Below are 69,222 nucleotides of genomic sequence, written 5' to 3'. Positions count from 1 at the left end.
TAAATAGTTTTAAAAATAAAATAAAATAGATTACCAAGTTTTCAAAATCAAAATGAAACTGAAAAAATTATTTGTATTAAATACATGTAATTAAAAATTTTAATAATATTTTATTTTTTATACTTAATGTATCAAATTAAATGATAAAGATAAATGTACATATATTAATATTTTAAATTTTATTAACTAAATTATGTTTAATTTTGAAGTAGGAAAAGAAAATTATAATATTTAATTTTATCTTAATATTTTTATATTTTTAAATCTATCGTATTAATTAATTTGTATTATTTTTCTAATTATAATTACATAAATATTATAGAAATAAATGCAAATGTGAATATTTATATTTTTTGAATGATTTTATATGACAAAATTTGAAAAAAAAAAAAAAAGGACATTAACATTGCTATATATTTTTAGTTTATACCTATATTAAGAAAGGGGGTTACATGGCACGGTGGTCTAGCCCCCACTTTTACAAGCATATAGAGTTATAGTTTCTTTTCCAGTTTTCCTTATCTATAATTAATTAATCTTTCATCAAAAGAACATTAATTGCATGCAAAAACTAAGGGATTCCGAGCGGTTAGGCCTACTCCAAGTGGGAGCTCGTTACTATTTTGGACTTAATCAATTCTCAAAAAAATCAAATGAAACCTTGGTACGATAACTCAACTATTGGGATTCGAATGGTTTAATATTGATTTTACAAATAAATATTTCACTTGTCCCATTCGAACTAGAAAGGTCATCGATTGAAGACTAGGTTAATTAGTCTAATATGATTTTTAAAATACATTTGATATTGATTTTAGTTTGAGTATTATTTTTAAATATTAAAAAATTTAAAAAAAAAAACTTTTAAAATTATTATCAAATACACTCTTAAAATCTTATAGATTATTCATTCCTATCCATCTCGTTTAAGATTTTTTTCTTTTCTTTTTTTTTCAATGAAGATAGGAATTCGGATGGAGAAGGTTAAAATGAAATAGACCTGCTCCAAATCGGTCTGCTTATTAGTTAAACAACTTTGCATATTGGAATGGCCTAAGGCATATTGGGCCTGTTTGATTTCTCCTAATCCCTATCATACTACAACCAAGCCCAGAGGGGAGTTACATGCAAAATTTATAGCTACATAAAATCTAGGCACCTATCATCAATAAGAAATACTCCACGACACCTCAATTCTAGATACAATTCGCGAAGCCACATACACAAAAACAAAAGATAAAACTATCATTGAGGCTATCAAAACCGTTCTCACTAGAAGATAAAACTCTGAATGAGATGACCTGAAGGCATGACATGTCCCCTGCAAGTGTCGATAAATGAATCCATCTCATACCACGATTAAAAAAAAAAAAAAGAATATTTTATAATTGCTAATCAAACCTTAAAAACACACATCTTTAGTGTTAAAAATATAAGGTGGTCACCTCTAAATGAGAAAGGGTTTTTAGATCCTCAATATTTTACCACCTAATATCATGACAAATAATCTATCGTATTTCAAGTTTGTTTAATAATGATTTAAAAAAATATTTTTAATATTTTTAATTATTAAAAAATTATATTATTAAAGTGTTAAAAATGTTAGAAACGTTTTTTAAAATCACTCTTCATCTCTTTGTTTCTTGTTATCATAATTTAAAACAAAATCCATGAATTAGGAATACATAAACTATGTTTGGTTCTAGAAAAATTTGAGGGAAAAAAAAGTAGAAGAAAAAAAAAATTAAAGTCAATAAATTATTTTTATACTATTTTTCAAATTCATTTTACTTATTTTATTTTATTATATAAAAATTAAATAATTTCAAAATAGATAAATTTTTAAGTAATTTTAATTATATTTATTTATTTTTTATATTTTAATAATAAAATCAAACATGAAACAAATCATTATATATATATATATTTCAATGTCAATGTTGGTGAGCAATAATAAAAATATAAAATATAAAGAGCTTAGATGAAAAGAATAAAATTCAAATGGTTTAAAAAAGAAAAAAAGGAAAAGGGAAAGTTCAACTAATGTGGTTTAGGGGGAAAAAAAAAAAAGAAAGAAAAGGCTGGCATGATTTTAAAAAGGTTATCAACATATCAAATTTAAATGTATTGTTTTTTTTTAAATTAATAACATGTTATTTTTAGCAAGAAATTATATTCTTAATTGTGGAAAATGATGATAATACTAATACTTATATTACAAATTTTTATCATTGATGGGTGGACGGTGATAATTTGATACCAAACATCACATTTTAGCAATGTTTTTATAATTAGATTGGTCATTAAATCGGTCTACGGTCAAATTGATGGTTGAATATTTGTAATATCATAAATATTTAATTTTATATAATATATAAAATTAAAAATAATTATAAGAAATTAAGAATGTATATATATAATTGAAAATTTTAATAATATTTCATTTAAAAAAATGATATGTCAAATTAAATAATAAAGATAAATATAAATGTATTAATATTTGAATTTTCATTAAATAAAATATATATAATATTTAAGTATGAAGATATATTTAAGATGAAAGGAAGATTATAATATTTAATTTTATCTACATGTCTATATATCTTATTATTTTAAAATTTTAAAAATTCTTATATTAATTAATTTATATTATTTTCATACTTATCATTATATAGTTATTATAGAAATAAAATATTGTAAATATTTATACTTATTTAATGGTTTTATACGATGAAAATGTAGAAAAATACTTCAATGTGTCTATATTATTATTTAAGTTATTGTACTATAATAGATAACAAAGTAAATGAGTGGCTCACTAGTCCGTTCCTTTGCTTTTACGACTCAATTCCCCTTGGGTTAATAATTAGTCCCACATCGCAAATATATATAGCCAACTTGGATGGTGGGCTTAAGTGCAACTTAATGTTATATTCGAGGAATCTAATAAATTTTTTGTCAACCAATCTTTGATTGGGTTTAGCTCGACAACCCAATTGGCGGTTTGAAAGGTTTAGCATTGGTTCAATAGCCAAATAATTGGATTCAATCCATTGGGCTTAAGAGGTCACCAATCGATGGTAGTTGTCACACCCCTGATAATTTGTCCAAATTTTTCACAGTGTGTGCGATGCTAAGTACCATTTCTTAGTCAACCTTTCTCTTCGACCCTTATAAAAGCAATGTAATAGGCCCAAACAATTACAGGAACACTTCCCAACTTGTATAATTCCAATCAACTACAAGATACAAAATTGTTTTCAAAGTGTCTCAACACTTTGCCCGAGTCAGAGATTACAATGCTTAAATTCCTAAGCATTCAAAAACACCATCATGCTCCGTCTCAAAGATGTATGACCCAGTTTGCAATTTGCATTTTGAAATTCAAACCAAGAAGCTTACCTTTGGTTATGCAATTGCTATAACTACTTGCATAACCACCCAGCTAGAGACACCCTTTCGAACCAAGGTGTCTCTTTGCACCAGCTACCAGTATCACAACCATCTGCCAGTTCCTTGCTGCTGAGTGCTGTTCTGATCAACCTGCTGCCACTAACTAGTTGTCATCTCCTCAAGCCCTTTTCATTGAGTTAATGATGAGTCCCCCTAATAAGCAGCTTTCTCCCTGTAAGGTGTCTCCTGTGAACGGGTGCCCACCAAAGTGTCTCTGATCAAGGCCTTCTGAATCAGCAACATGTGTCAACTAGCTAACTAGGTGTCTAGTGTATCAGTGTGCCTTCCCTACACTGATGTTTGAGCCCATGTCATGTCAAGGTGCCCATGGCCCGAGCATGTGTCTAGCTCCATCTATCAGGTCAAGGCTCCACAACAACGAGCCATGACATTATGCCCATGGTTGTTCCTTCCTGGTGCACAGGGCATTACGCCCCTACGCCATGTAGAGACATCATGGGTCTGAGTCAATTGCGCATCTAGCACCCCGTCGAACCATGGCATTGTGCCCATAGCTTCTCCAGCTGGCTCACTGCACAAACTTTTAGGCATCTTTGTGCCAGTGCAAGGAAGTGGTAGGCCACATTAGGCCCCGTGCCGTTATGGCCATAGGGTGCACACCACACATGTTTTGGAGCCCATGTGTGCATGCTTGAGTGTCATATGAGTGTCTTAGGCATGCCCAAGGCCTTGTCGTGGTGCTCCCTTGAGTCACCTACCTCTCTTCCCCTTAAAGAGCATTACAGGTCATTCTCAAGATGTCTAGAGGAAACATTAGACCCCCTTGAGGAGACATAATGGAATGTTTAAATAATTAATAATTATATTCCATAAGAAACCTCACCTTTCATCTGCACCAACTCCATAGCCCCACATATGCCTTGGTGTGCACGCATGAGCGCGACCTGGTGTGAGAGAATGTTGTGCGCGCGCGATACTCGTCTGGAACACACATGGTGTTTGTTTGGTGCACGCACGGTGCCTGTTTAGCGCATGCTTGGTGTTCGTTTGGCACAATCATGGTGTCCGTTTGGTGTGCACGATGTGCTCATTTGGCGCGTGTGCGGTCAGTGTCTGTCCTGCCGGTCTCCTTATTTATCTCCTAGGGTTTGTACCACCAAACCTCCAGGCTATCCCTACTCTCTATCTAGGACCCTCATGGGTGCAAGGCCTTCACATGAGGTTATTTCCTCCATCATTGGGTCAAAAGGCTAATGGGTTGACAAACCCACCCCCACCTATTGAAGTCGACGCCCTCGTCGACTTAGTTCGCCAATATGCTTGGACTGCCTCCTAAAACTGCCACAAGGTAACATTTTTTCCCATGTAGCTTCTGCTTTTGAAGTCTTCTTCCACTGAACCAAGAAATCAATTCATTGACTCTTTCTACTATGTTCCATGTTCCTGTGATTCAAGATTTTCTCCACCTCTTGATCACATTGTTTCATGACCAAGGGAGGGGTCTGTTTTGCTTGCACCCTCTATGCATCCGGATCTTCATGGTATGGCTTTAGAAAGCTGACATGAAAAGTTGGGTGAACCTTGAGGCTCTTAGGTAGCTTTAACATGTAGGCCACCTGCCCCACCCATTTTATCACCTTAAATGGTCCATCATATTTAAGAATCAGACCTCTCTACCTTGTCTTGCTGCTAATTTTCTTCCATATCTGAGGAATCAATTTCAGGAGGACTTTGTTCCCAATCTGAAATTCCAAGGGCCGACGATCACGATATGCATACTTCTTCATCCGTCTGGCTACTTTCTTTAGACTGTCTCGGGTTTCATCAAACATCTCATGCTGGGACCAAGCCAATTTGTAGGCTGCATGGCTATTTCCTCCTGCTTTTTGCTTGGCCACCTCCAAAGGCATCCTTACTTGCACCCTAATAGCCAATTCAAAGGGACTTAATCCTTGTTGCTAAACTCATTTATAGATTGTAACACAACTGGGCAATGTCGAGCAAATCAATCTAGTTTTTTTTGTGTTGTTGTCACATAGTGCCTAAGGTACTCCTCCAATAATGCATTGATCCTCTCTATCTGCCCATCAGTTCGAGGATGATTGGTTGTGGAAAACTTCAACTCCAAACCTAAGAGTTTGAACAGCTCCACCAAAAAATGGCCTGTGAATCGTGCATCATGATCACTTACTATGTCTCGAGGCAATCCAAAGTGCTTTACAACATGGCTGAAGAACAACTTAACTGCTTCCTTCGCAAGACATGCATTAAGAGCAGGTATAAACACAGAGTACTTAGAAAATCTATCCACAATAACAAAGATAGATTTGAAGTCACGAACCTTTGGAAATTAGGTGATGAAATCCATGGAAACGCTTTCCCAAGGTTTTTCTGGAATGGGGAGGGGCTATAACAACCTTGCAGCCTTCTTCCTCTCGGTCGTATCTATCTGACAAACTAGGCAGGACTTTTTCAAGATGTTTGGAGGAGACATTAGACCCATTTGAGAAAACATAATGAAATATTTAAATAATTAATAATTATATTTCATAATAAACCTCACCCTTCATCTGCACCAACTCCATAGTCCCATATATGCCCTGATATGCGCACAAGTGTGGCCTGGTGTGCGCATTGGTGCGGCCTAGCGCGCGAGACTGTTGTGTGCATGGTATCCGTCTAGCGCACGTGTAGTGTTCGTCTGGTGCGCATGCGGTGCCCATCTGACACGCGCATGGTGCTCGTTTGGCGCACACGGGGTGCTTGTCTAGTGTGCGCGCGTGGTGTTCGTCTGGAGCGTGCGCATGGTGTCCTATCGGTCTCCTTATTTGTCTCCTGGGGTTTGAACCACCAAACCTCCAGGCTATCCTTGCTCTCCATCTAGGATCCCCATGGGTGCAAGGCCTTCCCATGAGGCCCTTTCCTCCATCATTGGGTCAAGAGACTAAGGGGCTGACAGTAGCCCACTAGGGCTACCCAATAAAGATATGTATTACATTTGAATAGCCTAGTAAATTTTGTCAACCAACCCTTGATCGGGTCTACTTGACAACCCAACTGGTGATTTGAACGGTTTAACATAATTTTAATAGCCAAACAACTGGATTCAACCAATTAGATTGAAAAGATGATCCATTGGTGGTTTAACCAATTGGACCATCTAGTCTAATCCAATGTTTAAAACATTAATTTTTAGTATATCCATGAAAATACTAAGGTACTTTAGTAACCCCATAAAACTTCAAATTTGGATTGTTGAATATGCTTGCCGAGATTTAAGTATTTTAGGAGTGTACAAACAAATAAGACTAATGTATTAGGATATAAATAAATAAAAAATAAGGTATAAATAATGAGACTTAAAAAATATGTATGTGGCCCACCTAATTGAGGCATTTATTATATATCTATTGAAAAAAAATACATTTCTATACTATAATTATATCCAAAATCCTATCATCACTTACCATACAATCTAATAGTAAAAATAACGGTGGCACCATCAAATAATTAATTAATTATGTCCTTATTTATACTTTGAATTCAAATTAAGTTAGTTGACCAAAATTGATTTTTTTAATTATAAATTCTTAATATTATTCTTAACTATAAAAAGCAATTAAAAATAATGATATAAATATATTTTTTAAATTTGAATTCAAATTAAGTTAGTTAGCTAAGAATTGTTTTTTTTTTTTAATTATAAATTCTTAATATTATTTTTTAACTATAAAATGTAATTAAAAATAATGATAGGGCTAGTATTTCCAAGTGAAAGGAAAATAAATAAAGCAAAAGTTCTTTAATAAAGATGGACTGATTTGGGAAGGATCGAATTTTTTGTGTTACTTTTTTGCTTCACTCTAGTTTACAAAAAGTGTATTTAGGGTACGTTTCTTTTAAATTTCGCATATTTATCTTCTAAATATCACAAGCGATAGTGATATTCCATATGGAGCTTTGGACTAGACTTGTTTCTTCAAGTTATCTTTTGTTTCTTCAGGCTATCTTTAGTGTCTTTTGAGTACATTTTAGGGTGATGATTAGAACTTTGTCCCTTCGTTTATGCTAGTTTTAAGGTTGTCGACTCCCTTCTCAGGTGCTAATCTGAATATCTTTTGGATTTGACAATGTATACTTTATAGAATTTTCATCTGTATACAGCTTTGAATTATTGGCCTCAAAGCATCTGATTTATCAGTTTTGCTTGATAGGAAGGGTTTATATCATTTGGAATCAGAAGGTGATAATAATATATGAATATAAAATCACTTTTTTTTTTTATTTTTTTATAAAAGTAAGACTCTGTTTGGAAGTGTTTTTAAAAAATAATTTTAATTTGAAAAATGGTTTTAGCACTTTCATTAAAAAAGGCTTCTTAAAGATATGAAGATTTGGTATTGATGGCAAATTTTGTGTCATTACATAAATAAACAAAAGAGATTAAGTGCACGTTGCCTTTTTGGTTGTCACATTTCCCTAACGGAAAAGATTGCTTTAAAAAATTTTAAATTTATAGCACGGTATAAATTCTGAAAGCATGTGGAGCTGCATCCATAAACGCCAAAACAATAAAATATATGTTTAGGAAAAAGAAAAATAATTAAAGAAGGCGATGGGGCATATGGGGTTAGGACACTTTCCAGTTGTTCCACTCCATAGCATCACCTATCTCCAATTAACGCATGCTGGATTTGATTGGACTGGATATAATGGAGAAATGTCAAAACCCCTACTCACTCATTATGCCAAAACCCACATATAAATATAGATATATTCCTCATAGTATTAGGACCAACCACACATTTTCACCCATGCGCATGAGCGTCACTTGCAGTGCTGCACATGCTGTGTCTCCACTACTCTCCACAGCCTTTTAAACTCATGAGCCCAGAATCAGATAGCGAGAGGGGGGAGCGCTTTAAGAGGCTCTGCAGTTTTAATCCAAGACAAGAAATGATGGAAGACAAAACTAAAAAAGGAAGCACAATTAGATTGCATACACATTTTTTGCTTTAGGATGACAAGAGGGGCCATGCAGTGATAATTGCACCATTGGAATCATATCTCCTCTATGAAACCCTAATCTAGGATTTTTAATGTACTTAAAACGAAAATGAGTGCACTGATTAACGGAACTGCCTGATTGGACCCTAAGACCGTCTAAAGTATGTTTTAATAATGGTATTAATAATTCTGGTAAACGAAGGAGAGTAGGGTGTGGGAATGATCTAATGAAAGGGGACAGAAAGATGGGTGCTCCTATGACAAAAGAAGGGTTGGAATAATGGTGGGATGTAAAGGAGGTGGGAGCATGTGATGCCGAGTTTTCACATGGGTAGAAAGCACAAGGAAAAAGTAGGGGTGGTGGAAGTGGGAATAAAGAAAGCGTAAGCTGCTCTATCAAATTTAGAGGAGGAAGCCACCTCATTGGCTCAAAATTGATTTTATTTTTGTTCAAACATGTGGGTTAATGAGAACATTTGTGTCAAAACAGTAATTATGGGCAGTTTATGGCAGAAAGCTGAATTCATTGCTTCACCCATGAAAAAGGGCTACACTAAAAGAAAAGAACAAAAAAAGGGAAAGTTGCTGTGATCAAGTCTGAAGGTGATATACGCAAGGAAATTGAAGAATATAAAAAGGGAGGACCATGGCATATGGAAAGGGGGGAGTTGCTCAGCCACCTATGGATCAGTAGCATCTTTTCCCTAAGGATAACCAAGATTAGCTCATTCCATTGTGAAAGCTTATATATAGAGCCTGCGATTATGATTTATTATCTGCAACTTTTTCCTTGCACGCAATCCTGAATCAAATAACTGCTTTCCCTTTCCACATTGCAATGCAATAGGAAAGTGACATTATTGTTTTTGCAGGGTTTGGAGAGGAGTACGGGTTATGGAAATGAGATTTTAGCCCTCCAGAAGGGTGGCCTAAGAGCTGGGAGGACAAAGCCATGACGTGTTACCTAAACGAACTAGAATCAGGCAGAAGAGATAAATGATATAGCAAACTTTTTATGCCCTTAATTCAATTATCCCTGTGCTCCCTGGTGTGGAAAATTTGGCCTGGCTTCACAAGGAAACCAACTTCCATTACTTTCAAACCTGATTCTAGAAGAGAAATTGTTGTCTTTAGTAAATGGAAACGTAGACCTACATATATCTATCATCATGGTTGGTAAGTTAGGATGAAAAGCTACAAGACTATTTGTGATCTCAATCTGCTGCCTTTCACATTATATATATTATGCATTTTCTGTAGTTGGTAAGATCGCCTATACTAGAATTCAACGCAATTACATTGCCAGGGCAAATTAATTAGAAGGAAGAAAAAAAATTGTGGGGCCTGCCTATAGGTGCTTGGCCTACATCCAAGCTAACGGTCGGAATGCAAAAATCCAAGAGTAGAGCGTTAGGTTGGGGAAAAGGAAACTTGGGATTGGGATACTTTGAATAAGCTTTCTTTCTCTCTCAATTCTCCCTTCTGAATGAAGGAGTCGGAGAGCTGCAGAAAAAATTGATGGGTGGGGGCAGTTTGCTTAACTTGCAGTCTACCACATCCAAGGAAAGTTATCAAAGCAGATGGAATAGTTGTGTTTGAAACAGATCACAAAAGTTTCAATTTCCTACTCAAATGTCTAAAATCCGGGGTCCAAGTTTTATACCACTAGTTGATGGTCCACCTTAAGGGTTGGGTGCAATCCATTATCCGAAAGCATCACAAACTTATGAGTGGGGAAATAACACCTTATTTTAACTTTCAAGCATGTATAGCTTAGGATGGGCAAATGATTTGTACAATTGAATACGTACAAGCTAACATTCAATGGGAAATGGTTGCCATTTGCGAGGCAATACACTGATCTGAACCCACGTAGGAAATTGCATATGCCTGGTTTCATTGTCATTTGTGGTCCTTAGTCTTCCACTCTGATTACTTTCTTTTTGGGTCCTCTTAACAATCCAACGACCCAACAACTAATTCTGCCTTGCCTCATCATCTCATGACTTAAGTTCCAGCTGCAAAAGTTGTCTTAATCAAGGCATTCTTTGAAGTGGGTGGGAGGTTAATTTTATTCTTTTTTTCTTTTTTTCTTTTTCCCCCCTAAGCATGCAGATCTGGTTTACCATTCAGCTGATTAATAATAATACTTCAATAATAGGTATTAATCAAAATATCATCTATCTACTAATTTTTATAGATTTCTTACATAAATGCTAAAAAATTACCGACATAAATTGATGATTAGCGTTCCAAAAGAAGCATGCGGACACCTCTCACACCTCACTTCTAATACCCCCAATGCCAGATTGAATTACGGAATAGCCCTTCCATCCCTTGGCATCTCACATCTGATATATATTATGCAAAGCATTGTTCTTATTATTTAGCGCATGCTTTTAAAAGCCTTCTTTCTCTTATAAAAAAAAAACAAAAACAAATGCAAAAACGAGAAGCTTAGAAGTCAATTCAGACCCATGAATTCAAGGCAGAAATCCATGAAGCCAGACTTGAAGCGAGGACGCATTTACAGAATGAGCTGTTAAAAAAGATTAAATCCATGAGAAGTTGGAAAATGCGAACAGGTAATGAAAAAAGTGGGACCATATAGGTCTGACTGACAGAATGTGGGGAAGAGCCAAGTTAGAGATACTAAAAGGCCATGTGAGGGTAGGAGACCACCAGCTGGCTATGTCTATTACGTGGGTCTACCTCTCCCGTCCTCTCCCTTTACTCACCTCTCCCCACCCCCGCTAACTTTCCTACCTCCAAACAAACATCATCCCGATTAAATCATTTTCTACATTTGGAACCCTCTACATTTTATTTTATTCACATTAAACGACACGCTATCGAGTGGGTGTGGGTTGTTTAGAGAAATTAATTGGCGTCCCATAATTCGAAGAAAAAAAGCCTGAATTGAAGAAAACCTCCCTCGTGCCGAAAACTAATCCGTGATTGTATACCGTATACGATTCCGGAGTCACGTGGTCCGTGGTTTATGTGCTGTTTTATACCTTATATTATTCCGGGGAGAGGGCGGGGGTAGGATTGTAAATGACGCCGAGAGGGGAGGGTGGCGGTGAGAGAGCCGTTGTGGAATGCGGAGGGTATTTTGGGAAGGAGTGAGGTGAAAGTATTTTTTTTTCTTGGTTTTCGGAGGGGTGGGAGCAGAGGCACAAGTGTGTGGCAGTGGTGATATGTGCTGGTTGTGCAGTGAATAGCAAGGGAAAATGATAGTGGTTGTTGTCCTTGCAGTTACCCTTCCTTTCTTCTTCTAATGCCCCCAGCGCCGCTATTCCCCCAACTACCCTCCCTTTCTCTATCCACATTCTCTGCTCTCTATCTCTCTTCCTTCTTCTGTTGCTGCATCACTTTCTTGTCCTGAATTCTCTGGAATTCTCACACAACGAGAAAGATTTTCTAGGAAAATTTGGTCAAGAATTTCTCTCTCTTTCTCTCTTCAATCTTTTTATTTGTCTGCTTGCTATGGAACCTGGAGAGGATTGCTGCGTTAAGGTTGCGGTTCACATCCGACCACTAATCGGTGATGAGAGGCTTCAAGGGTGTAAAGACTGTGTCACTGTCATTCCTGGAAAGCCTCAGGTACACTCAGTTTCAGAATGTGAAAAACTCTAGTATAGGAGTGAATGTGAGGGATGATCAATGGATGACTCAGCTCATTTCTTTGGCACAGCTGATCTAGATCTCGCGATGCCGAGTGGGGATTGAGGATTACTGGTTTTCCTAAAAATTCTTGTAGTCTTTTTCATGTTTGACTCAATATAGTGGTGCTCTTGTGATCTGAATCTGGAGTATAATTAAATTATTAGTGCTTGATATATCCACAATTGGGTTAGGAAAATATATGAATCCGATGGTGTTGGGTTCACCTTTATGAATGGTGCTTTTGCTCATATGGGGAGTTGATTGCTTTTTAAGTTCCAGTTTTAGGAGTCCTTTCCAACATTGTATTCATCTCTTTTTTCTCTGGGAAAAGACTTGAAGAATCAGATAGGTCCATGAACATGCTTTTGCAGATTTTTCCATGGAGTTATATTTGACTGGTCATGTTTTCTGTTCGAACATATTGTAAATGGGGTCCTTAAATAAAAGAAAGGAACTCATGTGGTTTCTTGGTGGCATCTGGACTGTGGCCAGGTTGTTTTATTGGCTGTGTTGTCTTCTTCGGTTAATAATTCTCAATTTGGATCCGATATGCAATGATGGTTTTTCTGTTAGTATGTGGTATCAGTTTCTATGCATGTTCTCAGACCTGGCCAAAGCTCCTGCCCTTTTGGGAATCATGCACAGCAATGTGTATCTATGGTGTCTCATCCTCTGCATAGCAGTCAAATTAGACAATATTAGTGCCACATCTGCCATTTTGTCTTATTTTTCTTGTTCCTATTTATATTTCTGCATTTTTTTTTCTGTCGGTGAAGTACTTTCTTCATTTTCTAGGTCCATACATAATAATTGTTTTTCTTGTTATAAAATATTTTTATTCAACTCATTTACCTTTGCAAGAAATTGACTCTTTCTTATTCTAGTACCATCTATAGGCTGCTGCAAGTTCATTATTGAAAGGAAAAAAGAAAAACCAGGCAAGGAAAAGTATGAAACTAAAAAGTAGCTCTGTTGTCTCACACTTGTTTTGTTACATTTTGTATGCAACTGAGTTGGCATTGCAATAATAATCAGAAGTAGTATATAGACTTTTAATTACTGATCAATTCTCCCAGCAGAAGTAACTAAGGTTTAATATTACCAATTATATATAGTTTTAGAATTGCATTGAATTTGGTTACCCCAACTCATTTTAAATCTGTTACTGTTGTGGCCAAAATTTAGTACAGTTCTGAATCTTGTTCGAGCAACTTAAGGAATGAATATTTCCCCAAATTCAGACATTTAAGTATTTTATCATATGCTAGTTAATAATCTCAGTAGGCTTTTCCAACATGCATTCTCGTCCTGGATTAATACTTTCTTGTATTATTCACTTCCTTCGTGTGAAGTGCTGTGTGCAACATAGAGGTTCATTTGTTTGTTTCTTTCTTTTTGCCCTTATTCCTAAAGCTTAATCCATACCTATTAATGAAGTGTGTATGAAGTGTAATTTCTTGTCCAAAAGAGAAGTTACAGAACAACATGTTTTTATTAATTATAAATAATTTATTAATAATAATAAAGTTTATGAATCTCATCCTACAGCATCATACAGTTATAATATTTGTTCAACTGGGTTTGCAGAAAAAATATTTCTTTCTTTGGCATGACAATTCAGATATGTATTTGGTGATGATAGTAAGTTGAAACAAAAGTACCAATAATACAAGCTTTTTGAATGCCCTTACCTTTGTGAGTGCATGATGACTACCTAGTTTAATTTCCACCAACTTCAAGTTGTTTTATTTGGTTCACAGAGCGTGAAACTAATTGTTGGGTTTCACGGAGGTCGTTTCTGGCTATGGTGCAGGTACAAATTGGAACACATTCCTTTACGTTTGATCATGTCTACGGGAGCACTGGTTCTTCTTCATCTGCCATGTTTGAGGAATGTGTTGCTCCACTTGTTGATGGTCTATTCCAAGGATATAATGCTACCGTCCTTGCTTATGGTCAGGTAAACCCTTCTCTCCATGGGAAACTGCTCAATTTGAAACAATCAGTTACTTATGCATTGCAAAATCATATTCCTTTGGAAATTGTCATTGTTGACATTTTGAGGTGTTGCAGACAGGATCTGGGAAAACATACACCATGGGCACTGGCTTCAAAGACAGTTCTCAAATGGGACTAATCCCTCAAGTGATGAATGCTTTGTTCAACAAGATTGAAACTTTGAAGCATCAAACTGAGTTCCAATTGCATGTGTCCTTCATTGAGGTTCATTTTGTTGTTTCTTCTCTTAATCTTTTAAATTCCTTTTGACATTTGGAGAGTTATACAATGTGGTGTACTTAATTTATTTATCGAACCTATTATTTTTTTCCTTTAAGGATTGTTTCAACACCAATACAAGTTATCTATAGTTAGCAAGTCTATGTCATACTTCTTTGTGAGTAAATGATTGGACTGGTATATTACAGCAAGGGTTATGATGCGACATCCACATTAATGGTAGCAAAACTGACATGTTTCTGGACTATTTGGCACAGAATATATTTTTCAGTTTTTATTCCTTGTTTTGCTTCTATGTAGTCTAGTAAAATCAAAAGTGTCCATGGTAGCATGGTTTTTACATTATTGAACTTAGGTCTATATTTGTTCCTCATCAAGCTGTTATTTTTCAATCTGTCAGGTCTTGAGGTTTTTTGTTATATAATCTTTTGCCTCTTATATATCATTCTTATTGTAAGTTCTCAAACTGAAGTTGAAAAAATATTAACCAGTGAAACTTATACCTTAATGTTTATATCCTCGTATCTGAATGTAACTTCCAAGCTTAGTTTTGCTGATTCATATTTTCCTACCTATGATATGTGTTTCACTTTCATAGCTTGGAAAGTTAATTTGATACTAATTGAGTTTCTGCTATTTGTTTGATATCCTTTACTTTCTTCCATTCCTACTATAACAAGCATTTGACAATAAGATTGGCATGTGAAGATTTTAAAAGAAGAAGTACGAGACTTGCTGGATCCCAGTTCTGTGAACAAATCAGAGACTGCAAATGGGCACACAGGAAAAGTACCTGTCCCCGGGAAACCACCGATACAAATTCGTGAGACATCAAATGGTGTTATTACATTGGCAGGGTCTACTGAAATTGGTGTCCGTACATTAAAAGAAATGGCAGCTTGCCTAGAACAAGGATCACTGAGCAGGGCAACAGGAAGTACAAATATGAACAATCAATCAAGGTTAACCTCACATCTAATATTATTATTAACATAGGTGATGCATGATGACATTATTTTCCTAGATTAAAGAAAAATAAATGTTGTGTGATGGCATTATTTTCTTTTTCTAGGCATTTGAAGAAAAAGCCTGTCTTTTCAAAATTTCAATCCAATTCGTAGAATCTTGAGATTAGAAAATATTTAGTAATCTTTCTCACTCTTGGTGTACCAAGGAAAGCCAAGTGTTATAAACTAATTGACAGATGAGAGTTTTACCATGAATGATACCACTATTACCATGAGCCGATTATGGAGATGAAGATAAGTGTACTTGAGGCTAATTTTGTTAACAAATTATTGTTTAAAAATCTGAGCTAGTTTCATGAATTAATGAATGTTTAAGAAACTCAATTGACCCAGTGGTTTTGTTTGTAAAACCCCTGAAAGATGCTCCAAGCTTTTGCAATACGTAAAATATTATAAACTATCTAAATATATAATGAATTATATCTAAATATAATTCATTATATATAATTCTCTGGCCAAGTCAACACAGCCTTATCCAAACCAAACTTATTTTGTTTATTTTACTTACTATACTAGAAGTTACAATATTCTTTTCTAAAATTTTGAATTTTTTTCTTTAATATTTATGTGGCATGGATTAACTAGTGGGGCCCAGTTTCCATTTTAATGAAAGGCCTGGTTTCAGAGATTTTGCATTTAAACAAATACTTACTGTTAAATCTGCGGTTGTTTATGGATTTAATGACAATTGCATCTCTTGTTTATGTGAATGTACAGTCGCTCGCATGCCATCTTCACCATCACATTAGAGCAAATGAATAAGCTCAATCCTGCTTTTCCTAGTGATAGTGGTCTTAGTGAGAGTATGAGTGAAGAATATCTATGTGCCAAGTTGCATTTAGTAGACCTTGCTGGATCAGAACGAGCTAAAAGAACGGGTTCGGATGGTCTACGATTTAAGGAAGGTAGATTGAACTATCCTTTTCTTGTTGCATCTGACTACATTTTGGCCGCAATTTGATCATATGGATGCACTTTCTTTTAAACAGGGGTTCACATTAACAAGGGCCTTCTTGCACTTGGCAACGTCATTAGTGCACTTGGTGATGAGAAAAAAAGGAAAGAAGGCGTTCATGTTCCTTATCGGGACAGTAAACTTACTCGGCTTTTGCAGGTTTGACATACTTATGGTTAACTGGTTGTTTATTGTTACCACAGCTAGATGAAATTTCAATGGTTTTGGCTTGTCACTTAATGACCCATAATTCTGACTTCAACCATTGTTTGCAGTGACTAATTGAGATTATGTACTTTCAATAACGAAAAATTTCTTTCTGTTTACACCAAGAATAGGCCTACTCCTTTCTCACATACAGGCACAGAAAAAGAATTTTTGGGTCTACCATAAGGCCTGATCTCTCTCTCTCTGTTTCTCATTTTTGGTTTATTTTTATTCCTTGCTGTAAAATAATGACATTTTTTATTTCAAATAATGACATTCTTTGAAATGCTTAGGTTGAGTTTCTTTTTTATGCTTATGCCAAGTTAATGTGTGACTGAGTTTTCTTGCAACAAAATCCCTAAAACTTCTTTTCATATAAAAAGTACATAAACTTAAGAAAGCAAAGACAAACAGTGCATTTATAGTCATTCAGATGCTCAATTTGACAATTTTTTTTTACTGAAATAGTTGCGTATCAATCCGATAGCCTCCTTGCTATTTTTTTTTTTCTAATTTTTTTCATGTAGGTGAAATACCATAAAGTTTCCATTTTAATAAGGTCAGTAAATATTAGGATTGTAAGGTGAATTACCAATAGAATAAATGTTTAAATATGCTCCAGACTGTATAACATATTTCACAGTTCCCAGGTTTTATAGCTCAGTGTGTCCTTTATGTAGTTTTTGAAGTTTGATTATGATTTAATATTTGACTTTGGTATCAACCAATGACTACCTGTAATGAGGGTGGTGTCATTTCATTTATTATGAAGTGTCTTAAGTGCCAATGAAGCTTTCGTATTCCCCCCTCCCCCATCACCACCCTTTTTTTCCTTTTGTATATGTATTTTAATATTTTTACATTTCATATATATTTTTAATATTTTTAAATCTATGTTCATGCATTTTGGCAGGATTCACTTGGTGGTAACAGCAGAACTGTCATGATAGGTAAATTTTATTATTTATAATATGAAGAATTCTTGTAGGCAGCATAATATGCTGCTTAAGTAGATGCCATGAAACAGCACCATGGGTCTTGCATAGAAGTCCCCCAAGCTTCATTTTGCATTAGTACACCTCTACACAGGCCTAGCATGGAAGCAATGTGTGTCAAACCTATTGTACTATAGATTTATACTCCCAATAACATGTTATGAGAAATAAACATATATTGGTGAAAACAAAGAAAGAGAAAACAAGAGGAGGGAGTCAATTACACAGATCTAATGAGGCCCCCTCTGAATAAGGCAGGTACACCTGATCAAACGGATTTCTATAGGCTTTAAGGCAGAAAGAAAATGTAATAATACACATTATGTGGTTCACAATCCCTCGAAGGACTTCAAGGCACAAAAAACCCAGGATATGGTTTATTGACCGGCATGATCATGCTTTAGTATAAAGTAGCATACCTTGTTTTCTCTCCTTTTCCCTCTGGATAAGTAGTATACCTCATTCTATAGTTACTTTGACCTCGTTTAGAAAAAAGAAAATAGTTTTCTAACTCAGAAAACACGTTTGACAAACTTTTGATAGAAAATGGTTTTTGTGAATTTAATATGAAAACAAATTATTTTTAGAGCAAATTTGAGAGTTTTTTTTTTCTAGTGTGTTCTAATTAATACTTGAAAATATGGTGAATACTTTGTGAACTTTTACGTTGTACTCAAGTACATAGTACCTTCACAGAGAACAAGTGGAGGGAGTTGCTTTTCATATTTGAGTTCTCAAACAGAATTTTGTTCCTGAAAAATAATTGAGAATTATTTTTAAGTACAATTCTTCAAAACTATATTGTTTTTAAAAACGTTCCCAAATAGACCCTTTATTTCTTCAAATCCCCCAAGATGCTAAACTGATAATCCTTTGGGCCTTTTTCCTTCATGCACACTATTTTTCTATTAAAAAGTATCTCTCAGACAGTTTCATCTCATTTTTTACTTAATAGAAGAGGCAAAAGAACCATCATTTACTCTTAGCACATATTTGGCATTGGGCAAAAACCATCTAATCTGAATATTTAAGCTTTTGCATTCTGGCATTTCTTAGCGCTGTTGTTTCTCTGTCCTTAAAAATGCTTGACTGAAAATATTGGTGGGCAGTTATCTGATTGTAAATTAACTTTTATGAGGAATCATAGCAAAATAACTGTGGGATATTATTTGTATGTTGTGTTTTGTGTTTCTTGTTTTTTCTAATAATTTTCACTCTTTCAGGATTAGAAATGCTATCTCTATGCTACTTTTGCAATCTGTGGCAGCAAAACTTTTTCATATTTTTCTTATATTTCCAAATTTCTTCCTTTTGTAGCCTGCATTAGTCCTGCTGATATAAATGCTGAAGAAACTCTGAACACCCTAAAGTATGCAAATCGTGCTCGCAATATCCAAAATAAGCCCGTCGTAAGTTTTTTAGAATAAGCCTCAATTTTTCTTTCTTTTCCATTTTGACACATGAAGATAAAGATTCCTCGCTTTCTTGGAGGTGCCATTAATGCAGCTTTCTACTTCTATTGTTGATGTTAAACAGGTCAACAGAGATCCAATATCCAATGAGATGTTAAAGATGCGCCAACAACTAGAGTATTTGCAGGCAGAACTGTGTGCACGTGGAGGAGGTGCTTCATCTGATGAAACACAGGTATTTTGATTCTTTGCTCAAATGTTTCCATTTCCTGTTGATTCTTAGAATAAGTGCTTGTTCACTCTTAAATCATTTTTCTTTTTCTTTAGTGGAGACAATTTATATTGAAGTTCAATTATATAGGTTCTCAAGGAAAGGATTGCTTGGCTTGAAGCAACCAATGAGGACCTCTGTCGGGAACTTCATCAATACCGCAGTAGATGCCATGTTACAGAACAATGTGAAACAGATGCCCAAGTAAACGTTAGATGCTCATCTACAGATTCAGTTTTATTTTTTATTTTATGTTTTTTCTTTTTTGCTTCTCATTTGTAAGGTTGGAAAATGATCTAGTTTTTGAGGTTAGAAAACGACTTCTATTCTTTTCCTTGGTTTCTTCTTTGCACTCGAACTAATTTTTTTGTCATACTTTTCTATAGGTTCTTCTTTCTTTTTTTATCTTGAAACATTTTTACTGTTTCTCCTTACATTTGTAAGATTTGAAAATGACTTATAATTTTCTTTTTCGTCTTATCTCACTCCATGAAATATTGCTTTTGTTTTTATTATGACATAGCCAATGCCAAGAAATTGGGACTAGGGACTTGTTCAGTTTAAAGTGTTATCATAAGAGTGGGATTATCTGTTGCTCTGAATCTGAAAATTCCTCTTTCAGGATGTTCACACCTGTTCAGTGAAAAGTGATGGGCTTAAAAGGGGCTTGTCTAGTGTGGATTCATCTGATTATCAAATGGGTGAAACCATAATGGGTATGACTCTTTTTCCAGTTTAGGACTTGGTTGGAAATAATTTTTTTTAATCAATGACATCAGCTCATTTTGGTCGTGGCCTTCTGGAACATGAAGGCTGAATTTTGTCTTTGTTCTACTAGTTTTTACTTTCTCTTATCAGAGGCTCCCCCAATAATCCCTTCCCCCCTCTTTTTTTCTCTTTCTTGCTAAATATGAATTCAGGTTTGCTTTATTAGTTGAGTCCATTTCATTGAGGTTGTACTGCAAATTTTAGCAGGGGATTCCAGGGAAATGGATGAAGAAGCAGCAAAAGAATGGGAACATACACTGCTGCAAAATACAATGGACAAAGAGTTGAATGAGCTAAACAAACGTTTAGAGCAAAAGGAGGTATGGACTTCGAATTTTTTGAGTGTGTCCTTCTACCATATTAATTGTGATACATTTCCATAGGAACTATTTGCAGAACTTGTTTAGAGACCAATTGTGTTTTGCATTTGGGTTCTTATTGTAATTTCTCAAACATGCTTGTTCTACAATCATAAAAAATACAAGGTGATACAGAAATTACCGAGTTCTTAGTTGGCAAAAATGTGAAATGGTATTATATCAGAATTGATCTGAATCTCATAGAGTTAATATACTTTTATTGGTTATGATGAAAGACTTATGAGAAAAGGATTGATGTTTTTGGTGTTTTGTCATTTCAATATCTTGACAGGAGGGATCATAGAAAAATGAGTTGTCAAATAAGCTAAAATATAGATCTGAGTTTGTGAATCTTCCATTTACATTTATGGTATTTATGAAGTAAGCTTCCTGTGCAGCTTTAACATTGACAATTCTACAGGCAGCTACATCTGGGAAATTCTTTATGTCATTGATTTTTTTTTATTTGTTTCTTTTTAATATTTTTTTTAGCATTGTTGAATATATGCATCTGCACAAATGTTAAAACAGAATTCACATACCTTCTTTCCCAGGCATGTCTTTACTTTGTTATTTATGTGCAGACGGAGATGAAACTTTTTGGAGGGCTTGACACAGTGGCACTTAAGCAGCACTTTGGAAAGAAAATAGTGGAACTAGAGGAGGAGAAAAGAACAGTGCAGGTAAATAGGAGTTTTTGAACTTCTGGAGTTTCTGCCTTGTAAAAACTGAATTCCACTTGTTCACCATTTTTATTACTGCAGCAAGAGAGAGATCGTCTGTTGGCTGAAGTTGAAAACCGTGCTGCTAATTCTGATGGGCAAGCACAAAAATTGCAAGATATTCATGCCCAGAAATTAAAAACACTTGAGGCACAGGTGACTCTCATTTATATATACATATTCATTTTTTTTCAAAATGATATAATGATATTTGTTTTGGAATTTAGAAAGGGATCCATAACCTTCTTAAATTGTGAAAACTTTTCTTCGATTTATACACATTAGATACTGGATCTTAAGAAGAAGCAAGAGAGCCAGGTTCAACTTTTGAAGGAAAAACAAAAAAGTGATGAAGCAGCAAAGCGCTTGCAAGATGAAATACAATTTATCAAGGCGCAAAAGGTTGAATCCCATTTTGATCTTCTCTTTATTTTATATTCTTCATATATGTGTCACTAATTTTTTCTAATGTTATAGGTTCAATTGCAACAAAAGATAAAACAAGAGGCTGAACAGTTTCGACAGTGGAAGGCCTCTCGAGAGAAGGAACTGCTGCAGGTACTTGCCTTTCCTCTTTTCTTGATGTAAATGTTAAACTTTTTAAGATTAATCTCCTGCAATCTTATTCTATTAGTTATTATTATTATAATTTTTAAATTTACTTATGATTGTCACTTTGAGGGGTGGTATTGGGTCTATGCCACTCTCTATTAATGTTGCTTTTAAAGAAGTGAAAAACTGGTACCATGCTGCTTGCTTGCGATGGGCCAGGATAAGGATCGTTAAGTCTGTCAATTTGTCAACATGCTAGTAGGGGCCTGCAGGGTCAAATATTTACAAAGTAATAAATTAAGTCTCCTTTCAATTGGTGTATGGTACTAGTGAAAAAAATAAAAGTTTGTAACTAACAATTTTCCATGAAGAATTGTAATCTATATGGTTCTAAAATAACCTTAACAGTATGAACCATCCTAGAGGGAAGGTGATTAGGTTTATTTTAAATTTTCAACAGTTTAGTTAATTTCCAAATTAATTTTGGAATTAAATTACCTAAATATTAATCAGTTTATTCAAGAGCATAAATGTGTCCCAGATTTAATTAATCAATATGCAATCAGGAAATCAACTTTTGAAAATGGATTAGTACAAGACACGATAGTTTTATATTGAAAAATCTAAAACAGGACTATGAAACCAAGCATCTGGAAGCTATTAGATAATAGAGTACAAGAAATGTTGACCTGTGAATGTTGCATCCCACCTGAATCCATGAACTACAAATTGATATCTTCATACATCTCTTATTTCCAAGACCATGAATGCATTTTGTCACTAATGGATCATTCAGATTAATTCAGGTTAGATGTTGCACCAGAAATCCTCTGGCACACAACTCTCACAAGCTACACATTCTAACAAAAGGCAAAGGGATTTAAGTGTTTAATGACTCAAAAACCACTCAAATCCATTTTGTTATAAAATGGGATTTTTGAAAGAAAAGAAATTTCTCTCCATTTAAATCTAATTCTTAGAGGAATAAAGTTGTTCTTAGATGCAAAATTGAATTTAAAACTTTCCCATCTCCATCCCAACCCCTCTCCAGTCAGGTCTCATTTAGACGGAAGTTCTTTACTCTTCCCCTCTTGTATTTTATATGTTAATACATGTCCATGTCTTTTCTCCTAATTTATAATTTTCATAAGTTATGATGGAATTTTTTGCTTTTTGATACTTCAATTTATTCATGGTGAAGCTTTTCCAGATATGGCTCTAAGGTAAAATTGTTGATGGGAAAAGAACAATGCTTCACTTATTATTTCACAAATCAATAGGAAAGTGATAGCCATTATGTTTTAAATTATGGAGAGGAGCATCAACTAGTAAACATTTAGAGCAAAAGCTTGTGTATAACACTGCTCAACAAAAGGTTTGTGGGATAAGAGAAGTCATTGTTTGATGCATGTGTGAGATAATATCAAGTTACTTTTCCTCATACTGTTAACTTCTTTTGAATATTATTTTTTCTCTTATAGAGGTACAAGTTTCCATCAAGTATGCTTCAAATTTTATTTACTTGTGCACTTTAATTGAATAGCATTCGTATTATACTTCCATGTGTTGATTATGCATTTGCAAAAACAGTTACGGAAGGAGGGGAGGCGGAATGAGTACGAAAGGCATAAACTGCAGACCCTAAATCAGCGTCAAAAAATGGTAAGAAGTTCTTTGTTGCTTGTGTATTATTTATTTATTCTTCCGGCTCATCAAGGACATTTTAAAGAAGAACTAACACCATCTTTAGCAGGAAACAAATTTTGACTGTTATAAGCCTCTGAAACTATGCTGAATCCGGGTTTTCCTATGCTCTTTCTTTATAAAATATTCAGATTTCATTTTAGTTGTGCCACTTTCTTGAGGATCTGTTTATATGGATCGTCTATAGTTCTATCTGCTAGATTCTTGTTCAGGGATTTTGTGTCTCAGAGATTGGAACAGATCTATTTCTGTTCCTCCACAGAGCATTGTTGTTTGGGTAAATTATTTGATGCTTCCTGCTGCTTCTATCCAAACTGAATTGTTCACCAAGAGTTAGAAAAAAAAATTGCCACACTTAAATATGGGATGCCTCTTTTCTTTTGGAGTTGATGCCTACAATTTAAGGAGAGGAATGTAAGTAACCACTTTGGTTATTTGAAGAAGGGAAATCTATTTTTATTGAGTTAATTCCAAAATCTCTTAAAAATGAATATTATGCTCATGAACCATAAAATCAAAATCAGAAGCATTATTAATGATGCCTCCAACTTTATTATAAAATAAACAAACATCACAAGCACCGTCAATACAATATGGAGGTTTCAAATATCAGAAATAATTGCAGCTTTTTGTTGGAATAATCTTCTGTTTTGCAGGTTCTTCAGCGAAAGACAGAGGAAGCTGCTATGGCCACCAAAAGGCTAAAAGAGTTGCTAGAAGCTCGCAAGTCTTCAGCACGTGAAAACTCAGGTATGTTTTTTCTTTGAATTTTATGTCTTTTATAGGCTGGTGATTTGGACTCTTAACCAAGAAGTACACCCTCATTTTAATAAATAAAGCTTCAGAAAGGAAAAATGCTCCTTCATGTAAGCTGATGTAGGACTATTTGTACTTCTCAATGTGTTGTATAAAAGGCAGTCTCCTCCTTATAGAAAACATGGGTTTTTTGCATCATGGGCCCTTTCCTTGTGCATTCCAGTTTTCTAATGGTATGTCATCTTTCAGGTATTACCAATGGAAATGGAACAAATGGGCAGGTAATAATCTATATTCCTTGTTTCATGGTATGTCCATAGTAATAGTACTACCTCTTTTTATTTCAATTGATTTTAACTAAAGTTTCATGTTTAGAGCAATGAGAAATCTCTACAACGCTGGCTTGATCATGAGCTAGAAGTCATGGTGAATGTGCATGAAGTTCGTTTTGAATATGAGAAGCAAAGCCAAGTGTGCGTATTTTGCAATGTGTTTTCTTATTTAACTGCTGGTCAAACTATCATGGTATAGTTTTGTTAATTATGCTGCCCTCTACAGACGAGCTGCACTGGCAGAAGAGTTAGCAGTGCTGAAACAAGTGGATGAGTTTGCTTTGAAGGGGCTTAGTCCTCCACGAGGAAAGAATGGACTTTCTAGGTATAGACTATATAAAAATGTTTATTTTATTTATTCCATTTTTTTTCCCTTTCTCTTGTTTAATGATAGATCACAATATGCCACATCTAGAATAGAGTTGGGCTTAACCTTTTTTTCATGCTTGTTCAGAGTGTCCTCCATGTCACCAAATGCAAGGATGGCAAGAATATCTTCTCTTGAGAACATGCTCAGCATTTCCTCAAATTCACTTGTGGCAATGGCTTCACAACTTTCAGAGGCAGAAGAAAGGGAGCGTGCTTTCACTAGCCGTGGACGTTGGAATCAGTTGCGATCAATGGGAGATGCTAAAAGCTTGCTTCAATATATGTTCAATTCTGTTGCAGACACAAGGTATTCCGCTGAACCTCCTCTGATAATGCAATTTGATAAAGAGATTAAAATGCAAATATGAAAAAGGTTGAGTTATTATATGGAGAAAGTAAGAGAAAGAAGTGTAAACTAATGAAGCCTGTTTGCACAAGCCATTTCTTAGTAGCCATAAAAATTCCACTTTAAAAAGAAAAAACAGGGACAAACTCCAAGTTTTAAGAGAGCCCAATCTGGGACCTATCTTGCCCCTATTCTGGAGGTGATGCTGTTTAACAACTGAAACAGTACCCTGTCTTCATGATTTCGGTAGAGAAGGACCAGATAAAAGGAAGGGGCATATTTCTCTTGGTTTGATATTCTAACATGTCTAAGACCCCTCTTATTTTGTGATAAAGACCTTTAGTTTCTTGATATCCAATATCCACCTACTATAAATCCTCAGGCTTTCTGTATAGCCAGTCAGATATCTTTCCTCCCAGACATGCTAAAAGCACAGATTCTTTAGACTGGGTGGCGTCTGGCCAGCTTAGTTGATCCTGTCAAATTATCATCTTTTGCAATTATTTTTTCTATTTTCAAAATGATTAATTTTTAGGGGCAGTATGAATATTCTTCTTTTTAGCTACCGCAGTTGGTAATATTTGTTATGCCTGGTTGAAACTTTGAAGTGTCTGTTGGTGTGTTGGACAGGTGCCAGTTATGGGAGAAGGAATTAGAAATCAAAGAAATGAAAGACCAACTGAAAGAACTTGTAGGTCTACTACGACAGAGTGAATTACGAAGAAAGGAAGTTGAGAAGGAGCTAAAATTGAGAGAACAAGCTGTTGCCATTGCACTGGCTACACAAGCTTCTGTAAGATCATGTCTTTTGTGTCTGAGTTTTATTTTTGTGTAGTAGTATACAAGCAAATATTGGAACACATTTGAGAATGCAATCGGAGGTTAAAAATATTACAAGGCAGGTGTACAGAAATTCATGTGAAATCCAAGTAATGGAAAAAATATTTTTGATGAGGTCTGTTGTCTGACTCTGTGCAAGGCAACCTTCTGTGTTCTGAGTTTGCCCCCAGTCTCTAAATAATTGGAAAATGATATCTTCATAATGAGTTTTGAGGTCCTTTTGACAGGCTTGCAGAACCATTATGGATGTTTTCACTTGTTTGCCTAATCTAGATGTAAACCTGAATTTCTCAGTATTTAGTTTTTATTTCCACCTTTCAGGCTGGCAATGTTCAGGAGAAGTCGCAGAGCTCATTGAAACACTTTGCTGATGAAATGAGCGGTCCCTTGTCCCCAATGTCTGTCCCAGCACAGAAACAGCTTAAATATACAGCTGGAATTGCTAATGGCTTGGTCAGGGAGCGGGTAGCTTTTATAGATCAGACACGAAAGGTTAATTTCCTTCTTGTTGCCTTCTTTCTGTTGAATTATACCCTCCTGTGTAAGGCTTTATAAGGTGGGATTCTCTATGAGTGCAGATGGTACCAGTTGGACCATTGTCAATGAAGAAACTAGCTGTAGTAGGACAAGCTGGGAAGCTGTGGAGATGGAAAAGGAGTCATCACCAGTGGCTATTACAGTTCAAATGGAAGTGGCAGAAACCATGGAGACTCTCAGAATGGATTAGGCACAGTGATGAAACAATCATGAGGGCAAGGCCCCGTACACAGGTTCTGACAGACAAGCTGGGAAGCTATGGAAATGGAAAAGGAGTCGTCAACAGTGGCTGTTACAGTTCAAATGGAAGTGGCAGAAACCATAGAGACTCTCGGAATGGGTTAGGCACAGTGATGAAACAATCATGAGGGCAAAGGCTCCATCCACGGGTTCTGACAGATGCAATGGGATGCACCAGGTCACCAACTTGTATTTCCAGGATATTAATCTTTGACTTCTACATGTGACTCCAACACATGGCACGGGGAAGAGCATAAAATAAGTGCAGGTAATCTTTCACTGAATTGGCCGAATTTGCCTTTGCAATTTCTATTGAGTTTTACATATTTGGGGGTTCTGTCAATGAACAACGATATGAATATTATCTACAACTATGAATTCATAAAGGACAATGTGTTTTTGGTGAAAGATATACTAAGGTGTTGCATGCAATGCTTAATAGATCAGGAGAATGATAAAAACTGCACCCCTATTTTTAAGAGAAATGATACTTAAATGGAACATATTTAGAGAGTAAGAGCTGCCAGCTATGGACTCAAGATCAGTTTGTTAACCACTGCTCATGGCTTGGTTTGAGTGAAATATGGTATGGGAGATTCCAGGCTTGAGTGTTGTCATGTTTTCTCTGGGAAAAGAAGAGTCATTTTGATGAAATAGTCAATTGAAACATAGATGCACATAACTAACGTAAAATAATTGTTCTGAAAGCTTATGCACTTTCTAGATGATCAAATGACCTTGCTGCAGGCAAGGCCAAGTTTTTCAGCCTCAAAGAACTTCCTATGTATCAATGAACCTCATAATATTCTCTCTCGTGGATGCAGTGTGCTGTAAAGTTGCTGTTGGGGATCTCTGCTTTTAATTGCTGTCTTCAACAAGTTGAATTTGGGTAAATAGGTTTGTAGTCTGGAATTCTTAGCTGTAGTCACAACATTCGGAGCATCTTGTAAAGTAGGTTTGGTGCTACCGATGGAGTACTCATTGGAAAAAATGCTGCGGATAAAAGGGTGTAAAGGGTGATACATGAAAGGAGATCTGCCCTGAGATGGTGATCTCTGCTGTTTTGATATATATACATTTTCTTTGATAGCAATTGCCTCAATGGAAGAAATTCTTCCATCAGGTCACAGTAATGTGTATTAAAGCTTCTCTTTATATAATTTTTCTCTTTTGATTTCATTTTGTGGCTAATTTGATGTAGTGTTTTTGTGTGTAAGCACAAATACTGATTTTGTTGAAAGAATTGAATTCAGTAGCATTTCTATTACAACAAAGGGAGATTCTTTTATAGGAATCCATTTCAGTGATTTTACTGTTTGTAAGCATAAATGTTGATTGTGTTGAAACAAATTGTAACTCTGTACAAGTTCACAGCAGCAGTGAAATTTCTTTTTCCTTTGTACTTCTTTGGATTTTGTCTCTTTTTTTCTTTTTACTTCATCCATTACAGGAATAAAATAACAATAAGGTATAGGATAGACGCGAACAATGAATTGATGAAGAATATAGGTTTAGGCATGAATTATGCATGGATGAAAGATGGCAGCAGTGGACTCACGCCAAACCTAACCTTTTTGCTGGTTAGATATGGGGAGTTTCTTCCTCATTTAAAACAGTCAAAGTGTCGCTATTTTCGCTTTCAGCCCGTTAGGACTCCCCCAGATGATCACATTAACCCAGCCACATGTAGACGAATTTGGACTAACATTTTTTGTTTTTCTTTCCAGCACTGTTTCATGATTTTCTCCATCTAAGCTGTCCACTTGGGACTCAATTCAGCATCAGAATCCAATTTACGTTAATAGAATCCTGAGAATCGACTTTCAGATTTGTTGAAAAGATCAGAATTTGATCTTACGAGTCGAGCTCTCATGGAGGCCTCAAGGGAATGGCAACGTAACAGTAGTAGACATGTAAGTGGGCAGCCAGCATTTACGGCCGTGTAGTAAAGAAGGTGGTTGTGGTGTGTCTGTCAGCGGTGGAGAAGTAAAAATGGCTATGGCTGCTGCTGCAGTCGAAATGGCAGTTCTGGGGAATGCAGTGCAGGAGCTGATTTGGTTGGGCTGTAAAAATTTTCGATCTGAGAACTTCAAATTAACTGAAAATCAGATAATGACAAGCACTACAAACCGAAAATCATCTAAAGACAAGGATTAGAGCCCCCAATTCTCTCTCTCTCTCTCTACTTATGCATATCTGAAATCTGGATAAGATACAAGATCTTGTAAAGCAAATGCCACCGGGTATAACAGGAAAACAAGCATAGATAGAACACTATAGGATCACAACCAAGTCCACAGGCAAAGACAATCAACAAATCCTGCCAAGTAGGCTGAGTATGATATAGGACACCACCAGAACATAAAGCACTGTTGCAAACACTAACAATATTACTATGTCAAAACACCGCCAAATGCTTCATCCAATTATTTGCCTAAATTCTACAACAAAGGTTTTTCGCTATGAACATACAAAACTCTAGACTATTATACAAAGTGGATGTGCCTTAGAAATTCACTCCACTTCAGGTAATGCATGGCCTCTAAATCAGGCATTCAACTTGTTTATGGTCACTACGTCCGGCATGTGTGGCTAATAAATAAAGCAGGAACTGAAAGCAACAAGACATTCAAACCAAATACAAGTACGATGCAGTTCCGCAAACATACGCTAAGAAGACCAAGTACCCTGCAAAGTCAGATTTTGCAACACCAGTATGCATAGTGCTCATCTTTGCGATGATTGCTAACAAGACCTCCACATTGTAAACAGATGAAACTGCTACCATCTGAGAATGCATCCAACACAATTTGTCTCCTACCAGTTTCAGCCAGTATGGAAGTTTCATTAGAATCTGGTGCAATAGATGGACTAACCACATCATGTGGTGAAGGTTCAGCATTGCAAGGCTCGACTTCTGCAATTGCACACTCAGCAAACAAACAAGCCAACTGATCAGCAGCAGCATTGGCTTGCAGTCTATTTCTATATAGCTCACGAGCTCGGTGTAGAGACTGAAATATAGCCTCATCTCCACCTCTGGTTCTCATTGCCATAACAACCTGTTTCCAACACTGCATAAGTACTCAAGATAGAATCGTTCAAAGGACCATTTCTTGTATTCTTAATATATTTATGCTTTCTGGCTCTTAAGTTATATATAAAATGTTTCCATCATTTTTTTAGTCAATCAATGGTGCAAAGAACTTAATAGAGAAATAGCAATACATGCATGCACAAAGCAACCAAAGGGGTTTGAATCATACAAGGCTATGAAACCATTATAGAATTTCAAGCACACTGAAAATCCATTGAAGGAAAATTTGAATCTTCCGCACACACAATGAGTACATAAACATAAAAAGAATTACAATAGAAACAATCTATCTCCATGATCTAGTATGATGAAGAGCGCCTAAAAGATATTCATATTCTTCTAATTTCATGTAGTCAAAAGTACAGTGAGTAGAGAAATGTGCCACACAATAAAATGCTTTGCAGTCTATGGCCCTATTGGCATGCAAAGAGTCAAGAAACGGAATGAATGAAACATAACCAATGGGATGCAACATGCAGGCATTATTTCACTGACTTCTCCAATTTTAGGGACAACTCCAAGGACTACGTCACAGGCAGTATCCCTTACCATCCCCCCTCTCTTTTATCCATTTTCCTATGACAGGCACCTCATATATGGGCAGTGTCAGAACTAGATTATACCCATAATTAGATTAGCTGCATATTTGTCTCAAATGATGCTTGTATTTTGTATCCTTGTCATATAGTAGGTTGGGATAAATAAAAAGCCATCATGCATTGTTGATATGGTTTTCTCATCATTCTGACAATGATATTTTGAGAGGTGGGGGCTCAATAACTAATAGTGATTGAGAAAGATCTAAAATCATGAAAAAATTATTGCAGGGTGCAAACATTAGTTGACAGGTTTGAAGGAAGAAGGAATTGGCTTGTCAAGATAAAGTGCAAACAGAAGTCACTTGTGTAGTCAGAGAGTTAATAGTTTGGATGATAGTGCGAAAATCATTAAAAAAAATCAGAGCCTAAATGATATCCTAGAATATTTTCAGGAACAAAATTGTTCTACAATCAAGTCTGAGGGTAGTCCAAAGTACTAGAATATTCAATCAAATAGTTCAGCAGGGAATACATCATGAAGGAGGACCATCTAAATAGATTCTCTCAACACTATTTTTCTAATTTGTGATCTAAACATGCTTCCCACTAACATAAGATTCTTTGGTTTGAAGCCCTTGAGGCCTAGCTCAAGTGGTAAAGGGATGGGGAGGGTTTGTGGGAGGTTCAAGGTTCAAGTCCCAATGGGGACAAAAATTTACCTATAAAAAAAAAATAAAAATTCTTTGGTTTGAAGGACTTAGGATGACAGATGGCTGATTAGTACTTTTAATTTGATGGGGAATATGGAATTGGTTCTGATAGTTCCACCTTGAGTGTTATCCAAGAGTTTTGGGTAACCATAGAACCCAATTTACTGAAATTTTCCAATCAATTTCATGCTATTTAGGATCCATTTATCTGTCGTATGGCTGATGTAAGTTGCACTCTCAGACCCATCAACAAATCACAAGTGAACTATTTATTCATTTGATTATTTGATAGGTAGATTACAAGTGACTTTATGGTAGTCTCAAATTCCCTTAAATCTATTCATCTCTTGCCCTTTTAGAGTTCCCTCACCTCTCTTGATCTAAAAATGTTTGTAACAGTGATCGTGTCACTCCCCTGCTATCAAAACTTTTACAGAACTTTATTTTCTTCAGGAATTAGCGCTTACTGTCATGAAATTCATTGGGTGATTCTATTTGCTATCCTTCCTAAGCTCTTTCTTATTTTAGTTGGCATGGTCCTCTAAGGCTCTCTCCAAAGTCAAAGTTATTTGCTCAACCTGTACCCATAGCACTGCCAGCCCATGGCAAGAAGCTCTTTCTAATGTTAAAGCCATTCGGAATAGAATTAGATGGGTCATCAATTGCAAGTAACTCACCAAGATTTTGATTCTTAACATCGCCAAAGATGGGTGCAATGTGGGCTTTAATCCATACCAATCACGGTAGCAGGCGATCAAAGATGCCCCTTACAGTCCCACAATCACCCAACCCAGATGCCTCGTTAGGACATCCATCCATTTCTCCTGTGAAATCCATAACCCAGGCACATGTAATCATCATTATCTCAAGAACAAAACCCTTTCCGCAACACTGAATACAGCAAGCCATACAAGATTACCCCAGAAATTCAGCCAAAAAATTACAAAATACATCTAAAAATCAGAAGCATTAAAAAGAAATCTTCTTTCAGAGGAAAGGAAAAGAATCGAACCATCAAACATAGGGAAGCATTTACGGAAAGAAGTAAAGGAAGAAATTAAAGAAATAGGAAAAGAAGATAGATGGAAGAAAAAGGAGTTGGTAAATTGAATGTGGGGTGGGAGTACCGTTTGGAGGGCCTGAGAGGGCTTCCCTTCATTGATGAGTTGGCGAGCCAACGAGAGTAAGTCTTTAACGACGTCGTTCTGGTTGGTTCCCGACGCCGCCGTTTCTGTATCCATCATTTCTGAGTCCTCCCTGTCCATGGCATCTGGTCTAAATTTTTCTTCTTTCCCTTTTTCTTCCTCTCCTTGTTTCTGTCTTCTTCTTTCCATCCTAGGTAATTAGCAAGTATTTGTGTTGCGACTAGATGTTTCCAGCAATTTCCAGCAGGACCCCTCACCCCGCACCCCCTTCTCCTCGTCTCTCACCAAGGAAGATTTTTGGATTTGCAGAGCTTGGTTTTGGGTTGGCCCTCTTCCCAGTATCTTCTTGGGCTATGATCTGTCCTATGGTTATTTAAGCCCATATACCTAATTCTTCCGTCCTCTTAAAGGAATTCCAACCCAAGTCCAAGCCCTTTAGGCAATAACTTCATTGATTTTTCATTTTTTTTCTTTCTTTTCTTTAGTTTTATTTAATTATTTATTTTGTTGTGCTTTAAGGTCAGAGTATAGATCAATCAAAACAATAAATTAATCATAATAAGTTATCTAAGATTACAGACTTGACCGACCATGAGTTAGGGTAATGGAAAAAATATTTCCGAATCTATTCTAGTTTTTGTCAATTAAGAAAGAGAGATTGGATTTAAAGTAAAAATTATGGACAAAAATCCTTTGAGACAATTTATTTTTATTATTATTTAAATAAAAATTATAACAAAAAATCATCTTTTCAAGAGACTATTTCTAAAAATTCTTTAAAGAAAAACTTGTCTATTCAAAATATGATTTCTATTTATTTATTTATTTAAAAAATTATATATTAAAATAGTCTTTTGAATAGATAATTTTAAAAAAATAAAGAAAAATTAAAAGAAGAAATCGTCTTTTCAAAAGACGATTTATTTAAAATAAAAAACAATCATGAGGAAGACGATTTCAAAAAATTAACTTTCTTTTTATGTTTTCTTATTTTTAATAATTTTTAACAAATAATGTATTTTAATAATAAAATTATTATAAATATATGCATTTTAAAATTAATTGATTTTATGTTTATTATTATTGATATATTATTTAAAATTATAATATTTATAAAATCTCATATTGATTAAAACAATATTTTGGTTTTTATCTCTAATTTTATCTTTCAATTAATTTAATTTTATACTCATTTTTATTTCTACTATAAGCAATAAATATTTTAATTTTAAAATTTTATTTATTATTTTTTTTCACTTCCACATTACTTCTTAATATATTTTTTTTAATAACAATTATTTTCAATCAGTCTAAAGTATTGAGAATAAATAAAATTTTAATTTTAAGAAAATCACTTTTTGAATAAACAATGATATAGCATTGTGTTATTCACTAAAAATAAGAAAACAAGTACAATAATATAATTATTATAAATATATGTATTATAAAATTAATTAATTTATCTACTAAATTAATATATAAAAATAATTATAATTATTAAGATATATTATTTATCAATAATAATATTTATAAAAGTATAAATTATGTCTAGCATCTTATATTTAAAAATACTATTTTTTATTAAGTTAGATATCAATTTAAAAAATATTTTGGTCTTTATTTCAATTTTATATTTAAATTAATTTAGTTAATTATAACAATAAATGGAAACTAATTTAATTTTATATTCTTTTTTTATTTGTAAGATAAATAATAAATATTTTAATTTTTAAACTTTGAAATTAAGAAAAAAATTTATTATCAATTTTATGTGAAAATTGAGTTTATAAAAATTAAATTTATTATCATTTTATTTTTTTTAATTTATTAAATAATTATTTACAAAATAAATAATTTTGTTTTGTTTTAATTTTTAAATTACTTTTATTAGATAAGTTTTAAAATTATAAATATTAAATTTTAAACTAAAATGAACAAAATATAGAAAAATAAATTAATTTATTATTCAATCTTGCTTTTGACACCATATTGAAATCCAAAATAGATTCAAAAAGAAAAAGAGATAAAATGAAATTTAGGATTTTTTTATTATGAATTCTCTCTTGAAAAGAGATCCGACACCATTAAAATTTAAACAGATTTAAAATGAGATAAAGATTAATCTACTTTTACTTCTAAAAGGAAAAAAAAAAATTCTAATAAATATAGTACGTAACTGATAAGAGATATAGCAGTCGGGCCCTGTGATAAAGGAAGTACGAATTGGGATGCCAATGACAAAACCTGAGCGACCCCTGTTGATTGCTAAGACCTTTTTGGTGCAGACATAAAATCTTCATTGCACCTAACCATATGCAGATTCCAGTCAAGACAATACGTAAGTAGATGAGCAATAGATCACTTTGCCATCGCACTTAATTTTTGCCTATAAAAATGGTCTCATTAGTGTTTTCAGAGATTGGTATACACATCGCCATTACATCTTTTCACAGAATGAAATTCATCGATTCCCTTGAAGCGATGGCAGGAATAAGAAATTGATGTCAGTGGATTTGGATTACTCGTTCTGCAGCTAAAACCATATAATTCTCAATAATCATCACGTGGGGCAGCGCTGCACGATACCTACAGAAACTCAAATATAGAAACCCACGTAATAGAGATGAAGGTAGGACCGCGCAGAGGAGAAGAAGGCAAAGGGAAGTTGCATGGCCTTTGTTTGCTTCTTTTTCACCTTTTTCCTTTTTTTCTTTGCATTACTGATTACAGACGAGTGTGGTACAATAATAGCTAGGACAACCCAGTGAGTGGGTCCAACTCGTTGTCCTCCATTAATACACTCTCTTTAATCTCCTGTATCATTTTCAAGACTTGCCACATTGTGGGCCTCTGCTCCGGCGAGGTCACACTACAGGCAATGGCTACTTCAAGAAGCATCCCCATCCTGTTATCTTCCCCATCATCGTCGTCCCTGGTGGATCTAACCCAGTTCATCATATCATCTGGCATTAGAACCGGATGCTGCGATGGAGGTTTACCCGTTAGAAGCTCCAGCAGGAGAATGCCGAATGCATACACGTCGGCTTTAGACGTTGCTTGCCCACTGGGATTTCGGGTTTCGGGAGCTTTATAAGAGGCGGAGTCGAGATCGTCGTCTACGGAGGGGGAGGCGAGGACGGCGAGGCAGTAGTCGGTGAGACAAGCCTCGAAATCAGGGCCGAGGAGGACGTTGGAGGACTTGAGATTGCCATGGACAAGTCTCCATGCTTGATGTATGTAGGACAGACCTTGGGCCACGTCCTCTGCTATTTTCAAACACGATGTCCAGTGAAGAGGCTTTGCCCTCGTTGACTTTGAACCTGATCGTGCACATGCAAATTCAAATTTAAAAACATTCTTCCAAAAAAGGATACCGATATTTTATCATTATTCTAAAATAGAATAAATTCAAAGTTTTGTCTATTTTATCTTAGGAGGACCATAATTAATTTCATTGGAATGGCTCGTAACTGATTCTCCCCTACAGTGGCGAAATTACGATGGATCAAATCAAAAACTAAGGCGAAGTTATTCTATTGCCAGAGCAGATATGTTACTTGTACAGTGTTCAAAGCGGATCCTGTCTGATAGTGGAAGCAACACATTTGCTCCGCTTAAGTTCATTATTGCACGGTCAAAGGTAGCGAAATGCTAATGCCGCTAGTTTTAATTCTGTGGCAGATGGGACCGCCGAAATGAAAAGCCAGAAAAAATCCACCGGGATTCTCCCAAATCCCAGCCGACAGCTAAGATATTGCACATTAATACGGAGGGCGTCTATGTTAAACACCATACATAGTATAGGGAAGGTAGGTGGTATCCCACGCGCCTGATGCATTCTAAATAAAGATGATCAACGGCCAAGATTCAGGTGTCCTACTGTAGCCTCCGTCGGTGGCTGAGCAATCAAGTAATGGATCAAATATAGTACTACCCCTAGAAATCTGATTTGGAAAAAAGTGGTATCAGGCACTTTAATCACTTCACTAAGCTGACTCAAGTCTCGCGAACCAACGTGTTATTCAACTATTGAATCACAAGACCAATTCCCAACGTAGACAGCGGCGAGGTTCTAGGTGGTATTGGTGGAAAAGTGAGATACTCCCAAATCTAAGTAACTTCAAAGTGAGTAATGATGAAGAGCCCAGGAAAGAAATTGGTAGGAATATTCAATACTAATATGCCACGCAATCATCCACGAGGATATGATTAAATTTTCCATGTTTACGTGGCTATCCATGGTCAGAGTCAGTCTCAAATCAAACAAAAACTGGAATCGAAAATGTGGAATCACTGAGTCCAACCGAGTCCAAGAGGCTGGACAGGTAGTGACCCAGTGAGTAGAGGGTATGACGTTACCGTGAATGAGGGAGAAGAGACTGCCGTTGGGCTGGTAATCGTAGATGAGGAGTCTCTCTTCCTGGGCCTGGAAATAGGCTCTGAGCGGAACCAGATTTGGGTGGCGAAGTCCACCAACTGATTCCATGTGACGCTCGTACGTCTCTTTATCTGTGATCGCTGTTTTACCGGCGTCGAGTCTCTTCACGCTGACGATCAGACGGTTATCCAACACCGCTTTGTAAGTGGTCCCTATGCTTCCTCTCCCCAGCAACTCAGCTGAAGCCCTCATCAGCTGTTCCAGAGTATACAGCTGCGCCTCCCCTGCACAAAATACTAAACTCCCACTCTTCGCCACTTGCATTCCCTGTACCTTCTTCACCTTCTCCTCCAACTCGTTCTCTTCTTCTATTCTCATCACGGCCGCAGCCTGGGCTGTTGCTGCAGAGTCAGAAGCCATCGTCGGCGCTGTGTTCCTCTGGTTTCGCTGTCTCTTCATTGCTATCACAAAACAAAGAAGTGAACTAATCAGAACGAACACCCCAGATGAGAAGCCCAGGATCACCACGGTTCTCTTATGATTCTTCGGACACGGTTGAGCCAACTCAACACCGTGCACCTGCTCGTTTTGCCCAAGACCCACTGGCGGTGGTGGCGTGGCGACCGGCGCTGATGGACTAAAAAAGGGTTGACTCGGGTGGCACTCCTTGTGAAGAATCTCACCGCAGAGACCAGGGTTCAATGCGAACGCAGACGCTTCAAAGTGCAACAAAGTAGGTGTCACGGGTATGGCACCGAAGAGGTTATTACGCGAAACATTAAACGTTTGGAGAGTGGACTGGTTGAGTGGAGGAATCGTTCCGTTGAACCGGTTCGACTCAAGTCGCAGGTAGTATAGCCGATCTAGTTTTGTTAACCAAATAGGTAAAGGGCCGGTCAGATTATTGTAAGAGAAATCAAGGGTTCGAAGCCGATGAAGCGACGAGATTGAAGGTGGAAAAGAGCCCGTGAACGAGTTGTGATCAAGAAACAGAGCCTTGAGATTGAAGAATTTGGAGAGATCTGGAATGGGTCCAACGAGCGAGTTGTTCTGCAAACTGAGGACTCTAAGTTGGTCAAGACGACTCAATGTGTCAGGACCAAAAACCCCACCGAGATCGAGCCCTTCCAGAACTAGGCGCACCACTTTCCCTCGGAGGCATGTGACTCCTTGCCAATAGCAGTAATTGAGACTGGTGCTTGCAGTGAAGCGAAGCTTGTTACCCAAGTCGGCTTTGGATTTGAACATGACAAGGGCAATGGCATCAGATGGTGGTAGCGTGGGCGAGGGCGAGGGCGAAACAGCATGCGGTGGATGAGTGGCAGCAGTGGAAGAAGCAGTCAAAAAAGCGACCGAGAGAATAAACAAGCACGGAGCAAGAGACTGTGTAGTATTGAGCATTTTTAGTGAATCAGAAAGAGAAGCCAATAATGCCAGCTGAGCCCTGTCTCTCTACAACTTCAGCAGCATCTACTCTGATCATGCATTTCGTTCCCTGTTAGGGTTTAGGCTTGGGAGAGTGAAGAGGGAATGGGGATAGAAGAAGGTACGACACTAGAGGGGAGAAGGGAAGTGAGCAGGGTGCAGAACGTGACAGAGCAGCTGTCGGACTGCAAGCTCAGAATCACGTGAAGGTGGGCAAGTAAAAAAAAGAGGCGAGCAGAGGAAAGTCTGTCTGATCCCATTGTGTTAAAAAATTTAAAATGTTATCTGTACGGCTTCTCTTCTTACACCAAAATTTTAACAGCTGCTTCACTAGGCCATTCTCTTTTTAAGTTTTAACCTTTTATGGAGTCTTATTTAACCGCCCTACCCCCTCTTCACCCGCCCTTGTTTTTATTCTTAACCCGATTTGATCCCTTGTCCAAATGATTTGGCGAATCAAATTCAACTTTACCCCGCGTTTTCTCCTTAAAAGAAACAAATTTCTTTCTTTCCCTGTTATTTTTTATTTCCCTCCGTCCTTTATAGTTGATTGAAGAAAGGTATTTCATGATCTGGAGACTGCAGCCATGGGCTTTTTTAACTTCTTTAGTTTGGAAAAAAATTCTTAAAATAGTTATAATTACTTTTTCACTTCGAAAACTATTTCTTAAAGATACGTCTTCCACATTTTTTATGTTAACGATATACGTTGAATAAAAACTTAAAACTTAAAACTTATACTAAAGATGTCACTTCAATACACACTTTTTCATAATTTTTTTTATCAGTCATATATATTAAAAAAATTATTAAATTTATACTAAATATATCTTTTAAATAAATACTTTCTACTATTTTTATATTAATCAATTATCAAAAAAATTAAATTTATATTAAAAATATTTTTTGAAATAAAATTTTTTAATATAAATTTAATTTTATAAAATTATGAAAAGTATCTTTTAAAGTGATACCTTTAATATAAATTTAATAATTTCAATAGATAACTAATATCAAAATTATTGAAAGTGTTTTTTTATTAGGACACTTTTAATATAAATTTAATTTTATAAAATTATAAAAAGTGTTTTTACAGAGATATTTTTAGCATAAATTTAAATTTTTTATTATACAATTGATATGAAAATTATGAAAAACGATATTTTTAAAAGACTTTTAATATAAATTCTATTTTATAAAATTGTAAAAAGTGTCTTTTGGTGATATAATTTTAATGTAAATTCAAATTTTTTTAACCCATGTAATGGATAGTAAATTTTCTTTTTTTTTTTAACGTGTATCTTTAAGATTTGTAAATATTTTTTAATGTAATATATTATAAAAATTAATTTTAAATTTACCGTACGATTGTAAAAAACCCCGAAGCCATTGTCCGTGAGGATATAGCAGGATTCACGTACACAGGTACCCTCAACATTTACGGGTCCATCCATCGATCTAGCCAGATAAAATGACAAATTTTGATTAATGCTTTTCATGCACCATATATGATGTTGTCCAATTCCCTATTCCTTTCTGGCTGACCTCGTCAGGTCACTTTCCACCACTTATTAACTTTATTGTTTTTAATTAATAGAAATTCTGCCGGATGGAGTTTTCATTTAATTTAGTTTAAACCGAATGATAAAAGTAATGCTATTCACTTCTATTATGTGCACATGTATAATGGGAATTTGGCTCCTTCCAATTTACCACATACAACCATCTTTGAGACTGCCCAAAGTTTCAAGCTATATATTTCTTTGCATTTCGCCACTAATATTAAGATTTCCTACTATTTATAATCAAGATCCTTGTCTCATCTGTTGACATGTGATTAGGGGTTTGACTGCCTGTCCACTGACAAATATATGTTGTGAGCTTCAAGCATATATTAGTTTATGAGGGTTCAATGTCTGTCTGAGTTGAGGGCCAAATGATGAATACGCTGACCGCTCCCTCAGCCAACAGCATCTAGGTCTCTGATTAAATCATGGATTGGGATAGGTTATGCCATGTGAGGTTAGCTTCTTCCTGGTCTGAGTTGGACTAAAATAAACCTAGACCTTTTATAATCCATTTTGTATAACTTTTTCTGGTGTGTTAATTTCACACTGATCAACTAACAAACACACCTTAAGACAAGTTAATTTGCCCAATATAACCAGTGAATTGGTTTAGAAAACATGCAAAATATAATTGTCAGCGTACAGGAGTACATTTGTTGTTCCTGCAGGTTAGATCAAAATTACCATAAACACATTTACTAATTAAGCTTAGGTTTTATATAATGTCAGAAAAATTCATAGCAACAACAGCTGGATGGTTGGGGAACTTTCTTCTAAGTCATTGAATAGCCATTGAAACTTGGGTTGGGTTTGTCAACACAAACCCTCCAAGTTGTGCAAGTGTGTACATGTATATATATATATGTATATACATATTTCGATTCCTTGAAGAGTACTTGCAAAGAAATTTAATAGTGTTAGAAAGAGGATATAGGAAGACAGCTAATGATACTAGACAAACGTAAGGTAAAAGCTATGCATCAACCAAAAGAAATGTCCTCCATAAGGCATTCTGAGTCAGCATAGTTAGATACAAATCCAGTACCCAAGTTAAGTGGGGGACAAGTTTTGGGTAATTTCCTTACACAGTTGGTAAGTTCTCCAAGAAATCAGTCATTCAACTCACGAGAAGTTGGAAAAAGACAATTTTGTGGAGTTGTATTGCTAATATCCAACTGCAAATGGATAAAGTCAATTTTAGATATAATTAGTTTGCTCCTGTTTCCTTCACCTTCTAGGCTGGAGATTGGAGACATGTTCCATGAGGTGGGCGTGGAAAAAGGCACAGTACAGATTGTGGAATTGTGTGCTTTCTTTTCCCAAATTATTTGGTAGAATGATCGAAACAGTGGGCTCAATTATTTTCGTAGCAAATTTAGGGGGGCATGTGGATGTAGACAAAAGAAAGACCCATCAAATTTGATGGCCACTTGTTCGTCTTTTGGCATCATAGTACCTTGCCTGCAGGATTCCAAAATTGACGCAGCTTGCACTGGACTTCCATCAGCATGGAGAATGGCCATCAAGCGTGATCATGCAATTGAAGGTATAGTTTTTATGTTAGATTCAGAAGTTTGAATCAGCCTTTATTGCACTAGCTAGGCAGGAAATTTCAAAGGTCGAGCTCTTCATTGAGCTCGGGTACTATATTAGATTAGTATATTTTTGAGTGTTGATGTGCTTCATAAACATGGAGACTCTATTGATAGTTAAAGCACGTTAAAATCTCTTCAGCTTTTTTATTTCTGAATGTGTGTGGTTGGGTTAACATTTTGAAGGCTAAGTATGCATTCCCAGCCCTCCACCACACCACATGGTGTGCTTCCTCTCTATTTCAATTCATGCTAGTTAAACATATAATCATGGAGAAAAAATCTAGCAGCAGGGTACAATACAAGAAATCTCTTCCTCCCACGAGTTTCTGTTGCCCAAGTGGTTATGCCCTCGAGAAGCAAAGACATGTGGGTGCAACTGTCGCCTTGCCTATGAGCTGAACCTTCGTCTCTTTCTATATATATTTGAACAGGGCAAAATTAGAAACAAAAGTAGAAGCACCTTAATTAATATAATAATGTTGATTATTGGTTATTTTCATATCCACTTAAAATCTTCATTAGAGTCAGTTACCACTTCTTTAACTTAAACTATGCGTGGTTAACTTTAAAAAAAGATTGCGCTTATGCGTTTTAGGACTTTGTCTACCTGAGTATGGACAAGAATTGCACCAGAAGTAACTGCATCGTCCTAGACTTGGAATTGAGATAGTAGATTTCAGTGTTGTGAACAAGAAGCTATTTCTGGCCCATTTTGGTTTTGCCCATATGATGAGCTTTCTATATTGTTTGTTGCAATTCCAAATCAGCAGCTAAGTGATGAAACAGCAAAAAAAATGTTACAGGTTTGGATTGATCCATATTGTTAGCATCAATGTTTTGAGAATCCTGACTCGGTTCTCCCTTTTGGCCCGTTGGGCCTCCGGACGGGCTATTTAATAGAGTTGAAAAGTTGAGCTTGTTGGAATCTGGGATTTGATGGCATGACTTCATGGCACAAAGAGTGAGCACCAAACCACCAGGGCTTACAAAAGTTTTGTTACCCTGTTGGGAGTTCAAATATTTTCCCACCCTCTTGCTTTCATTTGTAAGATAAACTTGTAAAAAAGAGTGGTAATTTTTTTTTTCAATAAAAAAAAAAAAAGGACGGAATTTTAGGCTTAAGAACTAAGACTACTATTCATCCGCTTAAGTAGTTTCACTAAAGCATGCATTAATAGGCCAACTAGAATTTCTGCCGTGGCACCATATGCAGTCTATTCATTCACATTTTTGAAATGCTTACTCCGATGATTAAACCAAAGATATGATCAAGGGCCACCAAGGGTTAACTGCAAGGAAGCCATGACCCATCCAGACGAATCTGATCTCGTTTGTGAACTTACACCCTCAAATTAAACATATGGCAACTTATTGGCGCGGAAAAGAAAGCAGTACTGCAGGATAACTCCAAAGGGTTATTTTCTTAATTCTGATTATAAAACATTGGAAACTTGAAACTTCCACTAGGTATCGGATGCTCACCACTAACAATAAAAAGATATAATATCAAGAGCAGTGACCAGTGACAATGCTCTGCAATAAAGATCACATGTTGAATGATAATTTATTCATTAAACGGTTCTTCCTGAGCTGGACCGCATGGTTGCAGCAGAAGATAGGATTGGAATGATTTTTCTTTAATTCTGTCCTATATATCAACAACTGGAATAGGGGAGAGGTAGAGGGTTGGAGAAAATGGTTCTCAGTGGATGCCAGGACTAAGAGGAGTGAAGTTATCCTCTTGCAATGCTTGTATACTCTTGCAAATCGTATTACCAACAACACGAATTTTCCAATGGTCTCTTCAATATCCTTTGGAATATAACCTTTTCTTTTGGCATTTTTCGATCTACTGTTATATTGGGCTGTCTATCCTTTAATTGCAGTGATACACAGTAAGGAACTATAACTGAGCATTGTTGGTAAATGCAGGAGCATTAAAACCTTAAATTTTGGTCCTGTTTACCCCTGGGAGAAACCTTGTACTATGTGTACATGTCAAATTACATTTGAATCTCACTCTACATGGCATAATTTACTCATAACCTTCCTGCCTTCTGGAATTCAATAGAGGGTGTGAGGCAAAAGGTTCTCACATGATAAAGTACGTCCTTTCAGTTTTGCAGTTCAATGTCAACGCTGGGCTGGGCAATGAGAGCCAGTTTCTTTCATGGAACATTTCATAGGGTGCAAACAGACTGTATTTTTTCCCATACCAAACCTGCAAGGTTTCTAATAGCAATCGTGTTACTGAACCACATAACAGTTTCTCTCCGATGACATGTAGCGGGGGTACTCAAATATCATGTCTAAGGTATGGAATTTTGTGAAGAGCGTATCAAAATTGACTACCAGATGATTGATTATTTCTTGATTTCAGCTCATTCCATTGAAGAAGTGAAAGAATGACCCTGCATACATGTTCAGAATAATTCAAAGTGGTTTGCATGAAAAGAGAATGACAAGGCTAAGCAGCCATTTTAGGGAATCAAAGAACCCGGAGAACCAAGATGCCGAGGCTTGCAAGGAATGTGAGTTCATGTAAGGACAGAACCTTGGGTACTGAAATAAATCTGCGCATTCAGCTACGGATCTTTGAAATGGCAGATCAGGAATGCAGTTCTTTCTAATATCCAAGAGCCCCTTCCAAATCAAGCTCCTACATGCTAGCCCTACTTGCATAAAATAATTATCATACAAAGACAAATTCAACAAATTTGGGAGTTGACAAAGCACCTCTGGCACCATTCCATAGAAGAGTTTACCGGCAAAGTTGAGCTCCTCCACCTTCTCCAGGCAACCCAAGGAGAATGGTATTGGACCTGTAAGCCGATTGTTTCCTACATCGAACACCCTGGCCTCCTTTAAAAATCCTATCTCGAGGGGCAGACAACCAGTTAGCATATTGTTTAGGAAGAGAACTTCAGTTAGAGTGGACAAAGTTTTGTTAATGCTTCGTGGGATAGGACCCATGAATCTGTTGTTGGCTAAAATATAAGACAAAGAACGTGAGTGTTGCCCAGGTTATCAGGCAGCGTCTGCCTGAAATTGTTATCTTTGATGAAGAGGACATCAAGATTCTGTGAAAATAATTGAGATGGTACGGACCCAGTAAAGAGATTGAACCGAATATCCAAGAAGGTTAGGCTTTTAATTCCCAAAATTGCCCTTGGAAATGAGCCTGACAATTTATTGTTACTTATGTCTAGCTCGTAGAGACAAGGTAGCTTGGCAATATCCGGAGGGTTGGTGCCGGCAAAGTTGTTGGAATTTGCATGAAAGAGAGCAATGTCTGTAAGTTGGTTGATGAAGCCATCGAGGGTGGGGGCGCCAAGCTGGAATCCGTTGAAGTCAATGGAGGCGAGAGCAATGGCGGTTTTGTTGTCTGGTGGATTGTCACAGTAGAATCCTTTGCAGCTGCATATGTCCAAACCTTGCCAGGATTTGGCGATGCCTAGAGGGACTGAGGTGATTATGGCCTTGAATTTTTGGATGACAGGGTAAACCACAGCGCGCCTTTGGTCGTCAAAGACCAAAACTTCTGGTCCGACGGGAGGTGGTGGTGGTGGTATACCGTATGGTAGTGGTGGAAATTGCAATGCAAAGTGGGGAGGAAGTGAACAAAATGGATTCCAAAGTTTCACCTTTTGTGTTCTGTTTCCACCTCCACCACCGCCTCTGTCGCCACTGCCGCCACCAATAGTGAGCTCCAAAATTTCTCTGTTGCTACTCTCTCCTTCAGTATTGATGGCAAGAAATATGAGGCATATGCACAAGGTTGAAAATTTAGTACTGATGGAGAAAAGGCCGCTCATTGTCTCTTTTCTTCTATTCTGAAATTAATCAAGAGATATTTGACAAGCAAAAACATAACTAGCTAGCCAAAGAATGGCCAAGCAAAAACAATAAATGGATCTTGGTGGAGGAAGCAACTGCTCCAATTTCTCCCGCCTAAAATGAATAATTAATGTTCGGATAGAAAGGATAGTTTCCAGAAAATGAAAGTGCATTCTCAAAATTTATTTAACTAAATTAATCTGTCGGTCTTGCGTTAAATTACTGATATGAAACGGATGAATATTAAAAGATGAAGAGGCTCATAGTACACTTCCATTCACTGCAAGTTCTCTGAATAGTTTGAGCACACCAGAGCCATTTGTCAGACTTTTCTTGTTCCTCTAGCGTCAGTTCTACACTGTTTACTCATTCATCCAAAAAATTAAAACTAATTCAGTCTTACTAAAAGAAGGATCTGGCAGTTCAGTTAGGAAAATTTATTTGAACTTCACATTAATCCTTAATCAGTGATGGATAATTCCAAGAAAGCTATTCAACTTCTTTATAGGATTTTTTTTATTGAAAGTTAGATTAAATATTTTCATTGCAATGAATTCCAATCTTAACAGGAGAAGGATCTTTAGATACAAATATTCCAAACGCAACAGATGTCAAATAGTTGAGAAACACACACACATGTGATTTATGGCTACTGAATGATAAGAGAGAAGAGAGGAGGACCCAGACATCTTTTACACTGCCCTCTATTGAGGTCTCGTGTCCCTGGTAATCCACGTAGTTGCTAAATGGATGGACGCACGATCTCAACCAATATAGATTCTTGATTCAATCGTAATACCTGCAAAAGGCGTCCGGACACCCTCCGATGGTTTTGTCAGCCATGGTTAGAGAGATAAAGATAAATCAATTGACCTTTTACCAAGTATATCAAGTTTACCTTCCTCTTTGTGTGAAGGTTTATATATATAGTATCAGAAGCTTTGTTTCCCTCTTTAATGGTAGAGAGATATTTTGTATTGTCATAATGACACTAGGTGGTGGCAGGGTCATCATAACCCTACGGGCGACTGACAGAGATCGTGGTAGTTGCTGCGACTGTCAGAAATCGTGGGAAGTGATCGCAGGAAGTGACTTGCTGTCACTTCATTCTTGTCCTTTCACCCTGCAGGTGGCGGAACGTGGGCCATGGCAGGCTGTCGTGATAACGTGTAAGACTTGCTTACTTCAGTCAATGATCCGGACAAACATACCCGGATAGTGTATGTCGGTCGTCCGGATGCGCTGTGACAGTCGTCCGGATGTTATGTTTGTGAGTGTCGTGTGCCTCTCTTGAGGGAGTCCGGATAGGAGAAGCGCGCCACGTGTACTCTTGGAGAAATCCGGATGAGGCTGATTCGGATGAGAATATATGCTACGTGTCATTTAGGAGATGTGTGCCACGTGTGGGGAGGGTCCCTACACCCTCCGCTTCTCAAATTCTTGCCACCGACACCACTCAAGCAACCGACATTCCCAAGCACTTTCAACCACAGATTCCAAAATTAATTATAAAATTTATAATTACCCACCATATACCAATAAATATTACTTAAAAAACGAAACAACCACCATGCGCGTGGAATTAATTTTTGTCGGCAGTAACAGCCATCAAGTAAATTCCCCATATGAGTTTTGTGTAAGGAAGCCCATCTGCGGTACTTTGGATGGTCTTACCCTCCATGTTGGTTTGACAAGAGGATTTACGCAGCTTACAAGGAACAAAAGGCAAAGGAACTCTCACGCTGGCATGATTTGGAGAAGAAGCCTAGGTCCAAGAAGCTTAAACGGTTGGCATTGATAGAGTTCTACCTAATAATCTCTCAGTTCCTTAGGGGTAAAAGCCCATGATGCCGACTTAAAGGGTCTGTGTGGAGTTTTTGGGGGAGAAAGGCTTTCGTAAAAAAATTTGTTCATAATATTAGTTATTTAATTAATTATTGCTAATTTATGTACTAAATTTTCTCAACTTAATTCATTTAAGATGCTCTGACGTCGCTGAACTTTAATTCTTTTCAGATATTTAAATATAAAACAAGGTCTTATCATGACTCTGCTTTTTCAAAGTCATAAATAATATAATAAAAAATCCCATTTAAAATTTTATATGAAAAAAAAAAGAATATAAAATAAAAAGCTGTGGCATTATCTCCTCGGGAAACGGAAAAGAAAATTCAGAAAAATCTTGTGGTGGGGCCTTGTGGCCTTCTTTTCCATTGAAGATTGGAAAAAACCAAAGAAAGCTGCAGAGTCCAGTGATCCTATTCCAGTCTTTCTTTTCTTGGCTTCTTGATTGATATGCTGCTCTGGCTCTCACCCAAGAGGTTGAAAGTAATGCTATTACTTTAGTCGGCCACTTGGTACTGCCCCGCAATGTCTAATGGCCCCTTTTTAATGGAAGATGAATAACTAAGTTGTCAGTCATTACTCACCCTCTCTTTTCTTTTTCTCCTCCTAACGAGCGCTCAGGCATCTGCCTACCAAAGATCAGCTCATGGGAGGAAAACGAAAGTCTCATAATTTTTTTTTTATAAAAAAAAAGATAATAATAATAAATTTCCTTGTAGCATTGAATTGATATTCATGAAAATTGAGATCAATCATCACCTCAAATATAATTTAATTTCATTACTTTATAATTATATTACTTTTCATTATTTTATAGCCTTTTTTTATTTTAATTTTATTTATTTGTGTCTAGTTTTATACACTTATGCCCTTGTCAAGCTAAATCTCGTCATATATTTCTTATTGAGGAATCTCGGCTAAATTATAATTTAGTTTGTCCCATTATTTATTTAATCTAATTAAATTCTTTAAAATTATGATATCTTCCATTGAAAATGGAATCTTAGGACTTGTTTTCGAAAACATTTCTTAAAAACAATATCTAAGAACAATTTTTTAAAACAATATTTAAAATTGTTTTATAATATTTTGTAAAACAAAAGTCTTATTAGAAATTCAAAATATTTTTAATATATTTTAAATATGTTTTAAAATTAACTTTTATATTAGTTTTTTAATAATATTTAAAATGTTTTATTTTTAATATTTTAAAATGATTCAACAAGTGAAAATAATATAAAATAATTAAAAAATATTATCTAAAAATACTATATTTTTTACTCTTAAAAACAAAAAACAAAAAACAGTTGTTTTTTTCATTATACATATTTTCTTATTTCTTTATTCTAAAGAAGAGAAAACTATTTTTGAAAATAGTTATCAAACATGTCCTTAAATTTTATTAAATGATTTTTAAAAAATAGTTCTTAAAATAATAATTTTTAAAAATTGTTTTAAAAATATTTTTTTTAAAATGAAATTAGATTTGAAAATCCTAACATCAAAAACACTTTTCTTAACTCATTTTCTCTTATTTATGTATAATATAAAAGTTTTTAAAATATTATTCATATTTTAATTGTTTCTCAAAATACTCTAAAAAAATGTTTGATAACATCTTCAATTTGTTCTTTTAAAAAATAAATTCTCAAAAAGATTAATCTCAGTAAAAAAAATGCCAAACATGAATTTTTTTTAAGTTAAAAAACTATTTATTATTATGAAAAACAAAAACCTATTTTGAAGAACAATTTCAAAACAGGCTTGATTATTGAATGATAATAAAATAAAAATGCTAGGAATACTTAATCTGGTCAAGCATGGATGATGAGCCCATTAATAATCGGATTGGGCAGGGAGAAAGAGAAATTGGTGGGTGCAGGGCCATCCAATATGTGACCCCGCTTGTATAATCCGCACAACAAAAAATGCAACATTGCTATGTCGTTACTTTTGGACACAAACACCTTGATTGATTCTCTTACGGAGAAATACCAATTCATTTAAAAGCAAAATACAGGAGCTGACCGACACTGGAAGAAAACCTTTGCATAGGAATAACGATGGCACCAATTCATACAGATATGAACCCAAAGAAAGAAAAAGAAAAAAAAATGAAAAAAAAAAGTGGATTGGCCAAACAAGGAGCGGAGTAAATTAAGAGAAGCAAACACGTACAGGTAGATAAGACCTTATTCTAGCATGAGCTCACCAACATAGTTCGACTCGTAAGCCAGTGGATCATCGGGGAGGCTCAAGGGCTTTGTAGGTGACGGGTGAGGGAGCCGGAGCCATTGCTTGTAGTGAAGCAACTTGGGCGCTGCTTAATGAAGCAGCTGGGTTCGAACAAGTAATTACGTTGAAGGAACCCGGGCGCGGACATGTCCTAGATACGGAGTAGAAGGCCGTACACTCCGCTGCAGATCTTTGATTCGGCAAACCCGTAATGCAGTTCCTCCTCACATCGAGCCTCCCAATGTTCACCAACCTCTTGCAGTATGGACCTATGGAGTTGAAGTAATTATATGACAAAGTAAAATTGTATGCGTTGGGTAGCCGACATAATGAGTCTGGAATTCTGCCGTAGAACTGGTTGTGCGCCAAGCTCAGCAGCTGCAGCTTCTTCAAGCAAGCAAAAGATTGCGGTATAGGACCCGTCAACGTGTTGAACCCTGCATCAAAAACGGTGGCCATTTGCAAGAACCCAATTTCATATGGGAGGCAACCGGAGAGGCGGTTTTTCAAGAAGAGAACCTCAGTTAGGGTTTGCCAAGTTCGGCCAATGCTCTGAGGGATGGAACCGATGAATCCGTTGTTGGCAAGGGTAATATAGCGCGCAGTGGTGTTGCCGAATGCGCTAGGAATTCTTTGGGCGAAATTATTATTGTTGATGAAGAGAACATCAGTTTGGATACTGAATACCCGAGGAGGAACTGGGCCATTGTAGGTGTTGAAACGAACGTCCACGAAGGTCAATTGAAGTGCACCAATAACGGAAACGGGGAACCCTCCCTGGAATCCATTATTGCTCAGATCAATCTCGTAGAAATATCTCAATTTGTTGATATTTGGACGAATGACGCCGCTGAAGTTATTGGAATTTGCATGAAAGATGGCAATGTCAGGAAGAAAGCGGATGAAGCGATAAAAGTTTAAGTTACCGCCAAACCTGGCGCCGTTGAAATCAATGCCGGCAAGCCCAGTAATGTTCTTGTCGGGCACAGTATCACAGTAGAACCCCTTGAAGAGGCAGTAGTTCCTGCCAACCCAGGAGCCTGTATAGTTTTGGGGGTCAGATGTAATGTTCCTCTTGAGCTCTTGGGTTATGAACAGAACAAGGTTTCTGTTACTGAGGGGTCCGGGCCTATTGGCTGGTTGACGTGGGAGAAGTGGACCTCCCAAGCTTGGAAATCGTGGACGCGGAGGAAGACGAGGGGGAGGGGGGGGACGTGTTGGATATTGTCCTTGAGGGGGAGGGAGGCCACGTTTTGGATTTTGTCCTTGGCATCCCAAGATGAACAAGGTTATCACAACAATGAAAAATGAACTAGACATGGCTGCGCCTCACTTTCTTTGCTTCTGTAGAAGAGGCTTTTAGGAGGAAGGTAAGAGCTAACTGGAGGATGAGATGGCTACTTATAGCATTAGGGACGAAACAGGGCATTCGTCTTTTTCCTAGAATTCATGCTTTGTTGATTGTACATTTAGGACTAATTCTTGCCAACTTACAATTAGAGTTTCATATGCACAACGTGGAACATGCGCCATACTAGATAACAAAGCTACAACCCTTATTTATTTTCATGGGAATATCTTTAGGGTTCATTATTTTCCCTGATGGAATTAATAATTGAAGGCAATAGTTTCTGGGTATGCTCCTTTTCAGCAAAGCACATTGCTAAAGCAAAGCATATTACTTTGGATAAAGTAAAAAGTCATATAAAGCAACCAATCATCAATCAAACACACTATCAGATAATTAAGTCGAGGATGTGGCTCTGGGAATAAAGGTGTTCCCAAGCAAAGCTTCTTCGGAGTTGCTCATATCAGAAATCCTCGCGGCCACTACCGGCCCACACCACACTATCATCACACATCTGGACAGCTGTGCTTGCTCTTTTGCCAAAATTATTAAGAAAAAAAAAAAGTAGTTATAATTATTCGGATAATTCGGGGTTCTTGACGCTGTGGTACAGAAACAGAGAAACCAATATGCAGGGTCTGCAATCTGCCTTAGTAGTACTCCAAAATGCTGGGACACCGTTATTAGTTAAGTGTTTCAGAGGCATGTATCCATCACTATGACGCAGAGCAAAATAGGTCAGTTTGTAACCAAGGAAAATGTTGCTACACGTCAATTTCATAACAGACCTGTCATCTTAAGACGAAAAGCCAAACAGGAAAATAACTGTGTCTCTGTTTTTGGGGATTTTGATGTGTAACTTTAGCTACAACTTCTGGCTGCTTCAAGATCACTGCGTTATAGCCTCTAGCACCATCCCCTTTCCCTCCTGAGAAAAAGGAAAAGAGGGGGGGGGGGGGGGGGGGGGGTCAAAGTCATCAAACCAAGCAACATTTCATAGCTAGAAAGTGATCCAACTCATTCATTCATTTATATATCCATTTTGTATTTTTTTTTCTCGTCTTTTTGGTGCAATATTGACATTGATTACCTACTTGGCTGATCATCTATAAAAAAAACAATGTTGAATGTTGAATGGTGCTGAAATTTTTGCATGGGTCCTCATGCTGCATGTTGAATGGTACTAAAGGGAAAAACACCCTTTAGTACTAAAAGAACTTGAAATTTGAATGTTGAATGAAGCATTGTTTTATAGCCCAAATCCCTTTTTCGCTAATTATAATTAAAGGGAAAAAGATAAATTGAGATGGATGGTGACAAATAATGAGGATCCACGACATAAAGAAAAACAAGTAGATGCCCCATGTGCATTCTGATGAGTTGATCAACTTTACTCACCATGGCATATTGCTGCCCTCACAAAGGAAAACGGAACTTCCCTGTCGAAGTGTGTGTGGGAATTGTAGAAGTTGCCATGGCAAATCCTCTCCCCTTTTTCTGAATTTCCACATCAAATGCTTGGCACACTAGACAGACAACATAGCAATGAGTAAACCAAAAGCATTCCAACAGCTTACAAGTTTTTAAAGTAATTGGCCTATGCTTTGGATGTTAATGAGTAAACCAAAAGTATCCCAACAGCTTACAAGTTTTTAAAGCATGCAACGGCCCTGTATCAGTAACCCATGCAGAAGGTCCCTAGTTTAGAATAAAAAAAGGTTACTGGTGGACCTTAACAAAGTACCAGAGGTTTGGAGTTGATAAGGGTAGTGCCCTTTGGCTTTACCAAAGAGGCAGCATAGGAAAAAAAAAAATGGAAATATAAGAAAATTTCTTAGATTCTTTTTGAGTCCATTTATAAATCTTTGAATTTTTTTCTTGTTAGAATACATTCTTATATAAACAATTTTCCTACTACTATAAAAATAAAAAAATAAAAATTATTATGAGGATTAGTTTCTTATATAGAATATCCCAATGTGATTAGGAAAAATACTAGTTAAATAATAGTGAGTTTTTTTAGGAGAGCCACGTGAGTTTTTGTGTGCAAAATTTAGACCGAAGTGCACAAGTCTTTGTGTGCTTTTTTTTTTTTTTTTTATTCTCTTATTTTCTTCTCCCTTTTTTCATTCTTTGTAAAGGTTTTTCCCAAGAAATTGATATCAAAACTAAGGTTATTAATCTTGGAATGATGATAAAAATTTAGGCCAAGAATTTTGATGGAAGAAACAATTTCAATTTATGTGTTAAGATGCACTCCTTTTTTGGTTTACAAGAGTTGTTCAAAGCATTGGGAGGTAGCAAGTCTTTACCAACAATAATATCTATTTAAAAAAAAAAAAAAAAGGAATTAACTTACAAGGAAAACATATAATGTTATTGTATTGCATTAAGAGAATGAGATATTTTGTGAGATAAAAGATACAATTGTTAAATTATGATTGAAGTTGGAAAGTTTGTATATGATGATATCTTTTGCAAATCACATATATTTGAAGAAGTGGCCATTCACTCTCAAGATGCAAAAACGTACCTTCATTCAGGACGATCATCATAAGGTCAATAAAACCATTACGAATTTGAGAAAAGATTGATGTTAGAATTAATAATGAATGCTATGTTATGATTTTGATTTATTCCCTGTCAAATTCTTATGAGCATTTTGTAGACACCATGATATATGGTAAATATACTCTCACCCTAAATAATGATAGGGTAGCCCTAAACTAAAAGAAGTAAAAGAAATGAGTGTATGAAAGAGTAGAGAAGAAAACTTAGGTCAAGGTTTGTTGACTAAAGGAAGAACACAAAAGAAAAATAATGGTAAAAAAGGTCAATCTATTTAAATTGAATTTCAATAGAAACAAGTGTATCAATTACAATAAGGACATTATGTGGACAATTGTTTAAAAATTAAAAGAAAAGGAAAAAGTTTTTACTTATAGTGCATATATCCTTTGATTGGATAGTCCAAATATCTATGCCATCATTATTGGTAATTTAGGCAATGTATGAATTCTTGACTTAGAATGCTCCTATCATATGTCTTGACTTAGAATGCTCCTATCATATGTCTCACAATAGGAACTAATTTAGCACCTTCTAAGTTATAGATGTTGAGTAGGTTCGTATAGAAAACAAAGTAGTTTGTACAATTATTAAGATAGATAGATACAATTCAAATTAAGATGCATGACGATACTTAAGGACATTAATTAATATAAAACATGTTATAACGTTTAAAAAAATGATTTCTTTGGGTACACTTGACTCCAATGGATGCACATATAAAGCCAAATGTGGAGTTATGAGAATCTCAAGTGGTGTTCTTGTTGTGATGAAATGACAAAAAAATTAATTATTTTTATGTATTGCAAAGTACGTGTGCATTTGTTACATATGCAATTTGGGCATATGATCAAGAGAAGGATACCACTTTTGAGCAAACGAGGTTTGCTTGATGGACAAAAAAATGGGAGTTGGATTTTTATGTATTTGGAAAATTATGCATGGTTAAATTTAGTACAACCATTCACAAGACTAAAGGTAATTTTGATTACATCCATTAAGATCTTAAGGTCCTTCTTAATTAGTATCACATGGTGTTAGGGGATATATGTTGACCTTCATTGATGGTTGTTCTAAAAAAGTTTTAAGTATATATCTTCAAACATAAAAATAATGTCTTTGGGAAGTTTGAATAATAGAAAACTATAATTTAAAAGTAAACAAGAAACAAATTACACGTTTCAAATCCAACAATGACAAGAAATTCCATAGGAAATATTACAATTATTTTTGTAAGAGCCAAGGCATTGTGAGATGCCACACATTAAGCATACTCCAAAATATAATAGTATTCTAGAACAAATGAATAGAACCTTATTAGAAAAAGTATGATGTATGCTTTCAAATGTAGGATTGTTAAAAGAATTTTAAGTTGTAATAGTCAATTTAATTTGTTATTTTGTGAAAATATATTTTTTGATTTCTATTAGTTAAAGGACTTTTTAAAAGGTAAGATCCGGTTCCTTTGCCAATAATACAAATTTAAGAATGTTTTTGTTTTTTTGTTCATACTAATGTGAATGAAGATACAATGAAACATTATAAAATAATATTGTTGAAACAAATAAATAAATAAATAAATTATTACCTTAACAAGGTTATTAATTTATCAATAAATGAATATTTCTTATTTATAAAAAAAAAATTGTGTCTCTATCATATAGTACTAATTCATAAATCACTTATAAATCTAAAAATAATAAATATGATAAAAAATTAATGCTTAGAAACTTCAAAAAGTTATGCTTTTATATATAAACATACAAACGGTGTTTAACAAGTTTATTAATTTATAAAACATTCATTTATCATTGTTTTATTATAAGTTGAAACCAAAGGTAAGGTATACGTAGATTATATAAAAAAAAAAAATTATAAGTTATGGTGTTCATATTTATAATATTCCAAATTTTTTATTAGTAAAAATGTGATCTTTGATGAGTCTAATCCTTAGTAGCAAGAAAGAGCAATTTAGTAAAAAAGAACAACTCCGGTGTCATGATTGAGATGGTCATATGACCTTTGGTGACTACTGAATTTGTTCTTGTTATATTTGAAGACCTCTTAAAGGCATAAAAGCTAAGTGACAAAAGAAATTTTAAGTTTATTTGAATTTTGGAAATTTGTGTCATGATTGAGATTGTCATCAAGTCTCTTCGGTTCTCTTTTTAAGCATTTTTTTTCTTTCATTGTAAAAGAAATATTTTAATAAAATATTTTATTCTAGAAATAGGTACTTTTTATAATTGATAAGGAAAAATATAAAAAATAAAAATAAAAGTAACTCTTTTCTTTTTTAATGTGATCGGGGCTTTGGAATTGATAGTTCAAGAATTGTAATATCTTTGATAATACTGTGGATGTTCTTTATCTTTATTCTTTACTTTGCCCATAAATATGGACGACTTTACAGCTTGTCCTTTGAACAGTAATATTCGTTAATCAAAGCCCATGGTGGAATGCCACATTTCATTTTTAGTCATGACGAATGCCTATGATTTTGGCTTTTGCTTTTTAATTATGCCTTAAACAATAATGCTTACGAGGGAGAGAAGGAGGAAAGGAAAAAGGAAAGAGCTATGACTATTCTTAGTGGGCGCAGAGTCCAAGGAGTGACTCGAAGGTTTCTTTGGTTAAAAAACTGCCCATCTCTGGAACACAATTCTTCCATCTGTGCTCGAACTGTTGTGAAATTGTGACAAGGTGATGTCCTCAGATTAATTGGTTTCATCATCATTCCAGGAATATTCCGACTCCTTAAAAATGCCTAACTCTTGCAAAGCTGGATGACATTGATTTAGCTTTCACCACTATTCTAGATTTCAACCCGCCAATGTCACTATCATATATTATTATATCCCAAATAATTTAGGAAATGTGAAAGCTTTATAGACCTTCATTCATCAGTCATTCTTAATCAATTTCTGTCCTGGGAGAGAGGACCGAATAATTGAGCCCTGACGACATTAGGCTAATGTGGATGCTTAAGTCATTGCGAAATTTCCATCTTATGTCACTGTGTCTCCTCTTTTGATCTGGGTGTGTGTCACTCATGCCCTCACCTGCCTTTCTTTTTCAACTTTTCCAACGAATCGAGCGATTCTCATCATGAACAGTAAAAGCTACAGAATACTGTCATGCATGCTGGAGTAATTTACTGATTTCAAGTTCAATGTTTGCCTTTGCTACACTGTCCCACACAAACCCTGACTCTATCCTTTTAATACTTTCTTTGTTTTTCAGTCACAATCCCTTTTCTTATTCTACGGTGGGTCTCTGCCCTTGTCCATCTCCTGGGGAAGAATAATCCTAAATAATTTTGTTCTAAAATTTTTAATTTATTTTTGTGAAAATCAGTTTTTGAAAATTATTTTATAATATTTAATAAAATAAAAGTTTGCAAAGCTGGATGACATTGATTTAGCTTTCACCACTATCGTAGAGTCCAACCCGCCAATGTCACTATCATGTATTATTATTATATCTCAAATAATTTAGGAAATGCGAAAGCTTTATAGACCTTCATTCATCAGTCATTCTTAATCAATTGTGTCCTGGGAGAGAGGACCAAATAATTGAGCCCTGACGACATTAGGATAAATGCTTAAGTCATTGCGAAATTTCGATCTTATGTCCCTGTGTCTCCTCTTTTGACCTGGGTGTTTGTCACTCATGCACTCACCTGCCTTTCGGATTTTTGACAAGACTACGCTATTTTGAACAAACAATTCTTAAATTAGTATAATAAAAAAAACAATTTCAAATCTACCGTATTTTTTACTAAGTAAGAAAGAGAAAAATAAAATTCGTTATTTTCCTTTAAAACCATCGATTTCTAAAATTCTTCTAAGAAAAATTTATAGGCTAAAATCGTGATATGATTTCTTAAAAAAAAAAAATTAATTAAGGAAGAAATTATCTTTTCAAGATATGATTTCTTTATAAAAAAAATTATGAAGAAATTGTGTCTTTAAAAGATGATTTCTTAAAAGAAAAATAAAAAAGAAAGAGCCCATATATTAAAAAAAAAAAAATTGTCTCTTCAATATACTTTCTATTTCTATTTTTTAATAATATTATTATTAAATATAATTATTATAAATATATGTATTATAAAATTAGTTAATTTTATTTATTAAATTTAATATATAAAAATTATTATAATTATCAATAATAATGTTTATAAAAATATAAATTAGATATTGATTTAAAAAATATTTTAGTATTTATCTCTAATTTTTTTTAAATTAATTCAATTAATTTTTAATTTATTTAAATTAATTTTAAGGCTTATCTAATAAATTTAACTTTAAAATTAAAACAAAAAAATTATTTAGTTTGTAAATAATTATTTAATAAATTAATAATAAATTTATTTTTTATAAACTCAATTTTCACTTAAAATTGATAATAACTTTTTTCTTTAATTCGAAAGTAAAAGAAACAAAAAGTAAAAGATAAAATATTATTTATCTTATAAATAAAATTAAATTAACTTTTATTTATAGTTATAATTAATTAAAATAATTTAAAGATAAAATTAGAGATAAATATCAAAATATTTTTTAAATTAATATCTAATTTATATTTTTATAAATATTATTGTTGATAATTATAATTATTTTTATATATTGAATTTAGTAAAAAAAAATTAATTGATTTTATATTACATATATTTATAATAATTATATCTAATAATAACATTATTAAAAAATAGAAATGGGAAGTGAAGAGACCATTTCCTTCCCTTTTTACCTTTTATTTTCTTTTTTTTATTCTTCTTCATCTCTTTAAGAGACTATTTCTTTCTTCTTTTTTTTTTTTAATAAATCGCATTTTTCTTATTTTTTTATTTATTATTCTTTTTAAAAAATTTCTTTTAAAAAGACGATTTTTTTTTTCCTTAAGAAACCGTCTTTTCAAGAAATGATTTCTATATATTTTTTTTTAATAGAGAAATTAAGAGACGATTTTTCTCCTTTTTTTTTCCCTAGAAATCATATCTTCAATAAACAATTTTAGCTTATAAAATTTTTTTAAAGGAATTTTAGAAATTCTCTTTTGAAAAGATGATTTTAAGAGGAAATAATAATTTTTATTTTTTTCTTTTCTATTTGATAAAAATTAAGGTAGATTTGAAATTATTTTTAGTAAAACTTAAGGTAGATTTAAAATTATTTTTACTACTATCATAATTTAAGAATTATTTTTTAAAACTATCATATTTTTGTAAAAAAAATCCTAAGCCTTTCTTTTTCAAGTTTTCGAAATCTCACCATGAACAGTAAAAGCTACATAATACTGTCATGCATGCTGGAGTAATTTGCCCAAAAAAACCTGTGCCATTGCCATCCTTATTTACTACACTGTCCCACACAAAACCTGCCTCTGTCCTTTCAATACTTTTCTTTCTTTTTCAGTCACAATCCCTTTTCTTATTCTATAGAGGGGTCTCTTTTTCATTTTTCTTATTTGGACTTGTCCATCTCCTGGGGATGAGTGGAATAACTGTTTCTGGCTTCTGGTCACCTCCTTTTTCTTTTTTCTTTTCTGATGCCAACGCTTTACCTAATCGCAAAATGAATTGATAACTTGTTTTGCTTGATGAATTTTTAGACTAAATGATTACAAAACCCTGTGTCTCAAATCGAATTCGATTATTCAATCATTTTTTTATCTAATGCGGCAAGTCAGTTATATTCTTATTGCCACTACTTTTTTTATTTGTGGGAAAATATTAATAATTTACTTTCTTTTCCATCACAAACAATTAGTATCACTTCAAGATCGTGCTTTTTCTTATTTGGACTATCATCCACATTCAAAATCCCAGCTTTACAAAAGATGAGATGAGGGTCATAATTCATATTTGGTTTCTCAAAAATTTAAAGGGAAAATATGTTTAAAAAAATGGAGGAAAAAAATTAAAGAAATAATTGGGATAAAAAGTTTCTAATACTATATAAATATGAGTTCCTCTTTAATATTATAAATATATTTTAAAATAGCAAGGGTTATTTTGAGTTTAAAATAGATAATATTTACACAATTTGGTATAAATCATTATAAATTATATCAAAGTCAATTTTCATTCTTCATTCCTCATACGAGATTTGTTTGATCATGTGAGAGGCAATCATATATGATAAAACGAGGATGTGGTGTTTGTATTATAATTTCTCATATTAAATAAGAGAGAAAATTTCTAGTAATATATAAATATAAGTTTCTCTCAACTTTAGAGACTTCCATTTGGATTTAAATTGAATAATATTTACATAATTGAATGCAAGTCGTTATAAATGACATTAGAATCAATTCTCAATCATGGTGTGAAAGTTTGTTTGACTTCGTGAAAAGTGTTTATCGATTTAGGCTCACAATCCCATGAGATACAACGAATACGTTGTATCTTTATAACATTATATAAATATAATCTATTTTTAATCTTATGCATATATTTTATTGAGTCCCATAAGAGCTTCTTTGAGTTCAAAATAAAAAATATTTAGTATGTAACTAAAAATTATAAAAATTATAATTTTTTAATTAATTTAAATTATATTTGATTTTCTTTTATAAACAAATCAAACATGTAAAAATTATTTTTTTTCTAACTTTTTATATTTTCCTCCATGCTTTTCGCTTTTAGGAACCAAGCATAATGGAATTCTCCCCACCAAGGATAAGTTGAAGCCCCACAACTCTATCTTTGTTTCCTCTTTTGCTCTCACATCTTATCCATTTTATTTGTTACCTCATCCACTCATCGTGGAAATTTAAAATTACCCATTTTCTGTCACTTCAAAGATAAATTATGTTTTATTTTAATGATGGATAAAAAAATTATTAATTATTACAAGTAATAAAGGGTGTTTACTAATAAACAAATAAATAATTGTTATATTCTATAAAATATGTAATAAAATAAAAATTATCACATGAAAACAACTCCTTGAACTTAATTATAGTCTAAGAGGAAGACAAATTATCCAAACATGCCTTCTAAAAAAAGGAATTGTTTTGGAAATTTTATTGTACACCTCCTCCTACATGAATATATGCTTCCAATTATACAACTCAACCAATTAAAAATTAACAAAAGTGTAAAAAAATTGAAATTATTTTGGAAAATAGTCTAAAAAATTTTATATTTTAAATTATTTCAAATTTTCTAATTTTCTATTTTATTATAATCGTTGTATGTATTTTAGAACAAAAAAAAAGCTTAAATTTATTTATTTATTTATTTTCAAAAACATATTTTGGAGACAATTATTTTGCAAGATGCCAAGAACAAGATCAAACAAGTCCAAATGTTTTCAACAATTTTTTTTTTCAAAATTTTTCTTAAATTTGTTTTATCAAACGCATTTTTAGAGCAAAACTTAAAAGCCCAACATTTTTAATACTTTTTTACGGTATGTGTCATTGATTTGAATCTAAAACCAGGCCAAGTTTTTGGAGACCTAAAGCGAAGCCCAACGTAAACTCAAGATGGGCCTAAATTATAGGCCGAGCTTAAGTCCATGCAACTCAGTGGGAGTTTGGGACTAGGACAGCAATTGATTGGATTTGCTTTACTAGATCCAATAAAATTCAGCCTACAACTTGGAGAGGTTAGATTTGGTTGATTACTAATTTTAAATTCAATTAAAAAATATTTAATTCAACCGAACTTAAGTCAACCCAATCTCATTTTTTCAAACTCGAGTTGGGTGTAGATTAGACTTAAATTGATCGAGATTGATCAAATTATAAGGTTTGAATTTGGTTGAACAAACTCATATTAGGTTTTTGAAATTTTTTTCTATATTCTTATACCAAAATTTAAACCATAAATGGGATAATATTTTAAGATAATAAGAAAAAACCTATTATACATTTCTAGAAAGCATAAAATAGTATATGATATAATTAAAATAATACATATATTTTTTACAAATTTAAAGAATAAAATAAAATAATATAAATTATAAAATTATTAAATTTGGATTTACACTCCAATTATTCAAAATTTAACTTGAATTCAAGCTCAAATGAATTTGAATTAAAATTATTATCCAAACTTTCTAAACGTGAGATTGGATCAAGCCAGCCCCACAAGTTGAATATATGGAACACTGGGTAAGATATTCAAATTTCCATAGCAAAAATCACTTTGAGCATTAAAAAAAAATAATTAATTTAATGATACCAAACAAAAAGGATGCTATAAAATTTTCTTTTTCTCTAATTTTTTTTTTGGTTGAATTAATTTTTTAAAAAAATAGAAGAATTTTAATTTTATTCTATTTCTTATACCCTAATCCTATACTCTTTTAAGTTAGGAATCTTAAGAAAAGAAAAATAAAATAAAATAAAGGAGTGGTGGCGTCACATGAATACAACAACCCTAAAGTTTATGCATCCTCCCTCACATTGTCCCTATTTGCCAAGGAGGATAGAAGATGGGGTGTTAAAATTGATGATAGAGAGAACAAAGGACAAATGAAACCAGTGTCGTCATGTCTTAATGCCCATTTTTAAGGGTAAGATGGTTATTTCATGCCTCCAAGTACAAAGACGCACCACATTTTAGTTGTGATTCTAGATATCCCGTCAACCAAGTAATATGCATCTTAAACGTGTAACCACATTCCCCAGTGTAAAATCGGTAAGTTTTTGAAGTTGACAAAATTGGCATTTCAAATCAACCTTTTGTGTGACAAACGCAACCTAACGGATTCACAATTCATAACCACATTTCAAGGGAAGACGCAAATATAACCCAACTGATTGAGATGGACGCCAACCAGGATGTCAAATGGACAGCCTACTTGAAAATGACGCACACGTTCAATCAAAGCGTGGGTCTCTGTCCCTGAAAAATGTCAAAGCTCAATGGTCTCAGAAGGGTTTTACAATAATTTTCTGTTCACAGCTACGACCAAGATTGCAGTGCGGAAAAGGGAATGCAATTGGGAAAGGTAAACCGTAAAGGTAATAGATTGCTTCAAAGGCAATTTAAACTGGCGCATAGGTTGGAGTAATAGGAACGGCAGAGGGACAAAAATGACATAAGGATTGACAGGTCAATCAAGTATGAAACGATGGGAATACGATAACTGTGGAAGGCAAGGGTGATGGGAAGCAAAGAATCCATAATTTTAAAATAGAATAATGAGCGCATTTGACTAAACAAAGCCCATTTATTTTCCACTTACCGGCGCATGCTTAACTTTGGTAATAAGATGTGATGCATGACCCCAGAAAAGGTGGAGTGCAAGCGTTGGCACCTCTTCCTTTTTTTCAAAACAAAATCCTAAATCAAGCAAGTGGGCATCACTTAAAATAATCATCACCACCACCACCCATTTTGACTTTGCTTTGTATTCCTCATACCTCAACCCGCATGAGTTGGTGATGGGCTTCACGAGTGTCTCAAACCAACATCCCCAGATTCGAATCGAACCATGATCACAACTTGCATCCAGTGTGGACAACTGAATGAGATATGAATTGAACACAAGCTGACAAGTGACAACCAACCTTACCCTAAAGTCCAACCCTCTCTCCAGCGCTCATGAGTCATTAGTCAACCGTCCCATACACGACACCTCCTCATTAAACAATTACACAGATTCCCACCACCCATTGACTGCTCCCCTATATCTACATTTTCTTTCCTATAAACAACAGCTTCAGTGGGAATTGGAACAAGTTAAAGTGGGCATCCTGGCAAGGACGGTCACCACAATGAATTGAATCAATTTCTAATTAAAAATATATATATATGGAATATGAGAAAAGAGAAAAGAGGTCACGCACTACTTTTATGATTCAAACCCCCACCAAATCCACAATCTTCTCTCTTTTCTATTTCTATTCTTTTTTTCGTAAACACAACTAAAAGATTTTCAAGAAAAAAAAAAAAAAAAGATAAGGAATTTATGTACTGTATAGGTGGCTAACATAGACACTCATCCTCTTTGGATATTTTGACTATTGAGCATCACTGCTTCTTGATCCTCTGTTTCTTGTCTCTTCACTGGACGATATTCACCATTGGGTGATAGCCACTAGGGATTAGGATGATTCGAGAACGAGAGCTGCAGTAGCGTCCGTAATTGATTGAGAGTGGTTGTGATCGCCTTCATAGGTGACAGTCAGCACCGTCGGATCGTCGAGAGCCCGTTCCACGTGTTTGCGTGCGGGGCACCCTCTCACGCTACTGCACTTGTAATATCCCCTGCTTACACGAATTCCCAAAAAAATATGTTCAGACTCAGCATACAATTTGACCGGGTTAGTAAACGAGTCAAAAACCGGGTGAAGAAACCATACAAAATAGGAAAAGAGGCTGTGATTGAGGGTGTGCAGTCCAAACAACACATACCTTGGATGCGGAGAACCTTTGATAGGTTTCTGACCATACTTTCTCCAAGAAAAATCATCCGGTGGAATATCAGCCATCTTGGTGCTTATTGCAGGAACTCTGACCACTCTCTTCACTCTCAATTTCCTGTTCAATCAACAACATAATCCAATTAAAATCAATTCCGTCACCGCTTAAACGAAAATATGCAAACTTAAAGAGTGTTGACGATGAGGACCAACCTTTTCTTAGAACAATGACACCGCCCAAAAGATGATCCGCACTTGGCACCTGCGTCGTCCATTGAACTGCACTTTCTCTTCAATGAAGACGAGGAAAGAGGAGGCCGACCCGCAGATGAAACCTGTGATAGATTCGAAATATGAAACCCAGACGATAAAGACGGTTGGACGCTTTCGGTGTCTCCCGTTAACGATGATACGAAAGAGTTGGGAGCAGAGACTGAATGAGAAGTTGTGAAATTGATTGTAGTCATAGATTCCTTCTTCTCTATGGCTACCTTCTTGGGCAACATTAGATTGGGGCTATGGTGATGGTGATGGTGGTGAGGTTGGTGGTTATGAGGGAGAGGAGGGAGACGATGAACAGGAGTTGGACAATAAATCTTAGAAACAGAGGTTTGTTTATCCTCAGCCGGCTGGTGATGGCTAACAGGAACTGGGGTGTCGGTATCTTGGGGCGGCTGTTGAGGAGGCACCAAAGGAGCCCTTCTGAAGCGAGCGTGACCAGTTCTTGTTCGATCCAGCAACGAAATAACCCTCTTGAACTTGGTGACGGCCATGTCCGCAACAGCCGTGCAATCAATATCAATTTCCAGAGAGGTTGTGGTCTGCTTCTGTTGCTGGCATTGAGATAGCAACTTTACAAGCTTCTCAACGCTCTGGATCCCAGCAGACGCAGCTTCCTGGAGAGCATTATCTTCCATTTTTGCTGCAAAACTATCGTTGGCGTACCCCATCATCAGCTCCACTGCCATGTCTGAACGGGCACAAGACCCCAACCCCGGATCCCGCTATTATAGAAGAGATTAGACAGATGTTGCAGAAGACAAAGAAGGAGAAGATGATTGATGAGGGAAAAGCAAATGTTGAAAAGAAGCTCAAGAAGATAAAAAGGGTTTGGAGTCAAAGTGATGCCCTAGCAACGCAAGGCATCGGATGACTGACCTGTCGCTGCTGTCCGTCTGCCGTCAAACCCAATATCGAATGACATCCTTCCACGTGGCCAATTATGCTGCCCTTTGACCTGCCCTCTTTAATGTCGGGCCCGTTATTGAGAGGAACCCGTTGGAGACCGTGTGAAATAATGGGGGGGCGAGATAAGGTCAAAAGCTTCTTCAAATGCCCGTTGGATTCAAGACCCTCTAAAGTCGCAAGTGTTTAGTTGTATCCAGTGAGGTAGAGTTGACCTTAACACCATTCAATCCCTCCAAAATCTCTATCTAATAAAGTAACCACAAAACAAAAAAGTTAACGCTCCAATCTCTTACCCACTCGTTATCACTTAATTAACAACATTTAAGAAAATGACAGGAAACCCAACTTTAGACTTTCTTTTCCTCTTTTTTTTTTCTTTGGTTTTTATGTAATTATGAAAAGGTAAAACTTAAACAAAAAGTAAAAGACGGGGAAAAGAAAAGGAAGGAGAGGACTTTAACCGCGTTGAAAAAGACAAAAAGAAAAAAATCAACGAAAGAGCAGGAAGGGTAAACCCTGGGATTCTGGGAGGAGGAGGCGAATGTGGGGCCCCAGAGGCTCCTCTTTTACCAAATATCCGATGCCGCAGCGTCAAAGCACCAACTCCACAAGTCACATGGGATTCTTTCATCCATGATATGGTTTTCTTCTCTCCCAAGCCTCAAACCTACTTTTAAAACTGAATCCCTGAGCCTCGTGATGCACCCCCATTCTGTATGTTTTGGGTCTTGTTGGATTTTGCACAATGGGGACTGACTGTAATTTTGTAATATATTTGGAAAATGGAGACTTGATGGGCAAATTTAGTAGTCAAATGATGAAGAATTTAATATACACAATTGTGGGGGCTGATGCTTTATACAGCCAAGCCGGCATCTTAAAATTGGTATCGCTTGTCCGTATACGATATTGGAGAATGCGCCCATCATGATATTATTATTTTAAAGAAAATTTTAAATTGATAATAGGAATGACATTCTTTCAACTTATGACTTATGAAGCGGTGTACGCAATTATAATCACTGATTTCCTGCCCTTTATTTGTTGACTTTAGAGATTTCCTTGTCTGGAATCCCTTGAATGGTGGGTTTGGCTCCTCCCATCCTCTCTTCTTTCTTTGTTCAACTGTTTTCCTTCGTGGTTTCTTGGCGTTGAGATTTGTTGCTCAAAATCCCAAACTGCAATTTAAATCAAATAAATCATTTTTAATTAATTAAAAAAAATCTCTCTCATTTTCTTTTTTTTTTTGTTTTTTTTAGAATTATAGAATCTATTTAATAACTTTTTCAAAAACAGTTTTTTTTTAAAATTATTTATAATTTTTTTTGAAAATATTTTGAGTTAATTTTTATTTTTAAAAATATTTCTCAAACATAGTTTTTAAAAAACAATTCTATTATTATAATTTTTAATAAAATACATAGATCTATTTAAAAACTTAAAAAATGTTTTCAAAGTGTTTTCCATTTTTTCAAATATTTATTAATGATTATCAAAAACTATTTTAAAAATCATTAATAATCAAACATGCCTTTATATACATTCTAGATAACAATCATCAAACATAATCACAACTCATAAGATCCTTTACCTATTCTTGGCGGGATGGGCTATTCTAATTTTGAATTTTTTTTATCAGAAAAAATAGAACGAAGCATAATATGCTCATCAAACTAAAGAACTAAACAAGCCCATTAAAATTGGGCTTTATTGCCAGCACAATTAATTGGGCCCTTATTGGGCCATGACAGTTTTGGATTCAATTACTCGGACAACTTGGGCATGCTCCGTATCGTATGTACATAAATCTACAAGCGTAAGGCCCGATCAGTACTCAATACAAGAATCTCATATATTTAAAAGCATTATAACAAGCAAATAAGAATATTTTTACAAAAATAACTTTTGAAAAGTAATCGCATACTGCAATCAAATCAAGTGATCTTATTTTAAAATCATCTTTTGTTTGATTTAACTTGAAAATGATTCTTAGGTGCCAAGACTCACATTTTCTAATCTTGGGTGATTTGTTTTCGGTATTAATATATTGTCTTGAGAATTATTCCATGTAGTTTTTTAATTTTTTTTTTTCAATTTTTAATCACGGAAAGTGTGTAATTAAAAGAAGATCTAGAAAAAGAGGCTCTTGATTTATTCTCTTGATCCTTAGATAATAAAAAATGATTCTTGATTTTTACAATCATAGAGGATTCTCATTTCCTCATTGTATTTATTTTTATTTAATTAGGAAATAAACGTACTGCTCCAAAATTTAAATGACTTGCATACATGGTATTCCTGTCCAGTTCGAATGGATCGCAAAATAAAATTAAAATAAGAAAGTTGGGCATCCTTCAGAGTGGGCCTGACTCTCTTGGAATGGGTCTGAATGACTCTGACTGGGTGGGCCCAATCATAATGCGGTTGGACTAGCCTAATCATCATGAAACTGGGCCGATCCAACTTGCACAGCATTTTATCATTACGAATCAGGAAACAAATACTTGACAGGCGATTGTGAAAGTCAATAAAATTCATTGTATTTTAGCGTCAGACATTAACCACAAATTTTGTATGAAGGTGGTACGCAAATAAACGTGGACACTCGTACAGTTGTAATGGTCTGAAAATCGTGGGGGAATTAAAAAAATTTGACAGGAAAAGAAATCATATCTAAGGTTGAAAACATGCGGAGAACAGGTCAATATTTAACATTAAAAAACGTCGTACAACCTCATTTCTTCTATTCTAAAATGACTGGGCAGTCGGCAGTCGGCAGTCCCACAAGAATACGATAAACGTTTGATATTACACAAAAAATAAAATCTATGATTCAAAAACAAAGTCAATAGAGAATTCAGAAGCTGGAAAAAGATGATAAGGCGTACTTTTAACGTCTATAACAAGCATGAAAGGCGTGATTCGTGAAGCATGTTTGTTAGTATTGACTATTGCCTAACCCCTAAACTCCAAATTAGCCCCACACATTTTGTCCACCCACTATTTAAGGGCATGCAAAATTTTGAAACCTTCACATGGAGGAAAACTTTCGTAGAAATTGATTGGGTGATTTAAGGATATCATATTTTACCAAATTTGTTTTTGAAAACGTTTCCATGATTACTTCAAATACAGCAAAATATATTGCATTTTGGAATGGATCGAATCATAGCTTTTTCAGAGTCTAGTGTATGGACAGGAAGTAGAATCTTTGAAATGTAATGAATGTCATACTCTGTTCATCTTTTATTAAAATGTCGTATTACTCGAATGATGGTAGAATGAGTTGTTGAAGCGTTTTACTGATATCCTTCGTAGAAAAAGTGGTTGAGGAAGAAATAATGGGAAGGCTCACGTGAATCCACCCATTTGGCAGCATCGCAACATCTGGCCTGCACACGCAATACAGAAGACAAGAAATCGCACCGGCCCATGCGCTTAGCCCTGGGCTCCAGCTCCTCTGATGAACCAAAAGTGGGTCCATTGTCTGCAGGGAATGGCGAAGGGTAATGCAATTTCATGAAAATAAAAGCAACAAGTGAAGGCGTGGTGGCCCCATCTCCCATACCCACACTAAAGAATACACCTTCGAACTTACCAGTGATATGGGAATTGCATGTGCTGCTTGTAGGGACCCCTCCTCTTAGGAAACACGTGGCACGCGGCTCATGGTGACGCGTGGCACGTATTATCAGCCGGACCATCATCATCCGGATTCCCCCAAAGATATGCATGGTGCAGTTATCCTATCCGGACCACCTCAAGGAAAGGCAAACGACGCTTCAGCTTCTCCTATCCAAGGAAGAGCAAACGACGCTGGCAGAACGTAGACATCCGGATGGTCTCTACAACACATCCGGATAATCAGCATGAGCCATCCGGATATAAATCGTCTGGATGATCAATTAAAGTAAAGCGAGTCTTACACGCAATCACAACAAGCGGCCATGGCCCACATCCCATCACCTGCAGAATGAGAAGACAAGAGGAAGTGACAGCAAGTCACTTCCCACGATCATTCTACATAATCACTTTCCACGATCTCTGACAGCCACATCACCTACCATGGTCTCTGACAGCCATTCGTAGGATAATAGTGCTCCTACTGACACCTATTATCATCATCACAACATAAAATATCTCCTCACCATTAATGAAAGGAGCAGTACCCCTGAAGCTATATATATATGCCTTCACACGAAGAAGGAGAGGATGATCCCCTGGTAACCTCTTGATACCTAGTAAAAGGCCAACTGATTTATATATCTTTCTCTGACCATGGCTAACAAAACCATCGAAGGGTGTGTCCGGACACCCTGTTCGGATGTCCTTTTGCAGGTGCAACCGCTGAATCAAGAACCCCTTGTGTGTTGAGATTCACGTGCCCATCCATCTAGCAGCAACGTGGACCACTGGATACGCGAGGTTACAACATTGGCGCCGTCTGTGGGAATCTTTTACTTTTTATTCTGATTCAGTCACTAGCAAAGATGGCCACACCTTCCCAAAGTCGATCATCTGGTAGAAAGGAGGAAGATAATCACGAATGGCGTCAAGCCATCGAAAAAAGACAGTTGGCGAGCGAAAAACAGCTAAGAGCTCTCCTCCAGGAGACGGAGAGGTTAAGGGAAGAAAAC

General features: G+C 35.3%; 6 protein-coding genes across 11 annotated transcripts; 1 reads left to right on the top strand and 5 right to left on the bottom strand.

The window, feature by feature from the left end:
* The first annotated feature begins 11,347 nt into the window (after nucleotides 1-11,347).
* On the top strand, nucleotides 11,348-28,123 carry LOC100255840 (kinesin-like protein KIN-4A). Of its 5 annotated transcripts, none has more exons than XM_010666256.3 (26): nucleotides 11,348-12,027; nucleotides 13,904-14,050; nucleotides 14,164-14,313; nucleotides 15,037-15,290; nucleotides 16,074-16,261; nucleotides 16,346-16,470; nucleotides 17,432-17,468; nucleotides 18,831-18,922; nucleotides 19,050-19,160; nucleotides 19,287-19,400; nucleotides 19,819-19,912; nucleotides 20,172-20,284; nucleotides 20,908-21,006; nucleotides 21,088-21,201; nucleotides 21,331-21,447; nucleotides 21,523-21,603; nucleotides 23,188-23,259; nucleotides 23,958-24,051; nucleotides 24,307-24,338; nucleotides 24,433-24,530; nucleotides 24,616-24,714; nucleotides 24,844-25,065; nucleotides 25,735-25,897; nucleotides 26,266-26,436; nucleotides 26,523-26,989; nucleotides 27,546-28,123. In XM_010666256.3, the coding sequence occupies exons 1-25, from the start codon at nucleotides 11,911-11,913 to the stop codon at nucleotides 26,847-26,849; spliced, it is 3,231 nt and encodes a 1,076-aa protein (XP_010664558.1). In that variant the 5' UTR covers nucleotides 11,348-11,910; the 3' UTR covers nucleotides 26,850-26,989; nucleotides 27,546-28,123. The 5 variants fall into 5 exon arrangements, with proteins under 5 accessions (XP_010664558.1, XP_010664557.1, XP_010664556.1 ...); XM_010666255.3 differs by having other exon boundaries at nucleotides 20,169-20,284; XM_010666254.3 differs by having other exon boundaries at nucleotides 19,287-19,406.
* An 844-nt stretch (nucleotides 28,124-28,967) lies between these two features.
* On the bottom strand, nucleotides 28,968-32,576 carry LOC100257564 (uncharacterized). 2 transcript variants are annotated; one of them, XM_002284918.5, is made up of 2 exons: nucleotides 32,195-32,576; nucleotides 28,968-29,783 (listed from the first exon to the last, which is right to left on the bottom strand). In XM_002284918.5, exons 1-2 carry the CDS (start codon nucleotides 32,399-32,401, stop codon nucleotides 29,418-29,420), a joined length of 573 nt encoding a protein of 190 aa, XP_002284954.1. In that variant the 5' UTR covers nucleotides 32,402-32,576; the 3' UTR covers nucleotides 28,968-29,417. The 2 variants fall into 2 exon arrangements, with proteins under 2 accessions (XP_002284954.1, XP_059591047.1); XM_059735064.1 differs by having other exon boundaries at nucleotides 28,968-29,795; nucleotides 32,195-32,546.
* Nucleotides 32,577-34,701: 2,125 nt separating this feature from the next.
* LOC100250658 (probable inactive receptor kinase At5g67200) lies at nucleotides 34,702-38,247 on the bottom strand. Its single transcript, XM_010666251.3, has 2 exons — nucleotides 36,572-38,247; nucleotides 34,702-35,532 (listed from the first exon to the last, which is right to left on the bottom strand). The coding sequence occupies exons 1-2, from the start codon at nucleotides 37,989-37,991 to the stop codon at nucleotides 34,964-34,966; spliced, it is 1,989 nt and encodes a 662-aa protein (XP_010664553.1). The 5' UTR covers nucleotides 37,992-38,247; the 3' UTR covers nucleotides 34,702-34,963.
* A 5,267-nt stretch (nucleotides 38,248-43,514) lies between these two features.
* Nucleotides 43,515-45,251, bottom strand: LOC100852519 (uncharacterized protein At4g06744-like). The gene is given in 2 exon segments (XM_010666250.3): nucleotides 43,515-44,172; nucleotides 44,175-45,251. Coding segments are annotated over 2 exon segments (1,380 nt in total). The 5' UTR covers nucleotides 44,994-45,251; the 3' UTR covers nucleotides 43,515-43,611.
* A 3,581-nt stretch (nucleotides 45,252-48,832) lies between these two features.
* Nucleotides 48,833-50,544, bottom strand: LOC100252217 (uncharacterized). The gene has a single exon (XM_002284929.5). The coding sequence runs from the start codon at nucleotides 50,413-50,415 to the stop codon at nucleotides 49,102-49,104; it is 1,314 nt and encodes a 437-aa protein (XP_002284965.1). The 5' UTR covers nucleotides 50,416-50,544; the 3' UTR covers nucleotides 48,833-49,101.
* A 12,255-nt stretch (nucleotides 50,545-62,799) lies between these two features.
* Nucleotides 62,800-64,503, bottom strand: LOC100247092 (probable WRKY transcription factor 7). Its single transcript, XM_002284930.4, has 3 exons — nucleotides 63,611-64,503; nucleotides 63,390-63,515; nucleotides 62,800-63,242 (listed from the first exon to the last, which is right to left on the bottom strand). Exons 1-3 carry the CDS (start codon nucleotides 64,363-64,365, stop codon nucleotides 63,080-63,082), a joined length of 1,044 nt encoding a protein of 347 aa, XP_002284966.1. The 5' UTR covers nucleotides 64,366-64,503; the 3' UTR covers nucleotides 62,800-63,079.
* Between the last annotated feature and the right edge of the window lie 4,719 nt (nucleotides 64,504-69,222).

This window comes from Vitis vinifera, chromosome 18 (genome assembly GCF_030704535.1).
Source record: "Vitis vinifera cultivar Pinot Noir 40024 chromosome 18, ASM3070453v1".
NCBI classification, from domain to species: Eukaryota; Viridiplantae; Streptophyta; class Magnoliopsida; order Vitales; family Vitaceae; genus Vitis; species Vitis vinifera.
This window is presented reverse-complemented; position numbering and strand designations above follow the sequence as displayed.

Excerpts from the sequence above, each read along its gene's own strand:
- LOC100252217 (XM_002284929.5), bottom strand. The coding sequence starts at position 50,415 with ATGTCTAGTTCATTTTTCATTGTTGTGATAACCTTGTTCATCTTGGGA.
- LOC100247092 (XM_002284930.4), bottom strand. The coding sequence starts at position 64,365 with ATGGCAGTGGAGCTGATGATGGGGTACGCCAACGATAGTTTTGCAGCA. Across the intron at positions 63,516-63,610 it reads TGTCATTGTTCTAAGAAAAG|GAAATTGAGAGTGAAGAGAG; the intron begins GTTGGTCCTCAT and ends TTGATTGAACAG. Across the intron at positions 63,243-63,389 it reads AAAGGTTCTCCGCATCCAAG|GGGATATTACAAGTGCAGTA; the intron begins GTATGTGTTGTT and ends TCGTGTAAGCAG.
- LOC100257564 (XM_059735064.1), bottom strand. The coding sequence starts at position 32,401 with ATGGAAAGAAGAAGACAGAAACAAGGAGAGGAAGAAAAAGGGAAAGAA. Across the intron at positions 29,796-32,194 it reads CCTCTCAGGCCCTCCAAACG|TGTTGGAAACAGGTTGTTAT; the intron begins GTACTCCCACCC and ends GTACTTATGCAG.
- LOC100250658 (XM_010666251.3), bottom strand. The coding sequence starts at position 37,991 with ATGCTCAATACTACACAGTCTCTTGCTCCGTGCTTGTTTATTCTCTCG. Across the intron at positions 35,533-36,571 it reads TCTCTTCTCCCTCATTCACG|GTTCAAAGTCAACGAGGGCA; the intron begins GTAACGTCATAC and ends GTGCACGATCAG.
- LOC100255840 (XM_010666253.3), top strand. The coding sequence starts at position 11,911 with ATGGAACCTGGAGAGGATTGCTGCGTTAAGGTTGCGGTTCACATCCGA. Across the intron at positions 14,051-14,163 it reads CCGTCCTTGCTTATGGTCAG|ACAGGATCTGGGAAAACATA; the intron begins GTAAACCCTTCT and ends GAGGTGTTGCAG. Across the intron at positions 19,161-19,286 it reads CTTCATCTGATGAAACACAG|GTTCTCAAGGAAAGGATTGC; the intron begins GTATTTTGATTC and ends TCAATTATATAG.